This window comes from Micromesistius poutassou (assembly GCF_964030765.1).
Source record: "Micromesistius poutassou genome assembly, chromosome: 13".
Classification (NCBI taxonomy): domain Eukaryota; kingdom Metazoa; phylum Chordata; class Actinopteri; order Gadiformes; family Gadidae; genus Micromesistius; species Micromesistius poutassou.
Window position 1 is genome coordinate 12,361,384 of NC_140283.1, and position 72,089 is coordinate 12,433,472.

Genomic DNA, 72,089 nt, shown 5'->3' on the forward strand with positions numbered 1-72,089 from the left:
TTCATCACTTTGAAATCGGATTGGATTGGGTCAAATCAAAATACAACTTGTCAAAATGTGTCTTTAATTTACTTCTGGAGAAATGGCTTTAAATGTATGACATCCAGACAGTGGAGCTATGTAGGCTTAAAGCACAGGTAAAGTCTGAATCTGGTTAAAGAAAAATACAACAAATATACAAGGACAAGATCTGGGCAGATCGGATTTTAGCTGATTGAGATTAAACGTTTTGAACTCCAGGGCCCTCCTTACTACTAAACAACCTATCAAGACCTAACTACCAAACAACCTTTCACGACCTAACTACCAAACTACCTTACAAGACCAAATTACCAAACTACCGACCAAAACTTACATATCAAACTGCTTATCAAAACCAAACTACAAAACTACCTTCCAGAACCTTATAACCAAACTTTCCAAGACCTAACTACCAACTACATACAAGATCTAACAACCAAACAACCTACCTGGCTACCAAACATATGTCAACATACAGGGCTGGCCCAAGCCTTTTGGGGGCCCTAAGCAGAATTTGTTTCAAGCTTTTTGGGGCCCCCCCTCCCACCACAGTGGAGTCACCTGTGCTTGATGATTATTGACACAAACGGCACTCTTTATGCAAAGATGCATAAAGACCCCCCTCCTCCAATTTGTGTAAAAGTGGATGTAAATGGGAGAGTGGGGCGGGTCTGGGGGTCTTCCCCCAGAAATGTTTGAATTTGGTAGATGTCATTTCCTGTATTCTGGCCTCTAATTTAAAGGCCTAGCCTATATTTTGGTCCATTCTTGATTAGGTACATTCAGGGTTCCACACAGATATTGTGGCATAAGCAGAATTTCATGATTTAGAGGGCTTTTAGATATATCACATCACATATCGTGTGATATTTACCTGAGGGGCCCCATTCTGACATCAACCCATAATCCATTTTGTATGATTAGGAAAGCCCTATTAAGACATATCACATTCTGTATTTGAGCTGGGGCCCCATTGAGAGGGTAATCCACCCCTGTATTGATATAGTTGTTATTTACCCCAAACCAGTGTCTTTTTAACATGGTGGAAACGGGCTGTCACAAAGAATATTAAGATTGGAAAACCAATGAAGACCATTGAATCCTGTTTCAGCCGACCAATAACGCTTTAGTGTATGCACAGAGGCCAATTCTGATTACTACGGATGGTGAAACCTAGTGGTGCCCCCCTCTGTCGGCTCTTGGTATTACACCACTGACACGACGCGTCCCTTGTCAAGGCAAGGTGAGAGTCAATCGATTGTTTTGTTCAGCAAGTTAAAGGAGGTAGAGATTGAATGAACATCCGACCGCAGAGCCTCCAATTTCATTAGTCATCAGAGGTAGAATGAAAAGAGCCAATGAGGGAGAGGGAGAGGGAGAGAGAGAGAGAGAGAGAGAGAGAGAGAGAGAGAGAGAGAGAGAGAGAGAGAGAGATCTGCTGTCTACCACTGCGTACATGTGGCTCTATATAAGTGTGTGTGTGTGTGTGTGTGTGTGTGTGTGTGTGTGTGTGTGTGTGTGTGTGTGTGTGTGTGTGTATGAATGGTTTAAAGTGCTGACCATAGCTGCTACAGATGCTGACATGTGTCTGCCTCTAATGGAACTCTCTCTCTCTGTCTCTCTCCCTCTCTCTCTCCCTCTCTCTCTCTCCATCAGCATCATCAGCACTCCCATGTCCTGAACCCGTCAGTGGACCCCCCATACACACACCCAGGTGCTTGTTCTCTCTTCCTCTGTGGTCAGCAGCATATAGATCCACATAGCACATCACATGATCCCGTCATACTTCACCACACTACACCACAGACACTACCTCACCTGCCCAACCCATGAAACACAAGACCAAATGGGAAAGGGTCACCTGATTATTAGCCTATTGAAACTCGCTGACTATTACAATTCAAAATCTGCCTGTGTGTAGTGGGTTACAGTTTTAACGTTTTTAAGTTTTTAAGCATGTAACTCCCAACACAAAGACTGAGTCAAACTGCTCTTCCATGTAGGCTTAAAAGCATATGGGATAGGGTTAGCATTTTCTGTTGTGCATGATTAAATAAATGTGTTTATTTGTGTTTAACTTAGTATTAAGAAGACACAGGTCATGAAGTAGATGGCATCTGTCTCCAGGAGGCTTAGGTAAGCTGGGGACAGCAGGGGGGATACCGTTTGACAGCCTGATAAAATCATAAGGCCCAGGGTAAAGCCATGAGTTTCCAAATCGTTTTACCTTGCCAAGTAAACGTTCTATGGTGTATCCAAAACAGAAATACAATATACAACCATAAGAAAAATTAAAATACACATTTACAGGATATAAAACATATAAAATAAATGCAATAAAAATATAAAATAGGTAAAAGTGTCTCTTGATGGTGTTCTAATCTGGACACGCTGAGCCATCTGCTGCTTCTGCCTGTCGGCTCCAGTTGTCTGTTATCATCCCCCTCCCCACTTACCATGACCTCACGAGTCATGGCCAGGCGTTCGGCTATTTCTGATTAGCTGCCATCGTCTGCAAATTAGTTCATGTCTGATTTTCGTTGAATCTCAGCGGCAAGTTGGAACAGCCCCCCTTTGTTCATCTTTGATTGCGCTGCTGTTTGGAAATAAAGCATGATGTCGTTGATGCCTTTAAAGAATTAGCATTAGTAATACTGGGAAGTGTTTCTCACTACACACACACACACACACACACACACACACACACACACACACACACACACACATTACGTGTGTGTCTGTGAGAGCCAGGTCTGTAGAAATAAGTGATGTGACTAAAACTGACTCAGATCAAGACATCAGCCGTCAGTGTGGAGCCACTGATGACATAAGCGCACACACACACACACACACACACACACACACACATACACACACAAATGCAGAATCGACGCAGACACAGAGGCAGACTTGCGGGCGTCGACGACTAGAAATTAAGTCATATTTGTGATCCTCTTTATTATGTGGTCATTGCCGAGAAAAAAAGCACAAGCATCCACCAGCAGATGATGAGATCATGTCAGACAGATATCAGTTGATCGACCGATCATACCCACAGCATGGAAACTATGTAAACTGGCATCATGGCTCCTTAGGGGTATCATACAATCTATTGTGTACAAGGAAACAAAACAGCAGTATTAAGCATCAACAGCTTTCTGCATACTGTCGTCAACAACAACAACAACAACAACAACAGCCTTTAGAATCAGTACCTCTCTGACAGACATTTACCACACAGCCCAAGTTTAAAATGGAGTCACTGAAATGTTTTGTCAAAAAGAACAAGAGCTCAGTCATTAAAACAATACACTTTTGACAAAACAAACTACCGTGAATGTGAAGGGAGCTGGATGATAGACAATAAAAGATGAATTACGGTGGGAAAACGCACATTCAGTGAGACATTGTCCAGCAGACGCCCATCTCTTCTTCATATGCGAATATACAAACACAAACAAGAATACAGACGCTCCCGATAGCATCTATTTTGCATTTATAATTCATACCCCTGAGTAATGTGAGGTGTCTCTGTTATAATGCTTCCAAATGGCTTTTTGAGTTACTGATACCAGCAATGAATAAAATATAATATATTTCAGAGCCAAAGTTTCGCCCTGACTGCAGCTGATCTTTAAATAGCAGAGGTTTGTGTGTGTGTTTGTGTGTGTACATGTGTGCATGTGCACATTCAGACATGTGTGCATTTATACTTGCTGTATTGGACGATTTCCTCCAGATTCATGTCTGTATAAATTTGTGAGGGTGAATGTATGTTGTGGTGACAAGCCCTGGCCTTTCAATGGCCTAATAAAAGAGGACAACAGCGGACTGAATTACAGGGAGGCACAATGATAATGGATGTTCAAATACCTGGACAAAACACTGGTTTCATTATGTTTACAAATCACTTAAAATCACATTCAACAACAAAATGCTGCTTTGCATTCACTATAAAAACCTCCACTATGCCTTAGAAGACAAATGGGCCCATTCTTCTGAGGGTTTTTTAATTTATTTATTTGTTATGTGGAGAAAGGAGAGAGAATGAGGATGTAGCAGAGTGAAGCACTGTGTCTCCCCTTAGTGCAAATGGCGTAGGATGGGAGCATATTGATGTCTCTGGTTTATTATTGACTGAGGCTTTATATTTCAGGAAGTGACCTTGGGCAGGCAGCTCATGGGGCCAGACGTGCACCTGACCGGAGCAGGGTTCGTTTTTCCCATGCAGTGAATCTCTGGCACCAGCCATCCGGCATGACATCACTGGACCAAAGGCCTTACCTTGGTCACAGTGAGAGCGTGGCTATCTACTTATCTTGCTTAAGGGACGATATTGTATGGATTACAAACAATGAGTTAAAGATTGGGAGGGATCTGTAAAGACATATGGGTGTTCTTTATTCATGATTGCATGATTGTGTGTTCTATTATTTGTACTAATTCCTAACATTGTTCTGGGAATTGTAAGTGGTTTAAAGGTACAGTGTGTAGAGTTTAGTGGCAGAATGTACTAGTTTAAGCCTGTCTTCGAAGCGCTGACTGCAATCAAGATAAATTATCAATGCACATAACAGATAGCGATAATTCTAGGTCTATGATTGTAGTTTACTATGGATGCAAGAAGAGGACTGTGTATTGACAACAACAAAAAAAAACAGCAAATGTGTACAGTCCCATTCAGATCCATGTTTTATAATTATTATTTATTTATTCACATGGTAAAAAAAACACAATCACGTTCAATGTAAAGGCACCTTTACTTCAATCATAGATTCATAAATTGATGAATCTATGATTGCCAACCGAAGACATTAGGTTGGCCATCATAGATTCATATTTTTTCACACTACATTTGACACACATAGGCCTTTATGTAAAACTTACAATGCTGTATTATTCCAGAAGAACATATAGTCGCAATGTACATGGAAATGAAACAATCTATAAATTAACCAATGTGTGACAGCTCGTCTTATTTTTTTTATTTAATTTTTTAGATATTTGATTATAGTATAGGGCTACATCTGTGGTATTCTATAGCCTAGTTGTCAGCAGTATACTGCCCTTTAAAATGTGTGTAAATGATGGTACTTCTTTTAAACATAGATACCACAGCTCTCTCTAGTGGCATTTAACAGTATTACATAATAGTCGCTATTCAACTGGGTTCCTGTCAATCGTTGCTCTAACTCCTCCTCCTGTTAAATGATTGGTGGCCACCAGGGTACTAGGGTGTAAAAGAGCCAATTATGTAGTTCTGCCTTTTGTTAACAGGGCTTCTATTCCCAATGCCCTATCGCTTGCTTGTAACCAATTGTTTATTTATAGAACCGCGAGGGTCCAGAGTATGGGGAGGATAGATAGCATAAAAAGAATAGAGGCGGATATGGTGGAAGAAGAGGAGAATAGACAGCAGATAAAGGAAGCTCAACAGCTATTTGTCAATAGCCCAGAAGGCTATATTAATCACTCTATAGCAAACTGGAGTTGTCTGTCTCTGTCTTTTGTTTATATTGGTACACATAAATCTATCAGTATAAGGTAAATGTGGGTTTTAGATGTTGGTATAGGGGTCAGGCCAAGGTTATTCCAATGTCTGCTTTCCGATGTGTCACGTATCCATATCCATTCACAAGTATTAACAGACGCGTTTGACGCACACGGAAAATACTGAGTCGCATATTTTAAATTGTATTCTCGTGGAAATGCTAAAGGTAGCCTACAAACAGTCGGAACTTTACTGGTTCAAGAAAAACATTCTCATAAAAGATCATCTCAGTTGACTAACATGCACTTACTTGCCATTCATCGTTTCCAGCTCCAGTGTTTGGGGTGTGGAAGAAAACATGAGCGAGTCAGTAACCGACGCAACTACGCACACTTCACGCACAAAGTCCAATTTTGCTGACAGTAGGCCTACACAGATCTTTCTGAATTAAAACAATAGCCGCAAATAAGCACTAAGCATTTGCAGCGATCTTTCCAAATCTGGGTGCGCCTGTGTGTCTTCAAAAGCAATGTTCATTTGCAGATAAACATGACATGAGGCCTGTTTCTGTTGGCAATCATTTCTAGAATTTTCTATCATTTTGATAAAGAATAATGTTATGGTAGATCGGTTATAGTATGTTTTCGTCATCATTTAAAAAAAAGGTCTAAGTTTACTGTATCCATTATATCAATATTCACCTATTTCTACGCGTCGTGTTTTACGCGCGTGAGAGAGGGTCTGGTTGTGTGTGTGTGTGTGTGTGTGTGTGTGTGTGTGTGTGTGTGTGTGTGTGTGTGTGTGTGTGTGTGTGTGTGTGTGTGTGTGTGTACGCGCGTGCGTGCGTGTGTTTACTTCCGGACTTCATTCTAGACTTCAGAAAGCAGTAGCTGTGGTGGCTTAGCAGCTAACACGCTAGTAGCCATACAAGGATACATGACAGAGGGTACCGGGGCTTGTTCAGCCGCATCCCAGGGCTCAACTCATTCGTCGCTACTGTGGGACGAAGCAGGACACCCGACACACCGACGGAGAGACACCGCACATCACTCACACACGCACACACACACACACACACACACACACACACACACACACACACATACACATACACACACACACATACACACACGGGTACCACGCTGACCAGAAAGTGGACCGTTACCAAGACCGTTGACTTGCGCTGTATTCCTCAGCACATATTCCATTTCCCAAGTCGTCCGATGCTCTGCTCAAGCGAAAGGTACAAACATTAACAACAGACTGTGTGGCTGCCACCCTACTACACCAACGCTGGACTGGAATCAAAACAAGGACATCACAACAAGTTTCCACATTTGATTTGACCGCCGACTTCTGGCAAGCGGCGGGAGAGACCGGGCCGGTAGCGACAGGATCTGGGTCCAGCCAGGACTAGTTCCCGGGTAGTGGCTGGATACAGTAGGGGTCCAGCTCTTGAAGAATTAATCCCCTGCCAAGAAACGTTACACTAGGCTTGCTATCACCACCATGGATTGGTTAATGGGGTGAGTACAGCTATCTCGGCTAGCTAGCTTACGACAGCTCTCATGACAGCTCAGCCGCGCAGTCGGTTTGGTGCAGGTTGCGAAACGTCTCTTTTGACATCGTCCATAAAACCGATTGAACGCAGGGGAAATGTGCTGTGTTGTCGTATGTTGCAAAATAAATGTGTCAAAGTATGTGATGGGTCGCCTGTTGCCTAGCTTTAGCCTAGCCACACTGAACTGAGCTAGCATAACTGGCAGCGGTCTCATTTTACTCTGGTAAACGCAACCTGATATTAACCGACCACCACCAGCTGATATCTTGGGCATCTATTTGGCGTCCTACCAACCTGCCAATAATGTCATTTAAGGTTGTAAGAGATATAAGTAGGAAAATATATATGCCAAGGTTATTTAACTGACCAATAATGTAAAGCTTGTAGTTATGATTTATGCAGCAGACAGCTAACGTTAGCTACCAGTCAATCATGCTAACGGCGCTATCCATTGCTTGTTTCCTTTTACGAGACGCACCTTTGCTTGTCGATTTCACTGCGTGCACTCCGGCCATAGCAGTCATGCTAATCCTGCTTGTTACACAAGCCCTATACAAACAACCAAGACCCCTAAGCTCATGACACAGGGGTGTAGTTAAAAATATCCAAGTTATATTACCAACGTATTGTAACTAACTAACAGAGAACCCAACAAGAATATAGTATTGCGAGGTTGGCTTACTTAACTGGCAAATGTTTGTGGATTGCAAAACTTGAGAGGACGTTCACTTACAATATCAATTCCTACATTTGTTTTTTATTTAAATGCTATATGATGCAAGGTGATTTACATGAAACTAGGCATTGAAACCTGCAGCCATATGATCACTTCCCTTGTTATTGAGTGTTTTTCTATTTGGTAATACATTTTCTGTACTACCAGATAAAGACTGATACATTGAATGCACTTAACACAAACAAATGGTCACAGCAAGAGACCTCATGAAGGCCTACTTTTTGTCCCCTTCCAAACCTCAGTAGTTATTCTTTAGTAAACACAATGCATTGGTTTAATTTGCATCTGATACATATTGACAGTGCACTCCTCAGTTTCACGTTTTCTGTTGGTCTTCCTGTAAGGTGTGTTATTGACAGGCCCTCCACTCAACTGACTGACTGTTTATCTTGCTGTCGGACAGAAGCAGGGTGTAGGTCTTTGATGGGGGGTGGGGGTGTGTGGAGTGGGGTGGGGGTGAGTGGGGTGGGGTGGGGGGACGACACAGCTTATATTTTGGCTTGGAGCAAGATAACCAGACAGCTCCTTTATGGCTCAGGCTGAAATGTGTGGCAGCTGCCCTAACTTGTTTCTTAATTATTATTATGCAGATTATTGGAATTATTCAATGGGCGTTTTTCTTGTGACATTCCTCTCTTTCATTGTTGCTGGCTTTTTTATTTTCTCCCCAACAGTTGCTTGCCAATCTAAACAGTTTTACTCAGTGATGTTTTTAGTAAGTGAAACTCCCCGTTCAGTGTCACACTTCATGGACAGAGGAAACGAAAGCAAATGTATGTGGTGTGCATCAAATGGTGCGGTCTAACGTCTCTGTATCTCTATTTCTTAATTATAAACGCACAGTTACACAGCCCTGTAGGCACGCATTCAAAGGAAGACTCCAAGCACATGTATCTGATCTGACATCTAATTTGGAGACACACAGAGGTCAAAGAGCAGAGTTAGTGCCAGACAATCCTATGTATGTGTGTCTTTCTTGCCAGTTAACCAGTCTGACCCTCTCCATGGGGGTTAGCAAATGTCACGAGTACTGAGATAGGTTCACGCTCTTAAAGAAAGGAGTCAGAGGTTATTTTTAGGTACACGCTGTAAGATTGGCTTTGCATACTGTACATATGAGGAAGGTTCCAATACTACTGCGTCTCATGGCATTTAAAAAAAAAAGTTATCATATTATATTGTAATAAACTAATATTGTATTGAAGTAATATATCTGTTAGTAATTGATGATATAATATTGATGATAATAATTGATGATCATAATCATGACAGTTAGAATGTATAAAAGGTAACTATTCTTAGGTTGAGTGACCAAAATATCTTTGACTTGCTCTTCCCATGACTAAGATAGATATTATTAAAGTGTGTGTGTGTGGGGATAATATTGGATGCGGAGAGGGAGATTACCCGAAAGAAAGGGGAAGGGATGAAAAAGGGAGAAGTGAGGTTTAATGAGAGACTGGTGAGCCCAACTAAAGGCATGAATGGGACGTGTCTTTCTTTCTGATGGGGAAGCGAGATGAAGGCCAGTCACATGAAACTTGTTTGTGTGTGTGTGTGTGTGTGTGTGTGTGTGTGTGTGTGTGTGTGTGTGTGTGTGTGTGTGTGTGTGTGTGTGTGTGTGTGTGTGTGTGTGTGTGTGTGTGTGTGTGTGTGTGTGTGTGTGTGATGAGGAAGATGGAGGATGTCCGTTTGGTGGTCTTTATTTTTTCCATTTACCAGCATGATGCATCCATCTGGAGCGATGTGACCTCATCTGTTCAGAGTCAGACAGGAAGTTACGTCACAGTTGAGCGAGGTGGGGGGGCGGGGGCATAGTTATGACAATGTGATGCGTGGTGCCTCAATCTCTCTTTTCCTGCTGGATAGAAATGGGATGGCTGGACAGATGTTTAATCCTTGCACTTTTGAGTGATAGATCAGTAATGCCAAAGAGAAAGAGAGTGGAAGAGAGCAAGGGGGAGGGCGAGAGAGGGCGTAAAACGCACGTAAGCGGGGACAACTAAGTGCACAGAGCTTCAGGCATCCTGGCTCCACTGAGGGCTAAGCCTAATGAACCCTGCAGCCATGGCGATGAAGATGGATGGTGTTCAGGGTGCCAGGTGCCCCATCCTCTTTGACTTCAACAGCTGGAGAAAGGACCTCAAGCACAGGATGATTGCTTATTGAGAGGAGTTACGTTCTCCCCAACACACTTGCAGTATCTTTTAAAATGCCAGCACCAGTAGCTTGTAGCTTGTAGCTTGCTCTCTGTCCCTGTGTATATACTAGCTTCAAAACTCATTCATGCCTGTGAATAGGTAAATGGTTTCTTTATTGAAGATGTTGAGACATGGTCGTTGGTCACACAATTTACCCGGTGCCTGAATTGGATGCATGGGGATTTTTGAGAGCTCCGCAATATTGTCTATGTAAATTCATTATATATTTTGTGACCTCAGCCACTTGAACAGCCATGAATAAGGCTGAGTTTAGTGTGCCTCTGTCACACGTGCCTGTTTAATTCTATCTGTGTCTCTATTTGTGGTCTATGACTCAATCTGTATTTCCAAAAGGTATGGTGGGGTGGGGAGTTTCTAAACAGTGGCAGCCACGTCCTGATTCAACCGTATTTACATCTCCACCACTGCTCTGCTCTGCACACAAACATTCACACGCGATGTCAGCTCAGGTGAACCTCTCTGGCTCCTCCTCTCTTTTGCAGCCCGTGATGAATGACGTACGAAGCAGACACTCTTCTGCACTCTCTCCAGCCTGTGAGAAGTGAACCGATAGTTCCAAGAAGTTCAGCTCCCTAGAATGCTGACCGGCTGGGTAATTGGCATTGGTCTGACTCTGAATCAAGAGTTTGCATGAAGGTCGTTAACTAGAAGGCCTTTTAACAAATCAAATTATAAGAAAAACATAAATATGTTGTGTTTGACATTACATTTTTTATTTACAACTACCGGCCAAACGAAGGCCAAGCGAAGGGGTTTACTAGCCTGCAGTTCTTCAAGCTAGAGGTCCCAGTATGTTTGGACAACATGAACCTATGTTGTGAGAGGAGGTTGGTCACATCCAAACGCAATTCATGTTCTCCACAAATGCAAGATGCTCCAACTGGTCAGACTTGATATACTGGTTTATAATAGGTTTTATCCAGCATAGAGGTGTGTGTATCTGGTTGTATTGCTCTGTTGACCGTGTTGGATACAGAATGGCTGCATACACATTAAAACCATTCAGTGATGGTGTTGATAAGGTTGATGATTGTTAATGGTTATAGGTCTCATAATAGGAGTTCAGGCTAATATAGCTGTAATTTGGAGGATCATTGATGCAAATTGCAACTTGGTTATGAATCTATGTCCCACATTTTTAGGTTAGCTAAGTAGGGAAGCTATGATGAGGCTAGTTCTCTTGGCCCCTGAAAGGACCAGTTTGCCATGGACCTACCATTCCACCACCACCACTCCACCACCACCCCTATCACTAATCTCACCCTTAATCTTCTTTACATAAATTAACCAAATATAAATCTTTCTCTCTTTGTCCGTCTCTGTCGCTCTATCTTGCTCTCTCTCCACACTGTTTAACAGGGGCATGTGTGCTTGGCTGATTTCTGGGCTGTGTTGCTCAGCTGGGCAGAGGGCAGAGTCCAGCTTGCCTCCCTTTTGGGCTAATGGTAAACAGCGGTAGCTATCTCTAATATCCATCCCAAAGTCGCCCAGTGGTAGGTAGCAGTAGAGCTGTGCAATGAATCATAAAAAAAAAATAGTTCAGTACAGCTCAGCTATGCGATAAGGGCAATTGGGTTTATAATAGGACAAATCTGCTGCGTCAGCATGAGGGATAGCAAGTGCATCAATCCAAGCAATCCTATTTTCCTCCATGAAGCCGGCATCAAACTGACGGTGTTGTGTTGTCAGAAGCAGAGCAGACGGAAACCAAAACAAATGTTGAAAAAGCAACACAGAACAACTACAAAGATATTCCTCCTCAGATGACTGACTTGGCTGCGAAACAGCGTCGCTTCTCTTTTGGGCTGGGACTTTATTTTGAGAGGAGACCGGCTTTGGAATTATCTGGCAGCGGCAGACACTGTAATGTAAAAAAAGAACCCAGAGTGATGCCCTGGTATCACACAGGCCAGCGTGACTCTGTGTTGACTACGTGTCGCCTGCTGAGTCTCTGCCAGCCTCTCTCAACTACACACCCTGGACGTGCCTTTGTATCAACAGACACATGGATATTTGTGTCCGTCATCATTTTGGAGGTTTGCTCCGATCCTCCCTCAATTAGCAAAGCAAGGAGCACTGTTCTAGTCAACCCTGATCACTGATCACCAGACACAGTGTTAGTGGAGTCAGTTTCTGAGGTCAGCCCTGAGCTAGCTACTCTTTAAAAGAAACACTCAGGTGGAGTTTTGCAGAATGAAATATATAATTTAGTACCACAGCCAGGAAGCTGGCGTTGGTGTGCAATCGTACCCCATGTGAGTTTACGTGGAAGTATACTGACAAGTGCCTATGTGCTAACTGCATGCATGTCCACAGGTTTTCAGACCGTAAGGATGTTTCAAGATTATCTTGGCCCTGGGGTCTATGTTCTGACAGTCCAACTCAAAGCAGCAGACAGAAGATAAAGGGCTGCTTCAGCCAAACATTTCACAGTGGTGCAAGTAATCTAAATTTAACAAGTAGTTCTATTTTGATCCTTTTTATCTGCCTGCTTTATCTGTGTCAGTCGTTTTCTTGCGTTTCTATGTTCTATGTGTTTTGCTTGGCAGACAACGAGTGGTCCCATGCTGGGAATGTGTTTACTCTTTTGTAACGGCCAGATCTGGCACTGCCAACAGAGCAAGGGAGTGGGAGAGCGAGGGAAGGACTGCCAGACGGCGACAGAAGTCATATGACTGTCTGTCTGTCTGTCTGTCTTAATATTATTTTTTATTATTTTTTGCTTATGCAAATGTGTGTAAATCAGAAGCAGTGATTCAACACGGACTGTGCGATTCCACCCGGTCAGTTTGTGAAGCTCGGTAGCTGCTCCACACTGTAGCCAAGCTGCTGTGCTGTCAAAGCCTATCATATTCCAACGGGGGGGCGACTTTCATGCTAGCTCGGCTAAAATCATTGCAACGGCCTAAAGCCACGTTTAGGCTTTGCTTTGCTCCCCCACATCAGCACCCTGCAGGACCCCCCCCCCCCCCCCCGGTTAAATTAATGGGATTTGCCACACACGCGCACACATGTGTGCCCTCAAACATACGCACACACATATGCGCACGCACGTCACACACACACTGGATCTTCTTCCCAGTCCTATGTCACATGCAAGCCGCTCTCATAGGGCTGTTACATGGACTTGATTAATCGAATCCCCCTCTTGTTATGCTTTCATTCATGTTTATTTCGTCCCAGGGAACCCAAGTCTCCGGCCAACAATGGCATAAAATGCAGGGATAGGTGTGTCTAAGCACCATGGACCAACATGGAGGAGAAGGCAAGTCATCTGGAATTGTGTGTTTTTCAGAAGGACAAGGCACAGAAAGTGGATGGATGTTCAGGGGAGGAGCATCATGCGAGCAGGAGACAGAGAAGATGAATGGGTGGCGTGTTGTGGCCGAGAGGAAAATGTAGAGGTGGCAGAAAGGTGAATAGAATTGGGCTCATGACGGCCTGTGTATGCATGAAGGGGCAGCTACAGAACAGCTGTGGATATACAATGTATATACAATACAAAAAACATACTTGAATGTCCACCCATGCACTACAGTGTATCTGAATCAGGAAGTTGACAGCCTGTTTGAGTTGAATGATGTTGTAAATCTCCTATACTAAAGTAACAAGTTCTGTCTAGTTTAAGTCAAGGTTGAGTCAACATACTTTTGCGCCCCTGGTTTCAGGATGGCGTAAGGCACCAGCCAATCAGAATCTGAATTGTATCCTCTACATGTGTTGACCTGCTATGTCATGAGCTAAACTACTGCATGACATAATATGACTTTTAAGTCGTATTAGCTACACCAGCTACAGAGAAGCATGTAGTCCCACTACATGCTTGATTTAAATGGACAATTTGTGACTTTGCAGTGAGGGCAGAATAAGGAAAAACATTCTAATTGGAACAGGCCTAATTGACGAGGTCTATTCACATTGGCCCAATATCAGGGCAACATCCCCAGAAAAGCCTTGTACCATTTTGTGTTATGTTCGAATCATTGTTTTATGTCACATGTAGTACGATTGAAACGTATGGTGAGTGGTGACCATTCCTTTAACATCTTCAAAGCAATGTTTTCAGCTTTAATTCAAACTTGGTTCATTAAAGAGATGGCAAATTTTGGTTATTCATTTTTGAACCTACTTTTTGCACCATACAAAGACCAATCAGTGCCTGAGGATACTATGCAGAGATGTGGTGAATGGCTAGAATTAGCACAGATAGCATTAGTGCTAGCACAGCTAGCTAAGCTTTGCCCTTGGCTGGAGCCCTTGGCTGAGCTGTAATTGGATTACAGAGCGAAGCATTGCACACACACACACACACACACACACACACACACACACACACACACACACACACACACACACACACACACACACACACACACACACACACACACACACACACACACACACCTGAGGCAGTCTCAATAGAGCAGAACCTGATTTTTAACTTCTATACATTTCCTTCGTCTGCTTTGTTCTCATCCTCTCTCCTTTATCTCATCTACCCCAGTGGGCAGGTTCTTCCTGTGCTAACTTGTGCTAGTGTGCGATCACTAATAGGCGTGTAATATGTTTGTAAGATCAGCGGGATAGCTTGCAGTGGCTGGCTAAACAGGGTTGATTCAGTGCCAGTGTCCATACTGATGGTTGATGTAAATATAAATCAGCTTTTTGGCCAAGTATGCTCACACATACAAGGAATTTGGTCTCTGCATTTATCCCATTCGTGAATTAGTGAAACACACAGTGAACACACAGTGAGGTGAAGCACATACTAACCCGGAGCAGTGAGCCGCTACAGTGGTGCTCGGGCAGCAGTGAGGGGTTAGGTGCCATGCTCAAGGGCACTTCAGCCGTGGATGTGGGCATGGGAGACCTTCTTTTTCAAGGCCGAAGCCCTAACCAGTAGGCCACGGCCACGGTTGATAGAAGAGCAAGGAATTGACAGGAGTGGAACAGGGGGAGTAAGAACTAGCTAATGCAGTATTGTATCTTAACGGATTCGGTGATGTTGCACATCAACGGTCCTGCGAATGAAGCGTGCTGAAATGGCCGGAAAGGAGGGAGAAAGGCATGTGTCCAAGTTTACAGAACAGATACAGTAGGATATACAGAAGCAGGAAATGAGGTCAGATTAGACTTGCTGTAAGACTGGACAGAAACTGAGCTGGGCCTGCATAATTAGACCCTGGCCATCAGCAGCACCGCCTCCGTATTGTTCGTGTGTCTCCATGAACTAGTCCGCCATATGACACACTTCCTGTCTGGTCTGAGGAAGAGAAGCAGCGGCAGATGGAGTTTGGTCAAGCAGAATGGGGCTGTTCTCATTGTTTGAACGTGTTCTTTCGAAACCAGCCCAGTAGAGAAATTAAAACACATTTCTTCATATTTGAGGAAATGCCAAATATTAATTTTTACTTTGGGATGGTCTAATGGTCTGTTAACTTCTCAGTAAGGGAGATTTAGTAACCGTGGATCACTAGTGGTATAGTAGTAGTAGTAGTGGTGGTGGTAGTGTTGGTTGTATTGGTAGATGATTGTTGTGTTGTGGTGGAGGTGTTGTTTCGGGTGCTGTTGGTGGCAGAGAGGGTGGAAGGATGGAGGTAGAGTAGATCGCGGGGGGGAGCTCGCAGTAGCTAGACCCTAGCTTCTAAAGAGAGCAAAAGGAGGACCATGCCATCCCTGTGCTTAAGCCCATCTCTGAGAGCCCCTTACGATCGGCAGTGCGGCCATTTATCACCCAGCGTTAGCCTCGCGATGCGGCCCACTGCAGATAAGAGGAGAGGGGAGTGTGAGGCTGATTTATTTGAGGCTGTTGCACGGTTAAATGAGGCTAACGGCTAGCTGAGATAGTGGACAGAGAGAAATGGGACAACTAAGCAAGCTTCTAGTGATGACCCCTGCCCTGGTCTGTCGATGCTCATCTTTTAACCGGGCTTCTCTTTCACATCCAGTTCTCTCACTAGCTTCCCTTTCTTGCTTTCTCACTTGTTGCTGTCTATATCTCCACCTCTTCCTCTTCAGGACCGTAGTTTTTCAACTTTGTTCACTCCCGTACCTCATGCAGACATTCAACGTTCATTGACCTCCTCTAGCACCACGGTTAGCTCAATCTTATCATTTGATATTAGCAGCACAACGTCATATAAATGTTGATCATGAAACTACGGGAACCCTGTTAACCTACGCTATACTTACACAACATTGCATGACTTGTATGGTGCTGACAACAAATTGAAACAAACATAACGGTACACTTTGCTCTTGAAACCAGGATGTATAATATTTAGCGAGAACAAGTCATCCGAGCTCATTTCTGTCTACCGAGTACGCATTCAGGTGTCTAGTCTGCATGCCAGGTCTGTCTTCTGATCCTTGGTGTCTGATCACGCAAATGTCATTGAGATGATAAGTGTACCAAGGCCCTGGACTGTTCTGTTCAACCTACGAAACCCATATTGTTAGGGACTGAAAATTGGCATTTAAGGGATTATAGTATGCCCCACACCATCACACGTTCCCAAGGGGATACATTATAGCTGCTTTACACCTTTTTTGCTCATCTGCCTCGATCTGAAAAACCCTTTTAGTTGAGATTCAATTCCTAAAACACAACACACTTCTGCTCACACACGACAGTACCACATCCATTAATATCCTATAGAGGAAGTGACACATCACTATTTCTATTCTGCTCAGAGATTCATGAAGGGATACCAAATCAGACACAGGTTAGCCAACATGGTTGGCTATGATTGGCTCAAAGGGACATCACCTGACAATAGTGACATCGATGTCACTCCGTTCAGCCAACCGGATGCGAATACAGCAGTAACGACTAACAAGTCACCGCTCTCCCCACAGGGAGATTGCAGCCTGGTCGTCAGAGTTGGGTTCCAATCAGAGAGGGCTGAAACAAGGCCAGTCAGGGACCTCCTCTTTATCTCCCAACCTCTGCTCTTCTTGTTTGCGTCTTGTCTCTCTTTTCCCCTGCCGAGCTGGCCTGCTTCTTTTCTCCTCTTGTATGTTATACACTCATCAGTTCTCCGGTTACAAGGTCATTACATTTTCCCACATACAGCTGAGTACAGTACTGAGTACAGACTGACTGAGAGAATTCTTTTTCCAAATACAATGCACCCCAACCAAAACGCATAATTTTAAAAGACAAGTCGGATTATTGTGTTTGGGATCTGAGAGAATCTCGTTTCTTATTTTCTGTAGCCTCTTGGCTACTGGATTTGGGTGATGGAAATAGAAAATCTATGTGTGACTGTCCACAGGCTATGTGCAAACTCCCCGTCCATGGTGGACATCCGCTCGGTAAGCTGCCCCAAGATTGTGTGTGTGTGTGTTTGTGTGTGTGTGAGACACTCCCAACATCCGTTTCCCCCCATTGAAGAACACTAGGTCAGGGGTATTTTGATGATCTCATCATGTGTTGCACTGAGAAAGAGAGAGAGAGAGAGACAAAGTGACATACATTAAGAGAGGGAGAAAGTCAAACTCAATACCCAGAGGTCCCGTTCACTCCTTCCCCCACACGCAAACACATCACATCTTGTTATAGCATGCTCTCTGAGCATCGCTCCTCTAGCATACATACTTAGGATGGGACTCAAAACATGAGTTATATGCTGACACCAACAGTGATAGCCCTCAGAACACATCGCTCTCTGGTTCTCATTTCCACTTGGTAAAAGTGAATGGTTCAACATATCGATATATAAAACACGTACGCACGTACGCACATACGCACAGACACACACCCATCACGTGGGCAGTGGGGCTGACGTAGACGAGAGTTGGTTATTTTTAGAAGGGCTGCTGGACACTAAGGCCACCGTAGCGTGGCCTCACTCATCATGGCCCACTGGCATATTTTAATGAAGCTCTCTGCTGCGCCTGGGCTTCCAGAGGCCAACCCATGCTTCTTCATTTCCTTCTCTCACAAGTTAAGACTTGACATGAAAATGTGCTTATTTTTCAACAGCTTTTTGCCCCTCTACTCACATTAGGAACCTGTTCTATAGCTTTTATTTGCATGACATTCATTAACTGCAACTTCCTCTTCAAGATAATATACTTTGGTATTGTGTCTGAAGTGACAGGCAGAACAGTTCAACCAACTGTAACTGTTAAGTGGACAATTTCCTACGTTCTGAGTAGCAGCACTAATGTACCGTTTTATGGTATGTTGCAAAAGAAAGATCTGCTCCATGTTGTCCATAGTTCTTCAATACTCATGTATTCTATCAATTATACATGTTCATATTAGGCCTGGGCGATATGGCAGAAAGACATATTACGATAGCACATGATCATATTGATCAACATAAAAAAGCAAGACTCACGTGAACAACATACTATTGATAATTCTAATGACCTAAAAAGACTAGGAGTTACCATGCTTGATTTAAACACTTCTGTTTAACACTTAATATGACCATCCACTGTTCTTCATTGATAAATACTCCAATGTCGATACAACAATGAAAAACACTCAAATATTGTAAATAAGTATGGAACCGTGTTTGTGTAACAAACCTAGCTGCTAGATTTGGTGGTCCAGTCTCTTATCAAAATATATTTAACATTTTGTTTTATATTGATATTGATCAAGAGTCTATCACGATACGATAATTTATTGATTTATTGCCCAGGCCTAATTCATATGTATCATATCTATATGGATTGTGTTTAATCAGGCACCATCCTCCAGGCATAGCATGGCGTCTCTGCAGCTGAAGTCCTTGAATGTATTACTCACTGTACATTTACTAGTTTGTGTGTGTGTGTGGGGGGGGGGTATTACTCAGATACACCACAACTAAAAACATGTAGAACCAGCCACACTGTCACCCAGGACATCCGTTTATTGTTTAATTTCATTCAGAGGCTACATTTTAGTTCAATGTTTTTTGTAGTACATGGTGTATCCTTCCCATTCCATATGCTTCCTACCTCCATTGGATAAACTTGTTCAGTCAGAACACAGGCATCCCCACCCTTCCTTGTGGAGGTTGTCCTCCACCATTCTGGTTCAACCAGCCTGCCAAAGCTATCTTTTTAATTACGCCCGGCTGCAGCAGCAGTCTTGAAGAGTACACAGCTTGAATGCACAGTTTATCGTTTTTAACAAAGCATGCCTAAAAATAAAATCACTAAAGATGACACCTATTTTAAGCCGACATTAAAATGTAATCATGTCTTCCTCTAAACCCAACATCTGTGATATCAAAGTAATTGTGAATAACCAAGCAATAACAGTACATGGTACTAAGTAAGTCTTTAGTCACTTTCCGGCATTGCGATCTTGAACAATTAAAGTACATCCTTCCTACTTTTTTATCGCTCTTACTTCCTGTTTAACTTTGAAAGATGTTACATTACGTGCCTGGTAGTCCTTCAGCACACCGTGTCAGTATGTGCTGTGAAGTCGTTTTGCACACACTTTCAGTGAGTGCCATGAAGTACTCCTGCACATTGTTTTTTAACACCTGCCCACAGCTCATGAACCTTACGTGGAGGCCACTTACATTTCAAAGTCTGACCTTTATTCTTGTTGAGTAGTTATTTGACCATATGTTATTGTGTGCTTGTGCTTGATTGTGTCTTTAAGAAAGAGAAAATGGGTGTCAGTTTTTAGGTTGTTTTTGGAATACATTGAATAAATGAAAAGGAGGAAGATCGAGGGCACAGCTAGAGGGAGAGAACGTGAGGCAGTGGCAAAAGGACGAGAAAAGCTGACTCAAATTTTGCATGAAATCAGATCTCTATTGTGTTACTGAGGCTGGCAGGCCCTCCCATCATTCATTGCAATGGGAACTAAACAGCCCATTCATCACATGAAAAGCTGAACACATCACCACTGGATGCAGACCAGTCAGGTGCACCAGTCTGCAACCAATCCACTGGTACCAATCCCGCCGAGATTCAGGTGTACTGGTTGATCAGATTTCAGAAAGTTTAGCTTCTTTATCAAACCTTCATCGTCCATCTCTTTCTCCTTGTATAGGTTTTCTTTCTTCCTTCCTTCCTTCCTTTCTTACTTATTTTTGATTACTTAACCTTCATGCTCTATACTTGCCTCTTTCCCTTTGAAAGCCCAGTTCGTAGGTGTGTAACAGCCACACCTTTCTACATTGGTAACAAATCAAACTTTCTTTGCTTTTATTTTCACATGGTACACAAACCACACCGTATCGCCCCCTTGTGGTGTTCCTAAGAACAATGCAGTAGGTTTGTTCGACAGCAGGTGGCGCCACCGCACCCTAGAAGTACACAACATACCCTTCCCCGTTTAGAGCAAAGAGGCACCTAGGCCTACAACGCAATACTCTTTCTCAACATGACTGTTAAAGCCTAATATCCACTCAGGCCCTGCAGGCTAACTGGTTCCTTCCCTCCTGATGTTTGTCTTAACCTTGATGGGTGGCGATCCAAAGATCCTTCTGATAGGTTTAGTTCCATCTCATTTCCTCGATCCCTTTCTTCAGCGCAGTGTGAAATGCATCAGTGCAGATCCTGAGCTCAGGAACACTCTACCATGGATCTGTCTGCAGTGCATCTGCAACAGATTCTATAACTGGTTCCGTGAAGTGGGTCTGTAATGTGAAGCCAGGGTGGAGCGTAATATTGAAGCTGGGCTTTTGTTATCATCATCACGCTTCTCTTTTCTTGCAGGATCAACTTTTCAACTCAGGCGATAGACTACTTACATAAAGGCCGGGAGGCAGATGGACAGCAACAAAGAAAGACAGGCAGAAAGACTAGCAGTTAAAGACTAGTTATGGTGCTGTTGTCTCTGTATGGACCAGAGTGTATGTAACAGACAGACAAACAGACTCCTAGCGTCCTTCTGGCTTACAGTAGACTCTTTCACACACCCAGACACTCATCAGATCTCATAAATTACTTAAACTCTTGGTGTGTGTGTGTGTGTGTGTGTGTGTGTTTTCTCTCTCTGAATCACCTCTCTGACTGTCCAACATGGCTGGCTCATAACAAAGCGTTGCTTCCTAGAGCCACAAGTTTCTTCTCCCAAACAACCACTGATGTACCGCTTCCCTTGACACAGGGAAGTGTGTGTGTGTGTGTGTGTGTGTGTGTGTGTGTGTGTGTGTGTGTGTGTGTGTGTGTGTGTGTGTGTGTGTGTGTGTGTGTGTGTGTGTGTGTGTGTGTGTGTGTTCTGGTTGCTAATGGGTTGCGGCCCAAGCATGGCTCTGTGCAGTGTATTCCTGGAAACCCTATGTAGAGGAGAGGAGGGGCCAGGGGGCCATTCCCCAATGCACAGCAGCCAAGGCTGCCTGTTTTTCTGGAAGCTTTTCTCCCTCTCTCCCTCCATCAGGCCCACAGCCCAAGTGCTGTCACCAGGGGGAGGGAGACGAAAAATAACTCACATCACGGTATTCATTTGTTTCTGCGTGGGATGTCCACAACTGTTGTCATAGCAATGCATTGGTGTTTTATTTATTTATTGTTGTTTTTACTTTCTTGCCACTGTTGTCTTTCTATGTTGCCGGCTAACTTGGAACACGGCCATGTGCCCTGTTGCTGGGATGATGAGGGCAGTGATGAAGAGTGGTAATATGTGCCCCCTCTCCACATGACTGAGCCGCAGGGGAGGAGCGGAGCGTTTTGATGGATGAAAAAGGAAATCACTTTTTATGCAACAGATGATGCATGCATTGGCTGCTCTGGATTAGGGGGATTGCATGCGTGCACACACTCATGTTATTCAACTCGGACCCGAGATAAAGCAATGCAGACGGCAGGCCTGCAGAGAGCATCTGTGTGGAAAAATGGTGCAGTCCTCTTCTTTATCCTTCCATACATGGTGCGCCCTCTGTCCTTCCTCCTCTTCCAGTCTCCTTGCAGCCTGCCTCCTATCCACCACTCCCCTGTATCAATCCACTCACCCTCTTACTCGCTGGCCCCTCATTTGAATTCCATGTTCCCCCCTCACAGCCATGGTCCCCCCTCTCCGTCTCCACCTCTTTTCTTCTCCTCTCTGTCCTCCTCCCCTCCCTATCTTCCCTCCCCTCTTCTCCTGACTCCTTACGTAACTGCAGTGTGGGACTGACTGCAGCAGTCGATCAAACTGATTGATCAGCACTTCCTGGGCTATGGGCTACTAATGCTGATGAGCTGCCTTTGAGCCAGTCGGCCGTGGACACTCTGCTAAAGTGTGCGTGTGTGTGTGTGTGTGTGTGTGTGTGTGTGTTCAAAAAACAAGCCTCTAGTCTACATGCAACTGTGCGATGCATGGTGCCCAGGCAGCGGCTCTGCGACATGCAGCACTGCGACACGTGTACAGATTTTACCATAAGGCTGCAGTGCATCAGCCAAGCCTTTCTTTGTTTCACCATGGCCAGACCCACACAGCCAATGACAGATCCACAACAAGACGCCCACACACACAGCTTATCTACGAGCACATAGATAATTGTCTACCCCCAGGGGTAACAGAATCAGGGGTACAGCTACCCTGTTAAGTGAATGATATATCCTATATACTATATGATTTATACTATACCCATATCAGGTCCACAATAACACTAAATGAATTTGGTTTAGTGCTCAAATAATTATTTCTCACAATTGCACGCTTCTTTGTTCTTTTTATTTTTTTTTACATTCCTTTGTCGTCCTGGAGGGGGGGGGGGGGGCTTTTGGATGCAAGACAATTAGTAACATGATGAAAGTCTAAATGTTTGGTCACAAAATAGTCTGAAGAGGCTGCTGTCTGGAGTTCTGCAGAAACACCAGAGCACTGGCCTGGCATGGCTTGGAAACGCTACACTGGATTTAAATTGCATTAATGGATCCTTGGTCCTATTCTTAGCTTCAAATCTCTCTCACCCTTCAGCCTTTGACAAGTGTTGGAGCTGTGGAGACTGTTCAGTGCTCTCCGTTGAGCATATGGAGAGAAATATATAGCTGCTGTTCGTAGGACACCGGCGTGAAACACGAGAGCCTGTTTCCCTCGCATCACTGTTAATGGGAAAAGACCGGGCTCACGTGAGTCTTGCTTTTTTTTGCGGTTTGCGTTGTATTTTTCGTCCGTTCCTTTCTAAAATGAACGACAGTTAAAAAAAAATCTGTGATTTGACGGTGAAATACAGGAATGTAGGATTCAGTGATTTTTTCTGTTGCTTTACAAATACCAAAGTATTTTTCCCCCGATATGTCTACATGCATTAGGCGTCAATGGGTATTAGACACAAAGAAGGTGTTAGCCACAAACGAGTCTCTCTGGAAACACGCGGGAAGTAGAGGCGGCTGTCGCTGAATGGACAAACGTGTCTTTTTGTTTCAGTCGAAACGTTTGTTCGGCATCCAAAGCACAACCCAGAACTTGTCCCCCTGACTTCAAAACCCTGCCCCGCGGAAACCGGGGGAGCTGGAGAGGGGCGGAGGTCTGGGAAGAAGCGACAGAAAGAAAGCAGCAAACGAATCTCGGGTCTGCAATCCGACTCCCTCGTCCACGTTTGTTCCTGGTCTGCGGCCGTTCGGAAAACGGTAGTTTTCGAGGCGTAAAGACAATCAGAATACTGTCAATTCTGGATTTCTTTATCCGATTCCTGGCGTCCAAGATGAGGTTTAAAAGGAATGGCTCCTATACGTTAAATAGGTAAGATGGATATTTTTAACAGGCACGCCAATAACTTTATCGTTTCCATATCGGGGGGAGAGCTGAAAGCGACTGTGTGTGTTGGAAGTGATCCATTCTGAGGCTAGACAATGGATGAATCCGCGTGATTTGTGTAACGTACAGATCTTTTTTACATGGATACCGATTAAGCTGTTTCCTATATTGCCTATCATTGCCAATGCTCTTGTAATGGGGGACCACGGGAAGTTGGTTTAGTGCAAATCGGGAGAAACCAGTCTTTCTCGCTCGGATCTCTCCTTTGTTTTCCTCCCGTTGAGAGAAAGTAAGTCAAGATGATATTACACACAACCCCCCCTCCCCTTCCAGGATGCCTCCTAGAAATACCCCTCCCCATGGGCCCATCACCTAGCAACTTTTTCTCTCTCTCTCGTGTGTGTGTGTGTGTGTGTGTGTGTGTGTGTGTCGCGTTGCCCCATGGGTGATGTTGCGTTGTATGGGCAGTGTGTCTGACTCCTGCTTGACATGATTGCAACAGGCTCTATTCATGTGTGGTTTTATAAACCCTGTCACGAGTTGGGTCTCTCTATCCCCCCACACACCCACCCAACCAGTTCACTCTCTGTGTCTGTCTGTCTTTCTTTGTCTTTCTGAGTTTTTCATAAAATATACTCCTTTACATTTCTTCCATCAACTGAGCACTCCCGCTGTTGGATGTGCTGGACTCCTAGTGACTCTGGGCTTTTCATGCAGGGTGATTGGAGGAAGGAGTTAGGATTTATATTGTCAATGTATGTTTCCCCTTGGTCATCTCTCCTCTGCCTCTCAGTCCCCGCCGGGGCTTGTTATCTTGGCACATGAATTTCCGTTGCACACACACACACACACACACACACACACACACACACACACACACACACACACACACACACACACACACACACACACACACACACACACACACACACACACACACACACACACACGTCCCCTCCACCAGCCTCATTCAGTGAGTCGGCTGCTGATGAAAGGGATGACGTCATGCACGATACTGAAGCTGCTGCTTCAGCACAGTCACTTCTCCTCCTGCTCCTGTCAGGACGCAGAGGGGAGGGGGGGTGGGGAACGAAGAGAGAGACATATAGACGATGTCCTCAACCACAGGGATCTATACTGGGCTGGACCCACAAGCATCTCTGGTTACTACTTGCTATCAGTGTGTGTGTTGTTGAACCTAATTATGAGGACAGAAGCTTCCCTGCACCATTCTTGCGGCACTAAGTGTTCGCTCTGTTTAAAAACTCTGTGGGCCATTGCAGTTTTTTGCTCTGGTGTAGTTTGTTAAGGTGAACTGTGCTTATGCTATGGCGAGGGAAACGGAGGAGACAAGCTGACATTTAGTTTTCTGTATGGCGTCTTTCTATTTCTGCAAATTCTGTTTTTACACACACACACACACATACACATACACATACACACAGCACAAATGCAGGCACTGTACGCTTAGGTTCTTAATTTCCCCTTGCAGTCCGGTGGAAATGTTCACCAGGGGGAGGGGGGTGCCTGCGTATGACAGAGAGAGGGGGGGGGGGGGGTTATGAGCATGCCCTTCAAATGATGACCGGGTTGCTTTGCTACAGAAATGGGCTGTAATGCTCTGCAGTGATTGGCTCGTGTCCTAGAGGTGTGTCTAAGCCTTTGCCCCTCCCACACCTATACCTCCACTGTGTGAATGAACAGTCAATGCAGTCGTGCGTACGTGGTCGATGCAGCACACGTGTAGTCACGTGTCTAGTGCTCCCCCAATGTTTACTGTTCCAGTTAGCTATTTGCAGTCAGTTTAAAAACAAACCTTAAAATTCACATTTTAAACAGTCCGTGTGCAGAGAAGAGGGGCTGTACCGGCTCCGGGCAGAGATAAGAGCAGAATCTCTGGGCGTGTGTTTTGATTTGTTGGTATGTGGGCTGGATAGGGGGGATGCTAGGTCGTTGTTTGGGATGTATACAGATTGCAGAGATTCTAACCATCCGGGTACGCTTCCTGTCTCTCGCTCTCTCTCTCTCTCTGACTCCGTGTCTGTCTTGCGCTCTCTCCTCTGCAGTCGAGACTGTGCTGCCATACAGTCAGCAGTTTGTTTATGGGACCTTGTTTGCCAAGTTAATCTTCCCGCCTTCCAAGTGGAGCGAGAGAGGAAGGGAGAGAGGGGGAGAGAGAGAGAGAGTGAGTGAATGTGAGAATGTAGCGGAGAGGTGGGCAGTGCAGTATTTGGAAGGCAGACGGGATCGTCGGAGCAAGGCACTCTCGGTTTGTTAAGCGTCTAATTTTGCAGCCTCTGTAGAAGCGGGATACTGTGTGCGTGCGCCAAGGCTGCATCGCTTGGCACGTGTCACAGTGATGTCACACTGACCTGCGCTAAAGTCTCGAAGACGTCGCTGCTGAGCACTGGGCCCCACGCCTGCTGGTGGGCAACCGCGTACGGTGTTATGCCCGCCGCTGGACCCATACACCCGTAGGCCAGACAGGCTGCTGTACGAAGAGAGGAAGCGGAGGGAGACCGGCCTACGTTGAGCACCTCTCCTTGGTCTAGGCTGGACCTACTGTGGGCTGGATGGGGGTCCTTGTGTGCTGTGACTGCTTCTTCTATAGGTATAGGCACACACACACACACACACACACACACACACACACACACACACACACACACACACACACACACACACACACACACACACACACACACACACACAGTTTGTTGTTCTCGTTTTTATGTTGACATTGTTGGCTTGTTAGTTTTGTGTTCTATCCTCTAGGGATGCTTGCCTCTACAGTAGCGGTTCCTGTCAATATTATGTTTAATTTAATTTTGGTGTGTAGCAACCTCCCTCCCACATACGCAACCATCGCTTATTTGCGCTGCGGTTACAAGGATGACTTTTAGGACATTGCAACTTTGATGGGCTAGGTTTGTTACACCCTTGTGTGATGAAATAGGGGCTCCATATTTGACAGTTTAACAGCCGAGAAAGCAAGGACGAAAGAGGGACACTGAGAGAGACACAGAGAGAGAAGGAGACACTGACAGACAGTGAGAGGGGGCGAGAGACTCTCAGGTGGCCTGTTGTCAAGGACGTGGGCATTGATCTAGAGTAGACGCTGAATGTACTTACTGACCTTGAGGTGAGCCAGGGGCAGGGTGACATGCAGCCAGAGTTGGGTAGCTCGGGGCTCACTACTGGAGAAACATCGTCACACAGACGTCCTCTTCCCTGCTCATCTGCTGCTCCCTCCCCCCCCTCAGATGCGTACACTTGGTCATCCTGCTTGGCAAGGCAGTGCTGTTTGTTTGGACACTGTGTTCCGTCCTGAGGTTACATGGACTGTTTATGTGGGAGGTTGACCCTCAGACTTTGCGCTCTCCTCTTTATTGTTGTCATTGTTGTTTGGCCTTGAGTGGAATAACCTTTCCAACTTTTTTTTTTTTTTTTTTTAAGTTACTTTTTAAGCAGTTCAAGGTGGCCAAAAAATAAACAACGGTATTATTGGAAAGCCATTCTAGTTCCACATAGAGGGCTGTTGTGCTGGAGAGAAAGTGGGCGGATGGTTTAGGGTTAAGCTAGCTAGCCTGGCAGTCCCCATGCTAGTAGCGATCTGCCTGGTCCGGCCTCACATGTGGTCCTGAGGTTAACCAGCATGGGCCTACTTCAGCAGCAGCTCCATAAATCCTATATATAACCCAAACTCATGCACACACACACACCCACACACATCTGGGTAAGATTAGGCAGTCCTAATTCGCCGGGTTTCGCGAACCCTTTTTTAAAATTCAATATTCCCCTTTTTACTGAACAATCTATCCCCTTGTTTGTGTGCGAGTGACGTACCTGCTGAACCCCATATGTTTTCCCACAGCTTATTGGTTGTGGAACAGCGGCCATATGAAGGGAAGGACATGCGTCACTTCTGTTTTTCTTGTAATTATCCTCAGGCAAGCGGGCATTGGCCCAATCACTGAGGCCTTATGGGCTCGTTAAGGGAGAAATGGTTTGGCAGTCCTATTTTTAGCACTTCCCCTTTCGATCAGCTTGCTTGGCAGTGTTGTTATTTGGTCTGATTGATGTGTTTTTGAGAGACACACCCATCTGAACAAGTCATCATTGACCTCCACTTATGAGAGCCTTAAGTGGCTCTTGAGGTTTAGTAGTGTTTTTCAATAGTGGCCCTCTATGGAGCTCAGACTGTCTATTCATTCAGAAGGCTGTTCATTGAAGTAAAGTAGTTTATTGTCTTCCACTTCCAAGCCAGAAACATTGTGTACAATATACAATTAAAGGGCAATGTGCCAATTGGCCAAAAGAAAACCTATGCACCTTAGTTGTGCTTGCAACTGCCCCATCAAACACCAATCTTGGGCAAGTTTGCGTTAGCTGTTGTTGATTGCTGGCTGACGAAGTTACTTTCAAGTTGGCCAACATGTGGAATCGGCCTTGGCCAACATTCTTTAGATGAGTGTTGGTGTTTGTTGGAACAGAGGGCAAGCACCTTGAATAACCTTTCTGATGTAATTGGACGTTAACCAGATAGTGTGTGTGTGTGTGTGTGTGTGTGTGTGTGTGTGTGTGTGTGTGTGTGTGTGTGTGTGTGTGTGTGTGTGTGTGTGTGTGTGTGTGTGTGTGTGTGTGTGTGTGTGTGTGTCACAGTTTCTGTGTTTTATTGTTTTAATAGTGAAGGCCATGTGTTTCTCATTATGCTATTTTGGGCCAACCTGGCCAAGGTGCAGCTGGTCTTTTCAGTACAATAATGACACAACTTTCCACCCTTTCTAAACATGCAAATGTAATGGCTGATGGTTTGTCCTGGTTTTATGCCTCCTGTTCATTTCCAAATTAATCTCAAGTAAAGAAGGATATCCTCAATCAATGGAGGCTAACACAAAAAACCTGCATGAAAACAAGACGGTACAATTGGTGTAACAGGTTCCAAAATGTGACCATGAGGATACCATGTCTCCACAATCACCTACTAAGTCTATCAAAAGGATAGAAAGGATAAAAAAAGACACACAAGCGAAACCCACAACAATATATAATCCTGCACAACTGAGAATATACTGATGAGACCAGCTCCAATTTTTTAACTGAGAACAACTGCAGCAAGACCTAATTTATAACAGTTAGGCAGCTCAGTTGTTCCCTGTTCCCATAGGAAAGATGACAGGCCGAAAACAAAAATCAAAACACACCCTCCCTTTAGAAAAGGAAAATGGAACTGAAATATACAATTTCAACGTCACAATTCCCATTTCCAGTTGTTGTAGCTGTTTATTCATGTCTGCTGCTCCACCCTGACAAATGAGGCACGAAGACCAGTCCAGACTTCCGGGTATAGATAATCTGAAGCTTCACTGAAGCATATACTGAAGTATACAAACACTGGCTCCAGATGGACTCAGGTCGAAATTACTTTACACAAGTAAACAAGTTTTAAATACATCCCACGCACATAGGTCTCATACAAATACAGATATACAAACTGTGTATTTAAAATCTATCCAGCACTACTGAGGACAATTTTATAAATCTAAAAATAAATGTTTTAGTACAGAAGATGTCTGCTGGTGTTTGGTCTCTGTACAGGGGTAGTCGTCTGAAATAGTGCCAGATTGAGGCCAATCCCCTTCACTGTTATTGGTATCAATGTTTTCCAAAATCTTGTTCTCTTCAGCGCACAATTGAACTCAAACGCAAAGTTTGTGGCTGAGCTTGTCCTGACCTCCAAGTTATTTTTGGAATAAGCAATAGGATGTTCATGTTTTCAATATTGATCCATGATCGCTAATTTTATCAATATGAAAGTGTATTCGACTTCAAATAGTGATCTATGGTACCTGTGTGTGTGTGTGTGTGTGTGTGTATGTGTTGCCTGCTCAGTAGCTTGAAAAAGAGCTGCAATTGCACTAATCTCACCTCCACCTTATAGATTCCGAAGAGTCAGCAATACATTAGACAGGTGCATACTCATGTACCAGGGTAAATAATGGTGCTCTTGTCATCTGCGTAGGTCTTTCCGTTACTGACATCTCCTGCTTCAAGATGGTAGTGTTCTTGCCAGATGGCTGTTGAAAATAGCTAAATGAATAAGCATGACAGTCCAACTCTTATAGACATATGGCACCACAAGCAAATCTCTGTAAAATATCTGCAACTCAAGGTTTGTTTGTTTTTAATTATGTTCCTTCCCATATGGGAGGGTTTGAGTTGTGGGTGAATAGTCATACCTGTGTCTACGCAGATTTGTTACTCGCGTGTGTCTCTTTTTTCTTTCTGAGTACATTTGAAGGGCTCCTCAAGGTATGTCTTAACTCTGTCTTCTCAGTAGGACCATAAACAGACAGGTGGTTAATAGGGTTCTATACCAACTAGGCCCATGACGTCTAAAGGGGATTAGAGTCTTATCCTAATGGCCAAAACAACTGTAGAGAGGTGGCATAATGATGGGGTTTAACTGCAGGCCTATAGAATGGTCTCAGTGTTATGATGTCTCAAACTAGACCCATTGGATGGTCTCAGTGTTAGGGGACGAAACCCAGAACTATTAAATGGTCTAAGCACACACCTATTGAATGGTCTCAGTGTTATGGGGTCTAGACCCAGAACCATTTAATGATCTGTGGTATGGGGTCTAAACCCACACCTATTGAACAGTCTCAGTGGTATTGGGTCTTAACCCAGACCTATTGGATGGTCTCAGTATGACTGAGTTTCAACTCATGCCTTTTGGAAGGTGTCTATATGGAAGGGACAGGGTTTGGTCATGAACTTGGTGCAGCAGGAGTGAGCCTCGCAGTAGCTTGGGGCTTTTCTTCATCGTCTCTGGGAACAAGAGGCCCCATTTCAGGGTAGACAGGAAGTCCCTGGGCGCCACACTTCCTGTTTATCCCAGCCAGGAGTGAGTGTGGGGGTGTGGTAGAGTTTGGCTGTCTGGTACAATCTTAAAGGGGATGGAAAGGGTGGCAGTAAGTAGGTACAGTTTCCTTGTTTCATTCTTTCTTTGTTTCATTCTTCCTCTATACAGTGCATCACTCATCATAATTTCCACAGTGGGTTTTGTTTTGCTGTGCCCTTAATGTTCTTTTTAATGACAAGTCATCTGACATAGTACCACAAAGGAACAACCAAGGAAAATGTTTCAGTTATAAATCAAAAGAAAGTCAACTTCCGTTACTTGCATTACAGACTATTAAGTGGCACACTTTCAAAACAATCCTGCTTTATGTGTGGTTATGTGTCACAGAAGCCCTCCTCAGACCCTCTCGCATGATTTGATGTATTGCATCTGAGGCAAACTCCTGCAGCGTTGTTGGTGGCTGCAATGTTTGATGGCTTGGCAGGAGAGATTCCTCCCATTAGAGCCATGCATCCCCCATTAACATACTCCTCATAACTGTCCCACCTTGTGAGATGTCACCAAGCAGTGTCCCACCCCCAGTAATAGTTGTATATATGTTGGGCTGCCAATCTCAATCTCTAGTGCCGCCAATCTCAACCACTAGGGAAGGAGACATATGCATACCTGCACCCGGCATTTAAGCGCTTATGCATATATTTCTTTAATCATCAAAATGTTTAACGAAGCTAACGTTCCACTTAATCAAGCAGAACGTTGATTCCAACTAGAGAATGAAAGTGATTGCATTGCCATACATTCATGTATGTTGAATGATGAACAGTGTTGTTGTAATGGTGTGCTTTCTGATCCTTGCCTCAGTTGCAGTGGGTCTGGGATACATTAAGGCAGGGGAGGTGATGGAAGGACACACAGCTGTACGTGATCCTGTCTGAGGTTTCTCCATTGCCCTGGCCTCCTTCTGCCCTCCCCTCCATCACTGTGTCCTCTACGTGCATTGTTCTGCCTCCTCCCATTGTGTGTGTGTGTGTGTGTGTGTGTGTGTGTGTGTGTGTGTGTGTGTGTGTGTGTGTGTGTGTGTGTGTGTGTGTGTGTGTGTGTGTGTGTGTGTGTGTGTGTGTGTGTGTGTGTGTGTGTGTGTGTGTGTGGTTTGATCACTATCGGATACTTGCAAGCAGCCAGTTCCCTGAGATCTTAGCTCAGAAACAATGCCCTTTCAAGGAGGAAAAAACATGTGGTTTTTGACAGGAATCCATAACATGTTTTTTCTTCATCTCCTACCCCCTCCCTTGTCCTCTTGTGTAGCCAAAACACAAAATCACATGAAGCCCTCTCTCTGTGTGACCCAACCAAAATAGGGAACGGTTGTCGCTACATCTATACTGCAGGATCACACAAACATGTATACATGCACTACACATACACACACACACACTTAGTGGTCATAAGCACTCCATTGTTTATTTTGTTTATCATTTTCAGCTTCCATTAAAAAAAAAAAAAGAAGAATCTATTGATTGTCATTTTCGGGGTTATGTGCTCTTTCTAAACTGCTACTTGGACAGAATGTGTAAAGGCAGCACTATTGGCTCGTCTCAGTGCTGAGCTCGGAAGCAGTGCGTAGGCAGAAACTCTGCGCCCTTGCTCCCTGGGTTTGACCGTGAGGCTGTTGAGATAAGCAAAGCAGCAGGAGCCAGTTGGTTTGCTAATGCAAACCAAACGTCCCTCCGACGGACTCTTCAGCAATAACGAACGAAGAGGGCGCTCTGTTTGTGCATTGAGGACTCTTTCACTGAATGCTCTGGTTCAAATTATCCACACACTGAATACTTGTGGCTATTGTGAGAATCATCTGCTTATTTGTTTTTTTGCAAGGGGAAAACAAAAGATGTTTGACTTACAATTACCGCACCTAAAACCTCTTAGGTTAATGGATGGCTTCCAGTGGTTCTAATGTTTTCCCCCTCTTAATCAGTTCCTCATTTCTAGGCGTCTTTGGGTAGTGAGGAAGCGCTATATAAATTCAATGCATTATTATTAGGATTTAATTGTTCTTAAGGTATTTACAGTGAACTGTGGATACCTTTTGATTATTACTATACATAGTTATATTACATTGAAGAACTACTGGGGAAGAGATTAATCCAGATAAATTGTATGTTAAGTACAATATTATGCGTATACACATAGTATTATGTCTACCACCCTATCACCACTAGGGGTCACCAAAGCTTATCATAGCTACACAAGACTCTCTCAAAGCTAAGGTGGGACACATTCGTTTACCTATTTTGATTAAAACTAATAAAACCCTAAAGAAACTATGCAAGACCAACTACAGCAGGGTCAGTTTATTTATTCATGGTTATTAATATTTTTTATGTTTAGTTTAATGGTTTAATGTAAATTTGGACACAAGGTCAGTGTATGACAGTCAAGGGCCCTTGGGAACCAGAGGAATGTTCAATAAGCCAAGAAACGGCTTGGTCCCTAGGATCAAGAGATGCCTGTCTTGGAGCACAGGATTTATATTGTGTGTAGGACCGGTAACAACAGCTGAGTACAGTATGTATGAAGATCAGGATCAGTATGTCTGACACTTACAAGGCTTTGTCAGCTTTAATCAGCTCGCTCTGACACCTCTGTCTCAAAGTCTGCTCCAATTGGCCAATTCTCCGTGTCCAAAGAACATTCTGTATCGCGTGTATATCTTTCTGAGAACTACCTTATGCCATATTTGTACGTTCTCATATAAGTTCGGCAGACATCTGTGACTGACTAGCATTCTCATTTCGGAGTCAATGACCTGGATCAGTTCTGGAATGCACATCCCTGGAACCCTGAACTCCAGTCAAGTTCACTGCCTGCATGTCTTTGAACATGTTATCAGGATGCTCTTCGAAAGCAACTGATTAGCTTTGATAAAGGCCAATACGAAAAACGACACAATACGCTACACGTTACAATACTAAAGTTAATACCCTGCACGAATCATCTCCAAGCTATTTCCTTCACTAATTATTATTATTATATTATTATTATGCTAATGTAAATGTTTTAAAGAGCATTTGAGAACAAATGAACTTGGGTATTTTACCCTTAATTGCAAAAAAACACAGGCAGGGTCAGCTGGCTGAGTCCCCCTGCTGAGTGCTCTGTATGTAGAGCCCAGTAGGTCATCAGCACCGTCTCATCATCGTGTTAGCAATAGATTAACTGTTCACTTTAGAAAAGGGCATATCTTCCATCAGCTTTATCAATTACTATCAATGGATTAGTTTTATCAGTAGTTAAGCTTCCATTAAGTTTACTTTTGTGTGTGTGTGTGTGTGTGTGTTGGTACTATTCCTGCTCAGGGCCAACACACGCACACACACGCACAGGCCCAGGCTCTTGAATGCACGCACATCCTGTGCAAACATGGACCCTCTCCCAATCCTTTCCTTCACCATCCTTCATCTGAGCTCCATCCATCTCTTCGTCCTTTCCATGACGTGCTCCCTCTCGGCTCCAGCCATCCCTCTCTCTCACTCCCTCACAGTCTCCCCCTTGTGCTCCTGTGCAAACATGGGCATGGGCAGACCACATCCCTAGCTCTCGCTCTCTCACTTTCTTGTTTTTTCTTTCCCTCTCTCTCACTCTCGCTCTCTCCTTCTGCAGCACACACACCTTTCAGTGTGGCCAACACTGTAAATACTGTGTTGAATATCTCCCTTATCTCTGTTGGCTACATCCAATATTTGCTAGCTTCAAACTATCCCTCATACCCCAAAATTAAAAAAATGACAATCTCTGCAAACAGTTTGTATACAATTCCAAGGAAACGTTTGCCTCTGCTCCTGGCAGGCGTACCTTTTGATAGTTGAAGCTGAAAGAATCTTTCCCTCTCTCTCTTCTGTCTCTCGCCCTCTTTCTCGTGTGTACCACCAGTGTTTCTTTCAGTAGTGTGACTCTTTCATGTTTCTCTGCAGTGCTGCTGGTTAATTGAAACTGTAGTGGAAAGTAAGTCATTATGTTGGTGGAAGGCTTCAAAAGGGTGCTTGGCTCTATAGTGTCAGCAACTGTTATGAGTGAGTTGGGTATTGGGGGACACACGCACACACAGAAATCTGTGCACCCACGCCCTTATTAAAAAAGTTTAGAGAAGTGGAATGGAAAGTTGGTTTTGCTGTGAAGTCTGAGGGACTGTGCTTTTCCATGGGTGGGGCATGGGTACTGTGTAGATGTAGATGGTGATGCAGCTTAATAAGTGCAAGTAATAGCAACTTCAGCCTATATTTGCCATGACGTGCAATCATTACATTTAAAGAGGCTAAAGCACACTTTTCAGAGGCAGTTCTGTTCTGTTTCTTAAAAGGAACAAAACAATTGTCCTCTTTGTACCAACAAGCTTAGGGCACTAGATGTGCTCTAAAGGACAGTGTAGTGTCTTATACTTGCCTATAGGTGGCAGTACAACGTGTGTGTGTGTGTGTGTGTGTGTGTGTGTGTGTGTGTGTGTGTGTGTGTGTGTGTGTGTGTGTGTGTGTGTGTGTGTGTGTGTGTGTGTGTGTGTGTGTGTGTGTGTGTGTGTGTGTGTGTGTGTGTGTGTGTCAGCCAAGATAACTAGATAAATATAAATTATATTTCCTTGTTAGTTTTAGCATTATTTGTTTAATGGATGCTGTGAGTCCTCATTGAGAAGAATCCGGTTTTGTTTCCTGCACCTGCCATGTGTCTTCCCCATCTAACCAGCCACCTCTCTGCCAACATGATTACTGGCAATTTAGCATTTGTTCAACTTCTACCAGGAAACTACAAATTCGGGCCGCCGACAACAACGTGTGTGTGTGTGTGTGTGTGTGTGTGTGTGTGTGTGTGTGTGTGTGTGTGTGTGTGTGTGTGTGTGTGTGTGTGTGTGTGTGTGTGTGTGTGTGTGTGTGTGTGTGTGTGTGTGTGTGTGTGTGTGTACACCCATAGGTCTTGCATGCACTTTTTTTATGTGTTCCCAACACTCTGTGCCCTAGCCTAAAGGCTCAGTTTGTGTGTGTAAATCCTGAGATGGTTTGTTGAGAGCTGCTCTGGAATGCTAGGAGGGAGGGGTGTGTACAGTGGCCAGGCATGCTGGGACATCCTCAAACATCATTCCCTTTTCTTCTTCTTTCTCAGCTCATCATTTAATAATCCAATAATTCAATAGTGTTAGCGTGATATTTGATTAGTCATCAAATTTTGGTTTTAGCATTTAACGTATTTACTAGATGATGATGACTGACAAAGTCTATCAGCAAGGATTCAAATTGGCTTGAACATGAATGTAGGTAGGGCAGATATTTTTTTATTCAACCTAATGACTTCAAGAAAAATACTAAAAAGAACAATGATTTAGTAGTTAACTCTGCTGTTAGTCTAATACCACAAAATCAACCAGTTGGATTCTTTGTTGATTGGCCGATTCCATAATCCTTCCATGGCATTGGTTTTCCTCAACAACATTCACCTGGCTCTAACTATCATCTCTCCGGTCTGGCCCAGCCCTCCTCCTGTTCGTCTGAGCAGATGCCATGCACAGCTTAAACTGCCTGAGGATGTTTCTCTGGTATTTCTCATCTCTTGTCATCCACTTGGCCAATGTCCACTTCCTCCTTCATCAGTCTTAAACCAGTTAGAACCAGTCATTGGCCTCTGCTCTTTCAAACACATGTCCATGGTTAATCTCTCTCCCCACAGCTTAAGTCTCTTTCTCCAACTTTAGCTCCAACTCCAACTCCATAGTTAAGAGATGTACACATCTCTGAACTGAGCTGCTGTGGTAATCACAGCAGCTCAGGAACTTATTATTTTGGGTGGTTACTGCTGTTAAATAAAGTGTAAATGAGGAGGGGGAGAGTAATATATTCACATGTTACAAGTACACACATCTAGACCAGCACCGAAACAAGATAAGATCCACCACTGGGAGTCCCCCTGTATTCTCAGAAGCATTCTCTCTTCTGCTTTCTTCCTCCCCTCCCAGATCTACCCTTTCTTTCCTTCCTTTGTTTGGTCTTGCTCTGGCGCACTTGTGCACATGCGTGCGCAGAGAGAGATGGCAGGTCTCTGCTCGTCGCCCTTCTCCTGCTGGAATGCGCAGTGTTGACGAGACAGATCAGGCTAGAGGGGGGAGGAAGAAAGGTATAAGAATGAAAGGGGAGGTCTCGTCCCTCATACACCACCTACAAAGATGAAAGGATCAAATGGTAGAGGGAAAGTAGAGAATCGTAAGAGGGGGTGTGGACAAGGAAAGAGCTCCTTAATGAGAAAGGAAGATGCAATTGTAAAACCTAGCTCTGTTTTTAATGATAAGCACTTATAAGCACCAGTATTTTAACAAACCAAGCTGACCAGGATGGCCTGTGAGAGCTGTTGCAGAACTTCCTCTTATGGCTGCCCCCACTGTTTGCCGAAACCTATTCTTGTCCAGATTTTGTTTGCGTAGGCTACACATTGGTCTATGAATACACATTCACTAGGCTCTATAGAGGTAATTTGCCTATTGTTTACTTTAGACTCACTTTAGAATCATGCTTTAACAAGGTTTGGGCACTAAGAGCTCTTTTGATTAGTCTACTCTATGAGGATTATGATTGATTTATTTATTTATATATATAATGTATTTCCTGTATGTCTTCCTGCTCTGGGTGCTGTTCTTGTGTGTAAGGTTATTGGGTTCATTATGAGAAGTTGTCCCCTGGCCTCATTGACCTTCAGCAAAGTCCATTGAAAACCCCTCAGGCAGCCCATGCTGTTTTAACCAGCTCAAACCTTGTCTAAACACTCTCGCACACACAGATTACAAGGTCACCAACCGATGCTAAGCAAGCTCTCTGCATGATTTTGTTTTTTAATATCCTTCTGCTCACCTGTTTGGCTGGTGTGCCTGTCTGTCATCATCTCTATCTGTGCCATCATTGGCCGCAAAGCTGTTTTAGCATGGGCGGGCACTGAGCTGTTGCAAGGTCCTGTGAGACTCGTGTGCATTGGTTGTGACTCATCTGTTACTGGCAGGACTCAGTGTTTTCTTTGTCTCAAAGAGGTGGAATGTCCGCTGACTTCCAGGCCCGACCCGTTTGGCAGGTCATTCAGCCATCTCCGTCAGCCAGTGAGCAGCCAGTGGCAGCTTTAGCTTCAGCGCCCCAGGTCCTGGTTTAGTACAAGATCTTGCCTCAAACTGGGAATCCCTGTCGGGTCACGGTGGTTCATGGCCACACACGATTTGGAGTAGTTACTTACCCTTCACCATGCACCCTGAGGCACTTAGGAAGTGGAACTTTTTTTTTTTCGTTAGCAGTAAAAATATATTTGGCATACGGTTTTCGTCGGCGAGGTGAATAAACAAATTCTGTAATGAAATATTTAATTCTTTCATTAACTTATGGGGAAATCGTGTTTAAGGATGGTCGGCTGCACATTAAACAGATTAAACTAGAACCGTCTGTAAGCTTGGTCGTCACACAGGCATGTGCCTTCACTGACGACTTGAATACCGTCACAGGCTAGATACAGACTATTCAACAAAAACACTCCATAATCCAATGTTTGTATCATATTATTCAATTTTAGCTTTATTGAAATCAAAAAACAGATTTCAATATTATTAACTGATTCTAATCACACTCCCTTTCAAATACATTATCAAGCCATTGAGATGTAACCCGGGTTTAATTCCATACCATGTCATTGAGTGATCAATATGAAGGTTCAATGCTGCTATTGAAAACATATGCTCCCATGCTTGATGCAAACACAACAAGTTGCTATATTTACGACCCGTATTTAAATCTTGCACCTTTCAACACTGTTGAATGCACGTGTCTCATGATTGTGTAATGTGTGTCACTGCAAGGACGCCGCCACCATTGTGGATATGTATTAATACATGTGTCTTGGCACGACGTCATCATAGTGTCACCTGCTCATGGATGCTAGGCCTGGGACAGGGCCGGTGGCTCTTTAACGTCAGCAGAGGCAGAGATAAAGGACCTGCTGGCCTTCAGACAATGGAATGTGGCAGTTGGTTTCCATCTACGTCACTGTTTGCGTAAGAATCATTTCATCGGTGCTGGGGCGTTCTAAGTCGCCTTCACGCTAGATGTGGTTGTTCCTCTGCCTCTACCGGTTCTAACATTAAACCTGGAATGTATTTTAACCATTGTTGTCGAAACATTTATTTTTTTACCCTACTAGCTGCACAGCTGTGTATTATTTAAGGACTAAGTGTTGTGGGTATTTTGACCAAACATTTAAACACATTTATTTCATTGTTTGACTTTAGCCAACCTAATTATTATAATGTAATATCATGCCTACAAATATGTACCATGATCGCTCCATCACTAAACATGAATCAAGAGTGATATTTTTCCCAAGGACTAGCTGAAGTGGGATGTTTTGTCTTTACAACCAGGCGGATGACAAGGGCTATTTCACTGTGGATCCTGAGCTTAGCCTCGATACTCATTTCCCAGGCATGGAGGCCCAGAGGCCAGGCCTAGCCCTGGAAATGGGGGGCCCATCGGTCAGGCCTGGTACTCGACATGGCCCAGTGGACCTGAGAGACACCCTTCTATTTCAGGTGATGGAAATTACTGATTTAATGATGAGGGAAGCCGACTGATGGAATGTTATTTGTCTAGACTTCCATGACCGTAATTGCTTTCACTTGAGTGATCATCTGAAGGAGTATGATGAGCCAATGACCTCTTGCATTTGACCGGTGCACCTATTCCACTATTTGCACTGTTTATGGAGTCACTCAAAAAGTTACTATTCAGTTAGCGAACCTTTTTAATGGGGGTGCTGGAGTTTTTCCTTCGGTAGTGCACTGACTAACTAGCGGTGTTTGAACCATGGAGAGGAAACATTTCCTCCGGGCTATTGATTAAAGTAGCTTAACTTTCCACCTCTTTCTGGGTATTCTTTTACCTTTTATCCCGTTTCTATATTTAGCCTCTGGTCTGTTCTTTAGCACCCATCTCTCTTCCTCCCTCACCACCACCACCAGATTATGTTCACTGGCAGCCAGTCACAGAGCACCTTACCACCCCCTCCGAGCAAGCATCCTGGCCCTACTGGAGCCACACAGAGGGGGCTTGTGTCCTGACCACTGCTGTGGTTTGTAGGGAAGGTGTTCAGGTATTCGAGGGGCTTGCTTCTGCAAAGAGACCCGTGCCAAAATATGTGCTCCTTGATACGTTCAGCTAGATCTACTTTCTCAGATCTAACCTAGGTTTAACATCTTGACTGGTAGGGAGCTTATTAACAAGAGACCCATTTGAAAGTAGGGGCCAGGTTTCTTTCTCTTATCCGCTCTGCTACCTCACTGGCAGAAAGAGAAAGAGAAGGGCACGTAGAGAAAGGACAGGTAATTCAAGTGGAAAGAGTTACCCTAAGAACAAGCGATGGGTCTAAAAACACAAGACTGGAATTTGAAGGGGAGGAAGAAGGTGAATAATTAAAGGGAAGGAGGGTGGGAGAATAACAGGCTGCATGGTTCCACAGATTGTTTTCTCATGACCTAGGTCTCTGTGTGTACTCCTAAAATGTAGGTGACACGGATCATGCTGTTGTAATTTTGGCATCATGTCTACAATTCTATTTCCGTCCTACCGTCCTTGTAAAGACGATCTCTAATCGTTTACTACCGACATATGCACATCTTTGAAACGGTAAGACTACTGTTATTAACGCATTGTGTGTAGCGCCTTCATACCAATGTCAAGTTCCGACACGTCTGCCCGCCCCCACCGGTCTTAGTTTTAGCTCCCGTTGAATTTGAAAGAATGTCGATCCACCAAACGCACTTTGTAAGTGTTTTGTAAGCGTAAGAAAAGTTCGATTCAATATTGACTTGTGACAATGTTTTGGTTGTACATGATCGTGTATGAAAATAAATTGACGAGCTTGAGCTTGGTTAATATAAGCAAATAATTAATTATTTCGTTGTTTAATATGGTGATTCTTTTTTGTTTGTTTTATGATGTTGCTGTAAACATTTACTAGCGGTGACCACCTGTTGCTGCATTGTAACTGCGCTTCACTGCTCCCACAACCACGTCCACTGGAGCAGACTGTGACGTAGACTTTTCCCCTCTTCGAGAGAGGACGGTTCTCACCGATTGGCCCATGGGCAGAAAGAGGAAGGCTGGAGTGGTGCTCCGTACAGTCAGTTGAGACAGTGTAGGGTGAAGACCGTAGCCTGAAGTGTGGTTGCATGGCTGTAGTCTGAAGCACGAGGGTATTCGATTAATAACAGAGTGGTAAACTATGGTCGGCGATTACTGCTCTTTTCCTGGAGATAAGACGGACATGCACTCGCAGAGAAACCCCAAAAACGGACTAAGTTGTAAAATGGTCCTTCAAGCGGTAGGCAAAGTGCTACGGTACGTTCAACGTTTGTTTTATATTTCTGTACATATTCTTACGTTGAGCATCTAAAGCGCGTTTACGTATAGCTTCGTTTTACTACAGTAATGTTGCTAATGCGTTGGCCTCCGACACTCACTCGTGACAGCGGCAAGTTCTTTATTTATAACTTTCCACGACATCAAAGGATCGGTCTGTCTCGGGACACGATATTTGCTTGGTAGTCACAAAGGTGTAGTGGCATACTCAATCAAGCATGTCATTGGATTTCACGAGAACGCTAACGAATTAATAATTTTGCTTTTCTAAAAAAACAAAAACGAATGTCCATTGGGTTTGGGTTATAGATGGTCTATAATGGATGTTAATTAAACAGTTAGTGTTCATTTCTTGGATCCTATTCGTCGTCAATTATACAAATCTCCCCATTAATAATAAAACAAGGAAGTGTGTTATTGTTAGAGGAGTGTGTTGTAACTGAGGGAGACCTTTTTGAGGGCTTTTCTCAACATAGTATAATAGCACTACTTGATTCAGATTACTTTATTGAAATCAGGGAAATCGTGTGTGCTACTTTTGTACTACTTGTATTATGGTTGTTTATGTTGGCTAGTGTTTGATTTGTCAGTTGTTCATTTTTTTTATCAACCATGATAATCATTTTTTGTTACATAACTTAGACAGTTAGAACTTAAAAGAACACCGCTATCGAGGTCCAGTAGAAAACAGACGTTTGTCTAATGTAGTAATTGCATGCCGTTCCTAACTCATAATGCATGCATGACACCATTCCTAAAAATAATCAATAGGAGGTACATGGGGGCCTAGATGGTACTGGAGTATTGTTATTGTAAGTTTACCTTCTGTGTGTTTGCATTTTCAATTGATGATATTAAGTAACTATGATGAGTGTCTTCCTCCAGGTCACAGATAAGTTATCTGTGTAGTTACTCATACCTTCAATGCTGCCAGGTGTCTTTTCAGGCCCGGGGCCCACATGCCAAATGCTGTGTTGCCCATTGTCTGGACTTAACGTCTAACAATAGTGAAGTCATGAAGCGCATCATCCCCCATCTTCACGTTTTTGGAGAGAACGCTGCCAATGCAGCTGGCAGTGCTGTGTTCAGCAGTTCAGTGCTGCGTTCTGTCATGGTGGCTGTGCCACGAGTTTATCTCTGCACATTTGCCACCACTCTACTCTTCTACTAATGTCACATAGCTGATCAAAAGTTTCGGCAGGATTGACTCTTTGTTTTTTTCCGCTTAAGGAATTCCAGAAACATTTTGTATAGAATTGCTAGAATTGCAAATACAATAATGGCGATGGTGTCGTGGTTATGGTTTTAAGGGGAGAAAGACTTTTTGCTTTCTGGAAAACATTGATTGGATAAGTGGCCACATGGTTCTTTGTGTTAAATAATCCAATCATCTTGCCAGCTTCTTTGTTTTGATTGTCTCATCTTTGGCCAACTGATTGGATTAAATCCCACATGAGCCCATTCAAGTCGCAGTCATATTTGAATTGGTTGTCTAAGACTCCTGAGTGCAAATGAATTGATCTGCTGTACTCTTTACCACAATTAAGACTCTTCCCCTCCCCTCCCGCCTCCACGTGTGTGTTGAGATGTTGATGAGGCTGCATTGTAGCGTCACTGGGGGGTCCTCATGTACTGCCTGTGCCTGAAAGCCTCTATGAATGGGTTGGTAGGCGAGTGTGTGTGTGTGTGTGTGTGTGTGTGTGTTGGGGTGACAGATGGGGGTTTGTTACATGTTTCGTTGTTATCCTGCCGGAATGTAACAGATTTTCTATTGATCTTTTATAAAAACAGATGATACATTTAGGTATTACAAAAAAATATATATATATATGCTGTTTGCCGTTCTTTAGAGCTCCACAAAACAAGGCTTAAGTCATATCGCCATCCTTGCTCTATTTAGCTCTGTAATGGCCGCTGTGGTTTGGTTAGTCTTGGCATGGCTCTGACTGCCTGTCTGTGGCTTTTCAGGGTTAAGAGCCATTTTCAATCTCTTCAATTTGAACACTAAAATAGACCAGGAGGCCTGTCTACTGCAAGACACCTATCCCAGCCCTAACACTGCTGACTTCACAAAATGGCAGGTATTTTCTTAATATTTTCTTAGCGTAAAGGAGAGATACTGTTAGCTGACATCTTATAGTTAACTCCCTAATATGATAGTTTGTACTATTTTAAGTGTTACTTTATCTACAACACTGTGTGAAGTTGGTTACAAGTTGTATGGAAGTGTGTAACAAAAGGTTATAACCCACAGGGTTATGTTCATTTTCACGTTACAATTGAACTTGTTTAACAGGATTGCCATATAATTTCCTCCAGGGCATCGTGTATTTTATTTATTTACTGGTTGGGATCAAGCTAGTGAAAGGATAGGTCTGTGCTGGTGTGTATTAGCCATTTGTTAAAGAGATTCTTTCCAGTCCTAATTTAAAGAAAGTGCAACTCATCAAGCCATCCCACCCAATAAACTCTTTATAGATGTACAGTGCGGATGTTGTTAAAATATTTGTGTGCATTGTGTATTAACAACCTTCCAAATACTGCGTACAATCATCTTGGGGGGGTCGGAAGGAGTTTGGCTTAAGTGTGGAAAAAGTGTACATCAAGCTCATATTTAAATCCAAAGGTCAAGAACGCATACATTGGATAAATTTGAATTCAATGTGGGTAATGGAGAAGAGCAAATCTTTTTCCCCAACAACAAAAAATATCCACCCAGTTTATGGGGCAACCTTCCTCTTCCTTCATCTGTGTGAATGGAAACGAGCACAACGCCATCTTCTCCCTGGTTTTGTTTACAAGCGCTGTCTGCCCTTACAGCTGGTATTAATTACATCCGTATACTAATCAACAAGAGCTTATTACGTTGGGCAATATCTGGCTTGGCTAGAAGAGCCACAGGCCTGGCAGGCAAGTCTTGACACAGGTGAAGTTGTAAACGGTAGGTAACACTGGATACATTAAAAGCCTTTAGATTGCGTAATATCACACAGCCATTAAAACACAGGAGCTCGACATCTGATTCTGCAGCAACTAATTAAGGCCTGGCTTGTGCGTCACTGTAAACTAATTCAGTTCATGTTTTAGTACTGAGGTGTTAAATATGCAGCCTGCATCTTCCAAGACCGCCTGCTCTGTACTTCCATTTGAGACAATTGAGGCCCTTCTTGGTACCAAGCTTGTGTGTGTGTTTAAGTGATAGAGGTCATTCTCGTAATAATTATGTTACTATGTTGGTGGCGCTAAGACTTCACCTACCAGAGACACCCTGGTTCTTCTTACGAAGGTCTATTTTTGAACTTTTGCGTTTAGCATTCTGCTGGTTTTGTTAGCGAGGATTAGCATTGTTATCGGTGCACACTTCACCACAGTTAGTATAAAGCCTGATGGGGATGAAATGCAAGTGTTAATGTCTTGAGTCTTATTTGGGGCCCTGTGTATTCAAGATCAATATTTGCGGTGATAATTAAATCTGAATATGATGACATAAGCTGACAAAAACGTCCACAATGTAGATTTTGTGGTTGAATGCTACCATTGCAAGTTAGATATCTTCAATCCCCTGCACATCCCAGATTGTGAAGTGTTTGCACGTGGTGCACGTGTGCAGAGGGGACAACTGAAGGCCAGACGCATGGATACGCACGCACACAGACCGGACAGGGCTTGTTTCTGCTGGTTCCCTCCATGTCCCTGTAGGCAGCTGTCCTACCAGCTGGCTACACCCTCAACTGGAACAAGGCACATGGTCAGCAAGGTGTGTGTGTGTGTGTGTGTGTGTGTGTGTGTGTGTGTGTGTGTGTGTGTGTGTGTGTGTGTGTGTGTGTGTGTGTGTGTGTGTGTGTGTGTGTGTGTGTGTGTGTGTGTGTGTGTGTGTCAGTGAAAGTTAGCTAGATAGCGTGCGTGGCCAGCAGAAGGGATTCAACAGCTGTCATGTCCCAGTCCGGCTCCACCGCTGACCTCAATGTCACCCAGATACGTTGGCCCACTTCCCCATTGTCTTTAATCTAGGTAAATACTGTCTAGTCCCCTCTCCCTATTAACCCCCCCATTCCGTCCTTCCAGCATACATAGCGCATTGATAATGGAACATGTGGACTTTGAACTGTAAGGTTGCAGACACAAATCTCGTCTCGAGCACATCCTAAATCACTATTCCAGATTCAGGCAAGATTTTAATCTGCAAAGTGGTTCAAGATTTCGGGATACGTCGGCCATTCTTCGGGGTCTGCGGTCCGTCAGGCTTGTGTGTCACGGATGGCTTCCCGCTGGTGCCGGGGAGACTGTGGTGGCTCCCCTGGCCAGCGGCACCGGTCTGCCCCTGGCCTCAGCTCCCCTCCACTCCTGCCTTTTGGCCTGCTCCGACCGGCCCCTCTGGTGTGGAATGGAAGCCGTTGACTATTGCCTTTTATGGCGAAAGACTTGGCCTGGGAGACACCACTGAGCATGTGCGAAAGCCGTGTGACACACTGTGCGTACGTACGGCAGCTGGAATCACTGTTTTTTTTATTAATTATTATAAAAACAAATGGTTAGGAATTTTACCTCACCTCACCACACAGATGTGTAAGGCGTTTCCATGGAAACAGGGATACAGACAGGAAATGACTCGGGGATTAATAGGAATGAGGGGTGGGTGGGGGGGTGGTGGTGTTCAGTCAGTTACTGAAAACCTTTACGACTTTGTTTTTCCTATCATGTTCCTAGCGATGCTCTGTCTGACTGGCGTGACCAAACATGCCTCATACCAAACCACAGCCAGCCACCTGCGGTCTCGACACACCTTGTGCCCCTACTATCTCCCAACATCCGCAGACGGCGCCTTCTTTGAGAAGTCGCGATACACGTCGACGTGAGGACAGGAGGAAAGGGAAAGGAGAACCCGGTGGTGTCCGCTCATTAATAATTAGCCACCGGTGTAACCTGTAGCATCCGTCTGTAGCGGTTTTCAATGAGGCTGATGCCAAGCCCAGCCAACGGTGGATGGGTACGGATGACTGTGCCAGGGTGACTCATTACCCAGGGATCGGAGAACGAGTATGTGTGCCATGAGCCGTGAATGGCCGAAATGCCGCCGAAGGTCCCCCCTTTTTTTTTTATGTAGCGCTGGCAGTTCACGCGATAGTTTGATGAGTCACTGGATGATGGTGCGATGAACATCAAGGTCTGCGTCGAAAGCTCTGCAGCACATATGGGGGGCTTTCTCCATCTGTTTCTACTAGGGAGGGCGGCACAAGCTTCATATACAGCTAGTAAAACAGACGGTAGTCTGGCTCGTAAGGCCTCGACGGGGCTGCTGTCATGTTTGCTGCTTGTTTATGAGTTCCCATGGATATCTTCTTGGCTTATGCATTGTCTGCCTCCCACTCTCTCTTGTGCTCTCCATATATCTCTCTCGCTCTGTCTCTCTCCCCCGCATTCTCGCAGACCTTACATCGTCTGTGATTCTGGTAGCTGAATATCTTTATGCATTTGTGGGAGATTAAAAGCTCAATGTATTCATTGAGTCTACAAGAACTTCCCACACCTCAACTAACTAGCCGACTAAGGACGTCAATGCTGCCTGGAAGTGATATCATCACTTGTGTGACGAGGGTCTTCTTAGCAAAGGGAGAAAGATGTGTAAATGTTCCATCTCGCCATAGAACCCCCTAGAACTAGCGATCGTCCAGAAACGCTGAGAACATCAGAGCCGTTTATCTCCAGCAATCTGTCTCACTATGGAGGTCAGTGGCAGGGTGTGGGGTGTTGGGGGAGGGTGGGGGGGGCAAGGTTGCTGAGGTTACGGCCCTGGAAGTGTAAGCGGGGTGTGATATGACATCCCCGTGTTAAAAGTAGCAGTGGAAGTCCAAGACACTGGGGGGGGGGGTGTCTGTTTGGTCGTTGAGCTGCCTAACGATGGGTCAGGGGTCAGAGATGCCATGACAATTGGGCTGGCTGTGTACAGACACGACCCTTGGGTCCATCACTCTCCAGGCCATGACGCTGTAGATTTTACCCCACACAAGTTGCCTATGTATAGCTGTGTGAATGTGTGTCGGTTAACCACAGTCCTACATTAGGAATAGAACTGCACACTGCTTGACTTGGCACCTGCCATGGACTCACACAGGCATGACTTGAATATAGTGGTCTGTAATGTATGTTTCGCTGTTTGACATAACTTCTATGGAATTATGTTCAATGCCAACCGAGGTGCTTCTCTTGCCTTTGTGATCACACAGGAGATTTTCAATTTTCATAGCTCTAGCAGCCAGTGAAATAGGGTTCTACCATAATTAACCCCGCCTCTTCCTTCTCCTTACAGGAAGTCCAAGACGAAGCCCAATGGGAAGAAGCCCCCGGCGGAAGAGAAGAAGCAGTACCTAGAGCCAGAGTTCACAAAGATCCGCGTGCTGGACTTTGACGTCAAGGAGCTGGTAGTGCTGCCCAGGGAGATAGACCTCAACGAATGGCTAGCTAGCAACAGTAAGTGTGTGTGTGTGTGCGATATCATTTTGTAAACAGATAGCAGATAAGAGCATAGCATTTACAATTTATTATAAGCAAATAAAATAATGAAAGTCGTATTCCAACTAGGGCTGCCACTAACCATTATTTTGATATTATTCAATAATACATCAAATATTGTATTGATTAATGTAAATGGTATGTTTTCATCCAATTATGCATACAATTCATTGACAATTCAGATGACTTTGCCTTTGACTGAGAGCAAAAATATAAAGAAAGGATGAAACAAAATACATCATTATTTAACATGTAAAACTTGTCATATGCTTGACATAATGGCAGAAATTAAATAATGACATGGTATATACGTACATCACAACAACGTACAAACGTGAATCAGCGTAGAACCAGCCCAGATTCTACCCTTAACATATTCTTATCAACACTCCTTCATTGAGCAACCGAAGGCAGCAGGCAAGCGGATGGAAGACACAAAAGTCTCCCTTCTAATAATTACACGTTGGTAATTTGTCTCATAAACCCGATTAGGCCGCACATATTTCAGCACAGAGACGCTTCCTCGCTTCTGTTGTCGAGGGGGGGCTCCGCATCCATCACCCATAGTTTAAATATTTAAACTTGAATGTGCGGCCAATAAACGCAAGGTGCATCAAAAGAAAGCCGGTCAACACAGGAGCCATGGGAAAACATTGGTAGTGGGCGGTCTGTGTAACCGGCCCACAGTGGTCATTTGGACTTCTCGGATGGTCCGCCTTCCAGAATGGAACCTGTATGCTTTCTTTCAGGTGTTCATGTGTGGTGGGGGTGCTGCTGTGAAATGCCGTATACATTATGTGCTGCGAACAAAAGGCTGTTTTGTTGTCCGCTAATTTAAAGTATGTACTTTAAATTTCTTGGACTCTTGTACTCTTGTACTTCCCCCAGACGGAAAGCTTCAACAAAACAACATAATATCCTCTTCATTAGCAGACTCAATGAGATTAGGAAATCTGGAGGTGTTGACTCGAGCCACTCAATTACAGGAGCCAAGGGCGACTGATCTGAGCGCAGCAATAAGGCTATGCAGAAAAATTGAAGTAGCACATTTATTACAAGAATTGAATCACATTCCCACATTATTATGACTTCGTCTGACGGTATTTTTCAAGGTTTCTCCATTTAGGTATGAGCTTGTCATTGGAGTACGATGTTCCGCTGGTATCAGAGCTGTCTAGAGGAAGCCAAGTGTTTAACAGGGTCCAGGCTCGGCCCAGATCTGGCACAGGCCTAGACCTGCTCCCACCAATCCTGCATATTTCAAAAATTCCCTCACAGCCAACCTTGGATATAGAATAATATTTACCCAACGAAGTGTTTAATCCTAGTTATCGATGGCAGGCATCTGCTCTGGAGATTTTCTCTGTTTTGTAAACCTTCTAAGGCCTTAGCTGTAATGTGTCTAAGCATGCTGTGATTCTGTAGGTTTTACAGGGCAAGGTAGGGAAACATATCTCCTTCTTTCATTTTGATGATACAGCGTTGCATGACAAATTTGGCTTTGGCTGAAACCCAGCACATAAGATGGCTTGCATCAGTCTGATAACATACTTCTACTTAAAAATGCGGCCCTTTAGGAGATTTCTTTCTCTGATGTCTTTAATTGAAACAAAGGTACTTCACACAACACTTCCTCGTACTGAAAAAGTATGTGCGAGGTGCATGTTATTTTCCATAAGTAGAGCACCTGTGCTGTCAGAAAGACCTGTTTGAGAGACAGGCTGACTAAATTACCAGTGAATGCGTGCTACGATTGTAGCTACCGCCCTTTTCCTGTTAGTCATGTTTTCTAGCGTGAGGTTAACACGAGCTGCTTGTGTTTGTCACACGGTGGGATCTGATATGACATGCTTAGAGAAATGGTCCATTAGTGTCATTAACACACTATCTTCCCCTCTTGGGGTTTGGCAGTGATGTACGATTTCCTGTTATTGAGGCCAGGCCTTGATGAGCAGCTAAGTCGTTTGTTTAACCATATCATTTATACCATGATATAATAATTTCATATTGGAATTGTTGAGATGCGGGTTCATGTTGTTTATGGTTTGTGTTTGATTTGTAGTATCATCTCATCCTATTTAATTACCATGGACATTTTTTTTAGCATTTGACATTATTTTTAGATTCTAGATGGCAACCTACAGATTCCAAACAGAGGGCTAAACTTGTTAATATGTGTTTTTTCTTTGCATGCTCTTGAATAGAGCTAGTGTTAGGTGTGAAATTTCTCTTTGCACAAACCAACACTTGTTTCTTTTGAAGAACCCTGCATTTTTTAAAGCAGCATTTCTTAATGAGAACTTGAAAGTGGGTTGTCCAATGAGAGCACCCACACTGGCGCCGCCATACAGCCGCACTTTGACCACCAGCACTGCTCTAAACCTTGGCCATGTGCCAGCCTCCACTGCCACCCATTATTTTTAACAAAGAACAACAAGTATGCGGTCCTTTCTGCTGCACGCTGCTGCCCCACCCTGCGCTCTGTGAGCTGTCTCGGGCATGACCTGCTTTCCATTGAAGCTCAGCTGTAACCGACTCGGACCCAGAGTGGATCTGAAAGCCACCGACTTGCCCCCACACTTGCGTGCTGTTGTATTTCTTTTGTGTGATATGTGCATCCAGATGGACTCACTGTGTGGTGCTTCTTTCCCCAGCAACGACATTCTTCAACCTTATCAACCTGCAGTACAGCACCATCTCAGAGTTCTGCACTGGGGACACCTGTCAGGCCATGACGGCCTGCAACACGTGAGTACTCCCCTTCTGTGTTTGTCGTGTTGTTCTTCATGTCTGGCGCACCGCCCCACCTGGGGAAGCCATGTTAATGGGATCCACGCCCCTTTTAATGAAGACGCAGAGGAGCGTGTTGAATTGCAGTCGGGACTAGGCAGGGCTGATGTGCCTCTCGATCCTAAATCGTCTGTACCGTACATGTCACCAACCTATCCCCCAAACGAAACTATGAAGTGTACAGGGAAAGCCGTGGATCTAAGCACAGCCCGCCATAAATACATGCATTTGGGCTTTTTGTGTGCGTGAGTCCCCAGACATGGTAAAGCACTCCCTGTCTGCCTGGGGTTTTATGGACAAATGCCATGGCAGTCTCATGAGGACCACCGCACCGTTTACCTTTCGGGTGGTATTTGCTCTTGTTCCTCCCGCGTGGGTCGACCCCTGGGCGTAGAGCTACAGTAGTAAAGAGCCGCTAGACACTTGGAACACAGGGCCCTATTCACTGCATGTTAACAGAAGGGCGGTGGCAGAATGTAAGTATTTATACAGCTAGTTTACTCTGTCTGGGTGCGGCTCCTTCTGTATGTATAAGAGACCCCCCCTCCTGACCCTTCATACAAAATCAAGAGAAGCCAGATTACCCACTGCAAGTGGCAACAACGCACTAAACATTTACTAAATGTATGCACAAAATGTATACCCACATTTCATTCTGGATACACATAACACATGAACACACATTTAACATCATTAAACCAAATGAAACAGGAACCGTAATGCATTGTTATGAACAAATGAAGCGACATTTATGTATACATTCATTCAATACACAAACATACACAACACGTACACATTCTATGCACATAGACGTATATGTTTGACACAAACATTGAGGCACATTGTTCAAAATGACACATGTGTTGGAAGGTCTTCCCACGACACAACAGGCGCACGTCATAATAACAGTGTACACACAACAAGACATGGGCTGAAAAAATGTCCCTGATGGCTCCGTTGACAAGGACAAATAAGACATGACACAAGTATGTTTCCAGAGGCCTTACCTCCAGTGACCAGGACCCACACCGTGAGAAATGAACAAACTCTGGCATGTCAATCAACAGGGTCTGAAATTCCTCACCATTTAATATTTGGTTTGCTATTCTGCGGGTCGTCAGCCTGGGTCTCGTTTCTGAACTCTTGTACGGATGCATGGTACTAAAGATTTATTTGGGTACTAAAAACGCGTTTATTGTAGCGATAATGTTAACCATTAGTTGAAATGAGCCATGACACTTGGGCTGAATATGTCATATAGACTTGTATGGTAACTGGATACTGGACATAAGTAATGGCAACAATATGTTTGCTGTATGTAGTTATTATCTATAGATGGATGCATAAATATCTCCTTCTGTTTAATGTGCTTTTTCAAACATTATTTATATTAAATAGTTTAACAGAGCATGCATCAGCCCTGGCTATCTATCTAGCTACTCTACTTTTTAATGCATACTTTTATGGCCTTTCCTATTAGAGGCAAAACGGTATTCTAGCCACAGAAGATGAAGTGCCCAGGCCCTCGCCAAGCCTTGAGTTTCCATACAGGGTCTGCCTGTTGCCCCGTCTGTGTCAGAGAATACAGCGTGGCTGGCCCCTGCCCCAGGCAAAGCCCAGCGCTATTTTAGGCAGAAAATGTTTCCATGAGCTCTGAGGCAGCGGAACCATTTGGTAGTTATTTAGACTCATTGTGTGTGTGTGTGTGTGTGTGTGTGTGTGTGTGTGTGTGTGTGTGTGTGTGTGTGTGTGTGTGTGTGTGTGTGTGTGTGTGTGTGTGTGTGTGTGTGTGTGTGTGTGTGTGTGTGTGTGTGTGTGTGTGTGTGTGTGAGTCTGTGTGTCTTTCTCTCTCTTGTATAGCAGCGTTGTCTATATGACCTTAGGTCCACGTCAGCGTTTCAGGGGTTCTTGTTGTGGTTTTAAGAGCAGTGGGTAGCTTGGTTAAAACAGGGGTCTAATCCTGTGTGAGCATTGTCCAGCCAGGTTCCCAACGCTGGTCCTGTTGGTCAGCCGTTGCTTCTCTGTGGGGTCAGAACTGGGCACGCTCGACATTCCTCAGGATTTGTCATGTCTGCCCCCGCCGCCTCCCATGGCCCACATGGCGAGCAAACCCTCATCCCTAACAGACACAGCCCGGCCGACACCTCTCTTCTGTGCTGGCCGAGACAACGCCGCACAGCGATGCTGTTTTCTTTCCACAGATAATTGGCTAATTTACATTGGGTATTACATTGTCTGTTTACAGGCACAATCTCTGATTATCAGCCGCAATCCTGTGTGTTTTGCGTGGTGTGTGTATCCCAAACATTTTGACGGTTGATTGTGCTCGCTGTGAGAAGGATCCAACTCTTTCAGACCTATTTGAGAGTTGATTCCTCTGGCTCTGGTACGATATTTATGCTCCTCTTTCTTCCGCTCTGTTCCCAGAGGAGCAAAGCCCAAATGGAGTATCATTTGTCAACTAATCCCTGCAAGTCTGCCTCTCCCCCCTCCTCAATTTGCTAGTGAGATTAGCATGTGGCTAGTTCAGCATTCAACCTCCTAGCTCTCTCCTCGGTTACACGGTTCTTATAACCGGGTCGCCCTATCCGGAAACGTTTGACCAAGGGGAGAATCTCTCTCTAGAAGCCTGCATGGCCAAGTGTCTCGTTACCGCGGACCTGAAAGGTCCGGAGCATTGAGGTCGCCAAGTCCACTGGAATACAAATATACAATGGTGACGTGCCACTGCTTATGACAGGAGCTGGTTGTTTGGAGGGGAATAGTCCAACTGTGTCCTGAGGCCTGGCGTATCTGCTGACACGGCCAAGTACATTTCATATGTTTGGATGCAATCTAATAATTTTTAGTCTGGATATCATGGTTTGATTGTGTCTTGTGTGTCTTACACACAAGACACACAAGACATCAACAAAACACAATTGAGGATAAAAACACAATAAAGTCCAGGACTTATTTCCATTGTGGTCCTCACATAAAACATCAGGACAGGACAAGACAAGCCACGACAAGACACTCACAGAGTGTATTACAATCAGTAAAAAATTAAATACATTTTTATCAAGAGGATTATCAAGTTATCAAGAGGTTATCAAGAGGAAAGGCTTGACCTCCCAGAGGTCAAGCCCACCTCTAAAGGGAGCATGCTCGTCTTCTCTCCTCAGGCTACTTCCTCCTAGGGACGGTCCGGCCAATCAGAAGGCTCCCACGTCACACAGGTTTTCCCAGTATGAGGCAATAGTGGAGACTCTGATTATGGTAGACGATAGACAGGTTTAAACAAATAAATGACTCGTTATATTCAGGGAGGTGTGTGGGTGTATCATCATAACACAATTTAAGTTTTTATTCACAATAGTATTTATCTTCATTATTTTTCTTTGATTCTTTCGATTTTTTTCAATTCTGTTACTGTTGTCTTTTTCCAAATCCTGTAAGGGCTGACACATTCATTTCACTGTACATCCTGTGTGTGTGTGTGTGTGTGTGTGTGTATCTATGACAAATAAAGCTCCTGAATCTTGAATCTCTCTGGCGGTGGGCGGTGACCTTGGCATTGATAGCACGCGCTAACCAGCCCTCGCCTCCTCTGTCCCCGCAGGATATACTACTGGTATGACGAGAGGGGAAAGAAGACCAAGTGCACCGCTCCGCAGTACGTGGACTTTGTCATGAGTCTTTGTCAGAAACTGGTCACAGATGAGGAGATCTTCCCCACAAAATACGGTGAGTGCCTGCCTCCGGTAGGCCTCCTCTGCAGCCTGTTCCCCCCTGACTCACCCTCTCTAACTAAAGCAATGTCAAAGGTGCAGCGCTGCCCCCTGCTGGCCCCATTGGAGAATTACTAGAAGTGTGGACTATCAGACGATGTTCTTTAGACTCGTCGTCACTTATGAAAACGCTATAAATCCTGCAAGGGGAGGACATGATGTCCCATGTTGGACCAAGGACAGTACATCAGAATAACTGGTGGAGTGTGCGGCAAAAAAAAAGCCTAAACGTGTCTTTCTTACCGCTTTTCCCTTGCAGGCAAGGAGTTCCCCAACTCCTTCGAGTCGCTGGTGAAGAAGATCTGCCGGTACCTGTTCCACGTGCTGGCTCACCTCTACTGGGCGCACTTTAAAGAGACAGTGGCACTGGACCTGCAGGGACACCTGAACACTCTGTACGCACATTTCATCGTTTTCGTCCGGGAATTCAACCTGGTGGACCCCAAGGAGACCTGCATCATGGACGACCTGTCCGAGGTCATCTGCACCCCGGCGCCCCCCGCTCCCCCGGCCCCCTCCTCCGCCACCACCTCCTCCCCTTCCTCACAAAACCACGTGACGGAGAGATGAGCAGGCCCTGGTGGCGGGATGGACCATCCCCCCCCTCACCCCCATCCCCCTCCCCCCTTCCCGCTTCCACAGGGTGGGGAGGAGAACAGATAGCGAAGAGAGAGAGAGAGAGAGAGGGGGAGAGGGAGAGGGATGGAGGGAGAGAAAAAGAGAGATAGTGAGAGAGAGAGAGAGAGGATGCCTGGCTCCCGTTCCCTGGCTCATGGAGCCAGCAGGACCCGGAGACCTTCCACTTGCCCTATGTTTTGCTCTGACACCCACCAAGCAGCCGGACCGCAGAGGGGGAGGGGTTTTTCTTGTCCTGGGGGGGGGGGGGGGGGGGGGGGGGAGGAAATGGGGTGGCGGGGAGGGGAGGGGAGGGGGGGGGGGTTTGTCGCGCCAGCAGGAAATGGCGTGAGTGTTCCTCCCCAGGGGGCTAAAAAAAAAAACTCCCGTCTTCTCTACACTTAAAAAAAAAAACAACTAGGAACAACAGAAACTATTTGCGTTTTTATTATTTTCTTGTTTATGTTGGAGTTTTATTCAGTTGTCTTTTTTTTTTTTTTTCTTTTCTCCTTTTCATTTTGTTTTTGTTAACCCTTGGTCGGGGACAGTGTGTCGGTGAGGCCCTCTCTCTGTGCTCGGCCTAACACGGCGCAGGACGGCCCTCTGCTTTGCTTTGGAAATGCTATTGTACAGTGTTCATGTGTCATGTGTGGGTGAAACGCATCTCTATTAACCCGTGGGCGCGCCACTACCCTCTAGTGGCGCTAGTCAGAATGGACGTAGAAGGCCACCGTGCTGACCAGTAGGGAGCCACATTATTGCCTAATGGGGGGTGGGTGGGGTAGGGGGGCAGGGCGGGGGGGGGGGAGATACTAGCCAATCACTGTTTGTGTTGTTGAAAGCGCTTCCTACTCAGGATATGAGAGATTATGTCACTGCTGCCGGAGGGAGGCTTCTCTCTTTCTCTCTCTCTCTCTCTCTCTCTCTCTCTCTGCCGTGTTTCTTTCATTTATTCCGATGCTCTCTCTCCCTCACTTTGTCCCCCCTCGATCTCACGTAACACGAAAACCGCTCCCCGAGTTCTCCATATTTACAGATGTCGATGATGTATAACTACAGTCACATATTTACCAGGTGTATCCCCTTCAAGCTGACCTGTCCTAGTAAACCTACCCATGTAGGGTAGCATATACATATAGTGGCAATGCCACTGGAAAAACGGGGAGAGCGAAAGGAAAAGCTAAAGATTGTATGATAGAAGATGTAATCTCACCAGAGAGCCGCTAACTACCAGGAAGACTGCACCGCTCTTGACCCTGCGGCCCGGGGGGGCTGTCGCCGGCCCCCCTGGGGCTGGGGCCAGAGCTCCACACATGGGGGTGCGCGGGGGGCGGGGGGGGTCCCCTAATCCCCTCTTCCCCCCCCGCACCCCAGTCCCTATAGCTCAAGGACAAGGACATTCTGCAATGTCCGCAGGCCCCAGCGGGGGGGTGGGCGGGGGTGGGTGGGCGGGTTGGGAGGTTGAGGTGGGGAGGGGGTGCTGGGTTATCTGCTGCTCCTCCGGTCTACTCTGCTGTTTCTGTATCACTGAAGTCCCAGGAAATGACATCGTCCTCATGGTTCATCCGTAAACGCCAACGCAAAACGTTTAACCTCCTTTTTTTTTTTTTTGTTTCGTATTAGTTTTCTTTTAAAGATGGGATTTTTTTTTTCTTTTTTCATTCAGAAAAAAAACAAAAGGAAATGAGCTGACTTCATAGAAGGTGACGGTGTAGACGGTAGTGATCGCGTCACCGTCATCACACATGTATAGAAAATGCACAGTCTGCTTGGACTTCACTGTACACAGCATGGCCAGCAGCTCCTCTCTGTGTGGAGGACGGGTGGATGATTCTCCTTTTTAGTTTATTTATTTTTTTTGTTTTTGTTTGCAGGGTTCCTCAGTTCTGGCTTTTATTTTTATGTATTTTAATTATTAACTAAGTTAAAAGCAATTAAATATTTTAAACTCTGCAGATTATAATCTAATAAAATACAGAAATGCCAAATGTGTGTCGGTCTGTGGTTGTTTCTCTCTCTCTCTCGTGTGTGTGTGTGTGCCCTGTTCTCTCTTCAGTTGTGTATCCAAACAGCACCCAAGATCCAAGTTGATGGCATTTTATATATATTAGACTTTATTTGAGGCAGTATGTTTACACTTTGATATGCATTCCTTACAACATACACATTGTCAAAAAAAAATTTGTCAATCAGAATCTGCCGCATCTCATAGTCCACAGCATTCTATGCAGGGTAATAATTCCATGCAGAAAGAGAAAGTCCTGTTTTAATTCAGCATCAATCCAATGGGCAAGAAGAAGGCTTGTAATAGTAGTAGTGACCTCTATTTAGATCTTGTTATTCGTTTGCATGCTTCATGGAGAAGAACAACAACTTAACAACTAAATGTCAGTCTTTCTTGAAATTTTATTTCCAACGTATAGAAAAAATATGGACCTAACACCTTTAAATAGATGTCGCTAACTGATGAAGCTCTGCTGTTTATGTACGGCGCCAAGAAGCTTCCGCTTTCTCACCGGCGGCCGCGAGGTGGCGCCCTCCTTCATCTTAAAGTGCGCAATACCTCCAGTCTCGTCGAAGGTCTTTGCGCTGCAGCACGGCGTCGGCACCCGCACGGTGTGGCCGAATTTGGAATAGTCCACTGCGTACATGCCCTCCTCCTCGGAGACGGTTGGCACGAACCGCTGCCCCCACAGGATCTCCTCCGACACGTACGACGTCCGCGCCTGAGTGGTGATGCCCGTCGTCTCCACCACTCCCTCGAGCACCACGATCACCTCGATGTCGTCGTGCTGCAGATCCGACGCCGACACCTGGTACAGAGGACTCTCTTTCTCGATCACGTGGCATATGATGAGCGGGGACACCAGAAAGAGGCCGTTCGTACCGATGGGGTTGTCCAAGTGGATGTCGATCTGGTCCAGGGGCACCACCTCGCCCTCGCTCGTGCTCGTCTTCTTGACCACCTGCATGCGCACGGTGGCGCTGATGATCATGCTTTTCCTCAGGTCCCCAATGCGGACCATGAAGCACAGCTTGCTGTTTCGGATGGAGATGACCGCGTGTTTACTGAAAATCAGCGTCTCGGCGCGCCGATTGGCCTGCGCGGTCTTCATGAAGATGCAGCCCAGCATGATGGCGTTGATCACCAGCCCGACGATGTTTTGGACGATGAGAATGATAATGGCGGACACGCATTCTTCTGTGACCATCCGACCACCGAAACCGATGGTGACTTGGATTTCTATGGAGAGGAGGAATGCCGAGGAGAACGACTGGATGCCCGTTACGCACGGGATAAACTCGTCCCCTATCTCATCCAAGTCGCCGTGCGCGAAGGCAATGAGCCACCAGATCATCCCAAAAAGGAGCCAACTGCAAAGGTATGACATCGTGAAGATGATCAGTGTGTGGACCCATTTTAAATCCACGAGGGTGGTGAAAACGTCCTGGAGGAAGCGGCCCTGCTCACGGATGTTCGTGTGGGCCACATTACAAGTTCCGTTCTTGGCGACGAACCGAGCTTTCCTCTGGCTCGTCTTGAACTTGGGCTGCTGGACCTCTTCGGACAGGCGCGTCAGTAAATAGTCCTCTGGAAGGAGTCCTTTCCTGGACAACATAGCGCTCCCATACTATGCTCACTTTTCAGCTTTGAAGAAACTGAATCGCAGTCGATCGACTACAGGGAAAGGAGTCGGTCGGTCACCCTCAATGTTGAAAGCTATGCGCGCCCCCCTCACGTTACCGACTCACCCTCAGCCCCCCAGATCAGGCGTTAGTCGGCTGGTCCCACGAGAAGACCCCTCACTCGGCATGGCAGTTGTCCCTGTCACTCATCTCAACACTCCGGCCCGGGTCCATTGTAAATCACCGGAAAGTCGCGCAATTTCCAAAGAGATTATTTAATACATATAAATAAAGACCAACGTATATCTATACCTGAATTCACAGTAAGGGATGTGATGCTAAAGAAAAAGTGCGCGCCCGCGGTGTACCTTTGGGTGAGAGGGTACTTTTCAAAAGCTACGCCCCCTCCCTCCCCCTGCTTAGTCAGGCTTTTCGATTAGCCTGAGAAACCCGAGAGGGGGACATAGAGCGGTGTTTAGTGTCGGAGTGAGAGCGGTCCCCCTCCCTCCCTGCTGCTCAGTTCCAGTCAAATGCCCTCCCTGCAGGTCCCAAGCAATGCTCAATCTGCATACTGTCTGGAGTGTGTCACAAGAAAACAATAGTTTTGTTGTGATTTCATTTATATTTCTTTACAGACAGCTGTGTGCGAAATACCCTTCAATATTCTGGGGGGTCCCCATCTCCCGATTGTTGCGCAATATCGATCTAAATTTTTCTCATGTAGTAGGCCTAGGCCTATAGCATAGGCTACTTAGCAGACGTCAAGGCGCAAAGTCAAAGTAGGCTACTTTGTGGGCGGTTCTATGGCGCTGTTGCTATTATGACGGCGAGATAAATGAACTAACATGCAATAAACCAATGAGAGTGGCGTCTCCCATCCCCTTTAAGAGCCAGCGCATTTTGACTTGACGAGTTGATTTTTGACAGCGCGTTTGCAGTCTCCGCTGAGACAGATGAATTTCAAACTTGAAATTGCTCAGTTTAGCCAAATAATAGGCATAATTAACACATGGAATAGCGTTTTCTTCTCCAACTTGAGAAACACTGATTCGTCATGTAAATTGCGGCAAAGACAACTTAAAACATATGCGGACGCGGTCCTCGATGGCCGCAACTGTGGGTCTATTTAATGATATGCGGCAATAGGCCTACATTAACAAACATCGTTTGTTACCAGTATTGTATAGCCTACATTATCGTTGTCGACTTGTGTTGATAATATGCATGTGTCCCCCTGTTAATATACATCGCCATGGACTGCATTATGCGTTACGTGTTTAATTTGCGGATGGGCGCGCACACACACGTGCACCAAGCATCATAAAGTTGTTTCATATCACAACAGTTTAGTCTATTTCACGTTTATTTCATAAAAAAAACATGCGTGCAGGTAAAAAAAAAAACATGTAAAAAAAATGATACAAAAAAAGATAATAAAAAAATGATATTAAAAATAATTATATAAAAAAAATATTTAAAAAAAATGATATCTTTTTTTGACCTGCGCGCATGTCCAAAAACAACCATGCGCGCGCATGTCCAAAAAAAAACCTGCGCGCGCAGGTCAATTTTTTTTTTTTATAAAAAGTAAATTAAAAATAAAATAAAAAAATGTATAAAAAAATATATATATATTTTTTATAATTTATTTATATATATATTTTTTTTTTTTGATTAAAAAAATTTGACCTGCGCGCTTGTTTTTTTAATTAATGAAATAAACGTGAAATATACATACACAGACTAAACTGTTGTGATATGAAACAACTTTATTTATCTTATAACCAAGTCTCATATAAAAAAGAAATATGGCCTTGCTTTTTCTTTGCAGAAAAATTAAAAATTGCAAAAACACCAATGATCATTCATAATGTTTGTCAATCAGATGCTTATTAATTTTCTGGGGAACAGTCAGCCTCCTATCAACTGTATCAATCTGTCACGGCTTTCAAACATGAAAATATGAATTTCGGGATGCCAATGACTTCAAGTTGGTTGTGTTTTAACCGGTGATTGTTGCGCCAAACTGTTTACAAAGGGACACTTGCTTGCGACGCAGCAAGCGCCTGCTAGTTGACCTGCCGGGCGGGACGATCAGTACTTCCCCACAGACTGTATCATTTGCGCCGGAACACGCCCCTGCTTTTCGCCGACACGCCTCTCCAGGCGCAAGTGTAATGGTGCCTGGTTGCTGCGGGGGAAAATCAGCTTTGCGCCGGGTGCAAACTAGCAACGACACATGCGTCGGTGTAGAAAGTCAATTGCGCCGGCCGCAAGATCGGGCCCTTCTTCTGTTCGGCGCACATGGCTAATTTGCATACGCGCACAGGACTGGCTGGTTCCGCTTGGCAAAAAATAGAACATATTTGTGAATAAATGTTTAAAATTCTGAATACTGGACATGGTGAGCTTAAACACATTTAAATGACCATTACTGACAATAAAATATATATATATTTTTTTTTTGGACGAAATTTGAGACCCCCTTCAAATTTTGCTTTTTGAGGCTTTCAGGGGGTCTCATGGGTTAATCGGGGGCCCAGCCCCCCCGGACCCCCGTATTTCGCACACTGTTTACAGAGCTTCCTGAAGGAGATAGAAGAGATCCTATCGTCAGGATATTTGCAAAGAATTTCCCTAACAGATATTGCAGGTGCTTGTCTAGAAGATTTTAGCAGGGGGCCCAGGTGGGGCTCAGAATAACACAGGGGGAGCGACCCACAACACCTACTCTGCAGAGCGGTGCAGAGAAAGTATGCATCACACATGACACGTGAAGTATTGCATCTGATAATCAGCCCTCAAACTAGAACAATACCAATGTGTACAACAAACGACATAGACTTAAGTCACTTTCCCCCTGCCACCCCGCCTCCATGTGTATCCAGACTTCTTGGATGTTTTCTTAGTGCCTAAAGTTAAATAGTTTCCATCGATTGACACCTTTAATTTTCCCATCGTGACAGGCAAGGCAAAAGAGTGATAAAAGTCACACATATTAAAGTGATAATTTAGCTTATTTTATTAACAAAGAATTAATATTTTATGTACAAATATAATACATGATAAAAAAGAAACTGGAGAAACGAAATATATCATCCATGGTAACAATTGCACTTTGAACGTTGTCCTTCCCGTGTCGCCGTTGGTCCTCCTCTCCGTACGAACCCCGTCCCACCCGCTACTTGTCGGCTCGTACGAAGGAGGCGAAGACGCTGTCCTCCTTCTCCAGGAGCGCGTGGGGCCTGTCATACTCCAGGATGATCCCGCGCTTCATCACAATCACCAGGTCGGCGTTCAGGATGGTGTGCACGCGATGCTGCAACGCACAACCACATGAGAACGAGCACTTTGAGAGAGACCGGGCACTCAGGGTTCAAGGGACATAAATAGAGAGCGGTGGATGTTCAGCTTGCCATCAAGAGCGGTTTGCAAAAGGGAAGGGTCAGACGTTGTTCCATGGAAAGCGGCGACACGTATAGGTGCACATGATTCATGATCCAGCATCCCTTTAGGGGATGCTGTTATGCTGTACTCTAACATCAAAGTCAAAGTATCGCAGAAAACGGAGCACAAATTGCCTCTTTAGATTATGTGAAATACAGGCATCTCATACTAGCTGAATGTTGGATGAGACATCAATCCACCGATTGATGTCTCATCCAATCAGAAACCAGGTCGGTTATAGCCTGGGATTCAGTTGATTTGAGATTGATCTTGAAATCATATACCACCTAGATAATGCAGAGCAGATGAGAGAGCAGAGCTGCTGGGGGAACAGAGGAAAGGGCCATGCGGTATTCCAGAAGCAGTGAAACGGTGACGGTGCAGGTATACTCACTGCTATAGTGACCACTGTCCGGTCGGCGAAGGCTGTCATCACCACCTTCTGAAGGATGCTCTCCTGCAAGAAGGAGATGGGGACACAGTCATCCCATCTCCCTTTATTCTCCATTCTACTACCCAACACCATCCCCTATTGCATCTGTTTACTCTTTAGTTATCGTAGAGTTGTACACAATCTTCCTACAGAAATATAAAAGGAATTGCCAGCTCGCTAAATTTTCACAGCGGGTTCATTAAAAATATAGCATCACAATGTTTTAGAGCGCACTGGCTTCTAACAGGCTCTCTTGAGAAGCTGAGGAAGGCTTTTATCGTGAAGCCCTTAGTTTAAAGTAAAGCCTCCACTAGGGCTGCTGCCTCACTGATGAAAGATCTGCTCTACTGCCAAACAGGCCTGCAGCGCTGGCTCACTTCATCCCGGCTACAGTGCAGTGTGACAGGCCATTTAGGCAGTGTGTGTGTCATTTAAGTAGTGTGCGCGTGCATGTGTGTGTGCAGAGTGGAAGAAGTAGAAGGAAAATGACACACTGTGTGTATGTGTGTGTATACTTAAACACACACACAAATTCATGCATGATAAATTTAGCCTGTACAAGGATTAACATAAGAAGTAGCTAGGGTTCTCATATCCTTTTTTTATACATTGGAGTGGAAACCCCCCGCCCCCCCCCCCCCCCATCTTCATAACTTTTTCAAAATTTATATTCTTTAACATAAATTATTCTCCAACGTTGTCTGACCCCTTTAAGTAGCCTACTTTATAATATAATATTCTCCTCAAAATACCCAGACGTTCATCCAACTCATTACAGCAACAATTACAATTTGAGAATTACACAGCGTTAAAAAAAAAATTAAAATTTTTTGGGTTGTATAACGAACTGAGCCTGCAGTATTATATTGTAGTATAGCAGCATAGTATAGTAGATGATAGTATTACATTCATAAAATTGTATAGCAGTAGATAGTATAGTATTAGATGGTATAACATAGTATAGTAGTAGATACTATACTGTCATAAAGTAGTATGGCGACGTGGCCTTTCTCACCGTTGCCATGTCGATGGAGGCGGTGGCCTCATCCATGATGAGGATGCTGCTCTTCCTGACGAAGGCCCTGGCCAGGCAGAACAGCTGCCTCTGGCCCTGGCTGAAGTTCTCCCCTCCCTCCGTTACCATGGCGTCTGCAGAGGAGACAGCAGGGGTCATGTGTACGCACGTGACAGCTCATCTTCACCTGTCCCTCATATTCAGTGGAGCACTGTTGTTGTTTTGTTGATGATGGCTACTTGTGGTCTCCAGAGCACAATTATTTGTAACCCTACAGCTATCAGCTGCAGAGATCTTGTTACATTTGAAAACCCGACTCGGGGTAACTTTTATATTTGTAGTTGCTTCACTATTGATCGTGTGCTTTATTTGTTCTCAGACCTCACATGAAACTAACGACCTCACTATATAAAAAATTGGCTTATTCCCAATCACAGACACAGTAAAATAACACAGTAGAATGAAAATAACTAAAGCCTGACTCCCGAAAGCCTCCCATACATGTCATCCATCCAGGGAGAGAGTGAGAAGAACACAAGGCCACAATCACCAGAGTGACCAAGGTGGATTAACCAGCACACACTCCCTTACACACTCCCCTCATACGACAACATGAGTGTGATTAACGATACTGCAGTCTGCAGTATCGGCCCCTAGAACAGTGTGGGGTCTTTATCCTCCAGAGCAGAACAAACTATCGCTGAGCTCAGCTAAGTCCTTCATCGTGCGCGGCTGCGGTGAGGCCCGTGTAGTTTAATGATGGCCGGGGGGGGGGGGGGGGGGGTTACAGAGGGGGTGGGCCACAGATCTAATGACCTCCACACAGCACTTTCTCCTAACATCACAGTGCTTCCTTTAACGTACCATTGAAAACCAAGCAGAGTGGTTGTACATCGGAAGTGATGGTTCCGTATCGCAGGTTCCATTTAAAGTGTGTTGCGTTCTTTTACAGATAAGTTTGGTATACATACATTTTTTATTGGGAGGATATGTTTGCTTTCCATCATATAGTATGATGTGAATGAATGCGTCAGTGCTCAACTTATGCTTAGCAACGGTCATTATTGAAAAATAATTCACCACCGGAAGTCGGGAAGGCCCATGCAAGGGAACGGAGCGTTTGAGAAGAACCGTGTAATAAAACCTGATCACACCATCTGCTATTGGGTGCTCTAGCATGATATCCATCTAGTCTGTGTGTCCCTTCACAGTATTTTTTATAATTGCTATATTATGCTTATATTAGTTCCCCTATTGTCTATGAATATATATTTATTAATATAAGATACTGTATATATGTTTAATTTCCATTCAAGTATTGTACGTTCAAAATGACTTCAGTGAAATCTAAAAAGAAGCTGGTAGTTATGGTGTACATGAAGCCGTCCTTTAGTGCACAGTTCATGTGTCCAACTGGAATGTGTGTGTAGAAGCACGTGGTGTGTGTGTGGGTGTGTGTGTGTTTGTGGGTGTGGGTTTCATCTCACCAAGGCCTCCCGGTAAGCATTTGACTACAGGTTTCAGCTGAGCTATTTCCAGAGCTTCCCATAGCATCTCATCTGTGGCCTTCAGCTCAGGATCCAGGTTGAAGCTACACACACACACACACACACACACACACAGGCACACAAGCATTGCAAACATAAAATGTATAAATTATTCAACAACCATTTTCATAATGCAATGAACAGCTGAACGTTAACAAGTGTGTCAAATAAGATTAACTAAATAGAAAGGATAGAACTTGAATAAAAGTGAAAAACTGAAAAAAAAAAACGAGATGGGAGACCTATATATATCGGTTACATGGGAGTGGCTAGCATGTCAACACTACCAACGTATAACCACAGCTTCTCACATCTAAAAGATAGCCAACAGATAGTAGCCAACAGGGGATGTATCTCCCAGCACTCAACTCTCCTTACCCTGTTCAGATTACTCTGCTTGAAGAGGCCAGTGGACTGAGCCACTGCCAAAACCGTTCCCCAAGAACCATGATAACTATGGTATGAGGATTCCAGCGCAAGCTACTCTGTAGAACATGTTTTTTATCAGGGCAGAGCGTGTCACTTTTCTAATCTTTTCTAACAAGTACTAATCAGTGTTGTAGCGGCCTGTCTCCAGCCATTCAGATTGTGTGTCTTTGTTCCTATTTTGGGGAGGTGTGTGATGGGGGGAGTGATGGATCAGCGGAGAGTGTGTGTGTGGGGGGGGCGAGTGATGGTGGATCAGGGGAGAGTGTGTGTGGGGGGGCTGCTACCGGATGGATCCGCTGAACAGAAAGGGGTCCTGCAGGATGATGGAGAAGCGGGAGCGCAGGGTCTGCAGGGGCAGCTGGGCGATGTCGATGTCGTCAATCATGATCCGTCCTGTGGGCCCAGGAAAGCAGACCCCGACTCAACACCATCGGCTGGCTAACGTGGAACATTTGCTTTGATTTGATGACAACAATGAAAACCAATCGACTCTTGACAGTTGAAAGTCATTCACACGCAGGGGTTGAATCAATATTTTATTTCATCACTTGCACACACCTACACGTACACAATAACACACACACACACACACACACACACATGCGCAGGCAGACACACACACACAATTACACACAGACACCCAGCCATACCTTCAAACATGTCCACCATACGGAAGAAAGCCAGAGAGAAGGAGGATTTTCCACTTCCTGTCCTTCCACAAATCCCCACCTGGGTAAACACAATGGCGTGGTTAACAATGGACTGATCCATGGAATCCATCAGGATTATCGAGTGACCTCGCTTATACAAACATGCCATGGTACCTTCTCGCCAGGGCGGATGTGTGCGTTGACGTTCTTCAGGACAGGTTTGAGCGTGGCGTCGTAGCGCACGCTCAGATTCTGGATCTGGATCTCTCCCTGCTGGGGCCAGCCATCAGGGACCTGGGAGGCAGCTGGACGCAGGGCGAGAGACACCGAGAGACAGAGAGAAACAGGGTGAGATGGACAGAGAGAGGGAGAGAGAGCAACAGAGAGAAGAACACAGAGTTGTTATGTAACGTTGCATAACAATTCAACAAGGCACATGGGCCATACAAGTATTTTCTTTCTTTCCCTGAGTGACAAGAACGATTTATATTCTAGCAATGAGCTGTGGTTGGGTAAATTGTTTTCGAACAATCAAGTGCAAAGAGCTGGAACAACAAAAAGCAAAGCGGGTGCAGCAACAATAGATACAACAACAGTAGTCACAAAATAAACATTGAACTGTCACTACTCTCCAATTGCAGAGAGACAGCAATACAAAAACCCAACCTTCAGTCATAATGACCAAAGGCACGGTTGTTTTGCCAGCCAAAACTGCCAGAGAGCGAATCCCAGAGCAAATTCTATGTAAAAAGGCTTTTATATATGCAGCACGTTTGCAAGAGTGATTGAACCACAAATGGAAGTTCACTCTTGCAATATTGGCCTTAGCCATCACTTAATCTAACCTTTACGACGATTACCACCGAACAGTCTGGCATTTGTACCGCTAAGACATGGATTATAATAACTGACGTTCTAACAGTGTCTCCTGGTGGAGACACTGTGTGTGTGTGTGTGTGTGTGTGTGTGTGTGTGTGTGTTTAAGGAAGAGGTATTTGGCAGGTCATCTTTCACTTTCACACACTTCGCCTCAGTGTTGACTGACTTCAGTAGCTATGGTTCATGCCCTGGTTCATACCCCTGCAGCATACTCATTTCTAACCACAATCTTTAGAAAGTGTTTCCATCCTTCCTTTGAGGTTATTATGTTCTGGTCATGTGACTTGAGCCTGGTCATGTGACTTGAGCCTGGTCACGTGACTTTGTGCCAGCCCAAACGCAACCCCCATGGGGGACACGACTACGCCGGGTAAGACGGTCGGAGGGACGGTTCATTTTACTCTCATTTAGTAGGAAACGTAGGAGGAGTGGAACTGGTGGAGCTGGTGTCTGGTCAGACACGGCCCAACCGCTGAGAGGAGGTTAAAGACGAGGCCGCCGGGACTCACTCAGCAGACCCTCGTAGTTCTCGGGTTCCGTCTGCAGAAGCCCGTTGATCCTGTTGACCGAGCCCAGCTGCACCTCCATGTCTGCCAAGTTACGCACCATCCAGTTCATGTAGTTGGAAACCTGAAACGGGAGCAGGCGTTTAAAGTATGCACACTGATAGATATAGTCAACACAACAAACATGGATACATACAAACAGAGATACACACATGCACGCACGCACGCACGCACGCACCCGCACACACACACACATAGATCAGAGCAATAAAAACAACAAACATAGATACACATACACACACACACACACACACACATATACAGAACTATACACTACAATCAAAGATATATACAGGTGCACATACCTATGCATGAAAGCACACACACCAACAAAGGAAGAGAGACACACACAGAGAAGCCCACCCACCACCACCCACCATGAGAGCGTAGGTGAGTCCCAGGCCCACCAGACCTGCAGACAGATTGCTGTACAGAGCGTTGCTAATGGAGGTGACAGCTGCCACCAGCACCACACAGGCCCCGATGTACTCCTACAGACACACACACGCACACACACACACACAGCAGACTATTATTACACAAGAAAAGATTATAATATCTTAGTTTTACACAAAGTACCAGAGAGCACAGAAATCGCAAAGTTGCAAAACAACAAGGTTTTGTACTTTTCTTACTATCTGTGCATTTATAAACACCATCAATATTCCTAAATGTAGAGTATTATACCAGACACCACGGGTTAACTCTTGTCTAATGAGCGTGACGGTGAGAAACAGGTGGTTACCATGCGGACCTCCAGCCAGCGGTTGGCAGCAGTGAGAAAGAGGGAGGCGATGTTGTTGGCGTCGGTGAACTCCAGCAGCCTCTGTCTGAACCTGGGCTCGTACCTGCCCCCGCCAGGGCACACAACACAAGCAGGGGCCGTTTAAAACTGTTACAGTCACTCTTTACAGCCTATCAATGCTCAATGTCAATAATAACATGTGTGTTGATTGATTAATGGTGCTGTAGGTACGATTCAAGAGCTTTCATTTGAGAACAATTCTTTAGAAATCAAATAGCCATCCTTCCGTGAGAATATCTGTTTCTAGTTGACTGCGCTTGCCGCTGTATAAGATTATAAGAAGATTTAAGACTGATTTTAAGACTGGGGGGGGGGGGGGGGTGTAATCTTTTTAATCTTTTTTTTTTGTGTAATGTATACAAACACATGGTAGATAAACCCCATGATTGCATCCCTAGGATTCTGACCGCTGATGTCTTTGCATTGTTAAGTTGATCCTATTTATTTATTAATGGTTTATTTGATAGGGGCAGATTGTACATGGCACAATGTAGCACAGCTATCTTGTGCATGTATCACAGTGACTGTGCTTATTTTGGATGCTGATCTGCAACCCTTTCTGTGAAAAGAAGGTCAACCGAGTACAACAAATTACAATAGAGCACACGTTGAATCAAATGTAAATAGAGCACAGCAAGATGCAAATAAACACACTGCGGAGTTTGTTTGGTTCAAACAAACAGCCTGATTGGAATCTGGGGCTGGGTCAGGCTGCACACCTGTTGTACAGTGAGTAATCAGTACACACAGTTTAAACCAGCCACCATCTATCATTATAGTCAACCTCTACAAGTATAATGTAGAGGTTGCGTATAATGAGACATAGAGAGGGTGTAACAAGCTTCCATGCACGAGATCTCCATGAGTGTGTGTGTGTGCTGATGCCTGGTTGAACCTGATTGATTACTCAATGTGCAACAGGTGTGCAGCCTCACCCCCGCCCCAGAGTCCAATCAGTCTGACTCGAGCCAGGTGAGGCTGCATCAACCAGCCGTCCACCACACACACACATCCAGCAGTTACATAGCTAGAGAACACTAGACATGAGCAGAAGTGTGCTGCTGAATGACCCAGGACAGGGCGTCTCTCCCAGCAGGTGGTACCTGAAGGCCCGGATGGTGGTGAGGCCCTCCACGGTCTCAGAGAAGTGGGAGAGCAGAGGGAGCTGGGTGCTGTCCTCCAGCTGCTGGAGGTCCCTGTTGGAGGACCGAGGCAGAGATAACACCATGGATAAAGTTTTGTCACGCTTAGACGCATAGAGATAGCAAATAAGAGACAGTGGGAGAGGAGAGCCACAGCGATTATCCCTGAAGGCGTCTTTCAGAGCTCCGAGAGATTTGTCCGTCATGGATCCTTTGACAATATTATTTCCCCATCATCAATTCATCCATCCATCCATCCATCCATCCATGCGCTCACCCCTCCATCCATCCATCCATCATCCGTCCCCCACTCCATCCCTCCATCCATCCATCATGTCATTCCCCCCTCCCCCTCTACCTCGAGGCGACCCGGAAGTACTTCTGGATGAAGTAGCAGGCCACGGCCAGGGGCAGCAGGGCGAACATGAAGACGGGGGTCACGTAGCAGATGACCCCCAGGGCGGAGAAGCAGAGCAGGGTGGAGCGGCTCAGGCACTCCAGGGTGGCGGGGATGTGCTGGTCGATGGTGTTGGTGTCGGTGGAGAAGCGGTTCAGGATGCTGCCCAGCGGCGTCGTCTCAAACAGCCTGTCAGGGTCAAACAGGTCCCATGTCTCCTGTTTATTTTCCCATTAAAAGTCTCTTATTTTCCCTACAATATTTTATATTTTATGTTTCATTTTATTGATGATAGTAAAACATTTTTCTAAATGGATCAGAAAATTGGATTCACTACAAGGGCAATCATAAAAACCAGAGCAGGGTCACTACTGGTTGTTCAATGGTGTCTGGGGCTGTGTGTGTGTGTGTGTGTGTGTGTGTGTGTGTGTGTGTGTGTGTGTGTGTGTGTGTGTGTGTGTGTGTGTGTGTGTTTAATGTGTGTGACTCTCTGTGTTATTCTGAAGCGAAGCCAGATGGCACTCTGGGTAATGAGGTGGACAAAATGAGGTGGACAAAATAAAAAAACTAGTGCCATTACAGGGTTCATCAATCAAAGCCCTAATTACACAGAGACACACAAACACATCCTTTCGACAAACACTCTCTCTCTCTCTCTCTCTCTCTCTGTCTCTCTACCTCATGGGGGCCAGTATGATGTTGTGCAGCAGGTTGTGGTGGAGCTCCTTGGCCACGCGCAGGCCGGTCCACTCCACGGCCACGGCGCTGGCCAGGCACAGGGCGATGCCCAGGAGGCTCAGGACGCTGAACACCGCCAGGTACCACGAGTGGCTCAGCCCGCACTCCTGCTGGAGGGGAAGGGACACGCAGCACAACGCGGGTGAGGAGGACTGGAGGAATGGGACACTAATGACACACTAGACCCTCAGGAACAGGATCAGTTAGTCACCAGCTGATCAGGCCAGCAGGCTAAGCTGGCTGGCTGTCCCCAGTGCCCTCCTTGGTCATTCTGCCAACGAGGGCAGGGCGTGGCCAGGGTAGAGGGCCAACAAACAAGCAGTAACAGAACGTAAACCTCAATCCAGCTGAGGACTATTAGCCACTCACTATTAATAATAACACAATGAATTAATTAAACCGCTCTCATTCCATTTTATTTATTATGTACTGGACCTGGCCATCAATACATCTGTGTGTGTATGTACTGTATGTGTGAATGACTGTGTGTGTGTGTGTGTGTGTGTGTGTGTGTGTGTGTGTGTGTGTGTGTGTGTGTGTGTGTGTTTGGAGTGTGCTATTTGCGCATAGAGGCAAAGCTGGGAGGTTGGGAACTATTAATACTACTGAAGCAGAGCATAGTTTTGGAAGTGGGGAGCAATTTGTCTTGTGGAGGACAGGAGGTACACACACACACTGGCACTGTAAACAAACACAGCACGAGGAGTTTTCTGTAAGGAAAAGGACATCATTTTTTGCTGTAGTCCCTTCACACTATCTCTTCTAATAAATAACTTTATTTATTAGGGGTACATTAATTAAATACTAACTAACATAAGTTAATGCAGTAACAAGCATAATGTTACCATATGGTTAAGGGTGAGGGTTATTACTATTGCATAAATTAATACCTAGGTTAAGATTAGCACTGTTACATTTCTTAACACAAGCACCGTCAGTAAATGATTAATACACCACTAGTTAACTGTTAAGTAACTGTTAGTTACTGCTTATTACTGCATTACCTAATGTTAATTCAGGGTTTGTAACTGAAGCCTTACTGTAAAGTGTTACCAATAATGATAATAATAATTTCATTTGATTAATTGACATCTTCTTATTGTGATCGTCGGAACCCAACACACGCTGACCCACATACACACACTGGAGGGGACCTCCATTAACGTATGAACGAGTCTCAACCAACTAAGTCTTTCCTGTCTGGAGGCAGAGTGAGCCGTGCAGATGGGACTAATAGCTTATCTCTTTACTCAAGGGCATGTCAGTGAACGCTCCAGTTGTGAAGTGTTATTAATGACCATTTTTTATTAGTTTATTATTTTCTTCATTGATGTACAGAGAAATCTGCAAAGATACACTATCTTTAAAAAAATATTGACCTATAGGCCTATATATATTCTATATATAACATGTTTATTTGTATATTTGTACTACTTTTAGTTAATGTACAAAAAGGCTCCGTAGTATCTCTCCCCTTTACCATTGTAAAAAGCATCCCTCCCTTCAAAGGAAGTATGACAAAATGGCATTGCCACAAAAACACTGTCAACCTCAAGCTTCTCTTACGGTCAGAGGATATCTCAGGTCTGGGTTCAGATCATTAGTTTCTGTCCGCTACCTTGTTAGGGGAACAGGGTACACTTGAGCTCTGACCCCTGTGGTTCTCAGTTCTAAAGCTGGAGCTGGAGAGTCTTTCATCATCTCCACAGAAAGCTCCAAATTGTGTCTATGTATATTTAGGTCGTGGGCCTACTTCCATCTTCC

The 72,089-nt window shown here is 44.8% G+C and overlaps 3 protein-coding genes across 7 annotated transcripts in view; 1 reads left to right on the forward strand and 2 right to left on the reverse strand.

Moving 5' to 3' along the window:
• The first annotated feature begins 6,454 nt into the window (after positions 1-6,454).
• Positions 6,455-54,896, forward strand: mob2a (MOB kinase activator 2a). Of its 4 annotated transcripts, none has more exons than XM_084477399.1 (5): positions 6,455-7,038; positions 47,273-47,433; positions 50,130-50,223; positions 53,867-53,991; positions 54,295-54,896. In XM_084477399.1, exons 1-5 carry the CDS (start codon positions 7,022-7,024, stop codon positions 54,603-54,605), a joined length of 708 nt encoding a protein of 235 aa, XP_084333525.1. In that variant the 5' UTR covers positions 6,455-7,021; the 3' UTR covers positions 54,606-54,896. The 4 variants fall into 4 exon arrangements, with proteins under 4 accessions (XP_084333525.1, XP_084333526.1, XP_084333524.1 ...); XM_084477400.1 differs by lacking the exon at positions 6,455-7,038 and adding an exon at positions 23,301-23,661; XM_084477398.1 differs by lacking the exon at positions 6,455-7,038 and adding an exon at positions 25,219-26,287.
• A 1,867-nt stretch (positions 54,897-56,763) lies between these two features.
• kcnj11 (potassium inwardly rectifying channel subfamily J member 11) lies at positions 56,764-58,790 on the reverse strand. Its single transcript, XM_084477087.1, has one exon. The coding sequence runs from the start codon at positions 58,268-58,270 to the stop codon at positions 57,110-57,112; it is 1,161 nt and encodes a 386-aa protein (XP_084333213.1). The 5' UTR covers positions 58,271-58,790; the 3' UTR covers positions 56,764-57,109.
• Positions 58,791-61,291: 2,501 nt separating this feature from the next.
• The window catches only part of abcc8 (ATP-binding cassette, sub-family C (CFTR/MRP), member 8), a gene marked incomplete at its 5' end in the record, with an annotated part of 48,061 nt that continues 37,263 nt past the window's right edge, over positions 61,292-72,089 (reverse strand). For both annotated transcript variants that reach the window (XM_084476838.1, XM_084476839.1), the window contains 13 exons: positions 61,292-61,596; positions 62,119-62,181; positions 63,173-63,306; positions 64,660-64,763; positions 65,433-65,541; positions 65,799-65,877; positions 65,973-66,103; positions 67,187-67,307; positions 67,621-67,734; positions 67,989-68,091; positions 69,152-69,244; positions 69,549-69,776; positions 70,266-70,432. In XM_084476838.1, the coding sequence (XP_084332964.1) occupies positions 61,459-61,596; positions 62,119-62,181; positions 63,173-63,306; positions 64,660-64,763; positions 65,433-65,541; positions 65,799-65,877; positions 65,973-66,103; positions 67,187-67,307; positions 67,621-67,734; positions 67,989-68,091; positions 69,152-69,244; positions 69,549-69,776; positions 70,266-70,432 (1,584 nt within the window). In that variant the 3' untranslated portion in view covers positions 61,292-61,458. The remainder of the gene's footprint in view (positions 61,597-62,118; positions 62,182-63,172; positions 63,307-64,659; positions 64,764-65,432; positions 65,542-65,798; positions 65,878-65,972; positions 66,104-67,186; positions 67,308-67,620; positions 67,735-67,988; positions 68,092-69,151; positions 69,245-69,548; positions 69,777-70,265; positions 70,433-72,089) is intronic.

Coding starts and splice junctions, on each gene's coding strand:
- kcnj11 (XM_084477087.1), bottom strand. CDS start 58,270: ATGTTGTCCAGGAAAGGACTCCTTCCAGAGGACTATTTACTGACGCGC.
- mob2a (XM_084477397.1), top strand. CDS start 40,829: ATGGTCGGCGATTACTGCTCTTTTCCTGGAGATAAGACGGACATGCAC. Junction 40,945..47,272: donor GCGGTAGGCAAAGTGCTACG/GTACGTTCAACG, acceptor TTCTCCTTACAG/GAAGTCCAAGACGAAGCCCA. Junction 53,992..54,294: donor GATCTTCCCCACAAAATACG/GTGAGTGCCTGC, acceptor TTTCCCTTGCAG/GCAAGGAGTTCCCCAACTCC.